This window comes from Oncorhynchus tshawytscha, linkage group LG08, assembly GCF_018296145.1.
Source record: "Oncorhynchus tshawytscha isolate Ot180627B linkage group LG08, Otsh_v2.0, whole genome shotgun sequence".
In the NCBI taxonomy this organism is placed as follows: Eukaryota; Metazoa; Chordata; class Actinopteri; order Salmoniformes; family Salmonidae; genus Oncorhynchus; species Oncorhynchus tshawytscha.
The window spans coordinates 14,241,171-14,312,721 of record NC_056436.1 but is presented as its reverse complement, the minus strand read 5'-3'; the positions used below and the strand labels follow the sequence as shown (position 1 = coordinate 14,312,721).

At 42.8% G+C, this 71,551-nt stretch overlaps 3 protein-coding genes across 3 annotated transcripts in view; 1 reads left to right on the top strand and 2 right to left on the bottom strand.

The window, feature by feature from the left end:
• rin3 (Ras and Rab interactor 3) overlaps positions 1-1,920 on the bottom strand; it is a 27,270-nt gene extending 25,350 nt beyond the window's left edge. The window contains exon 1 of the mRNA XM_042325267.1: positions 1,439-1,920. The gene's annotated coding sequence lies outside the window, so the exon portion shown is untranslated. The remainder of the gene's footprint in view (positions 1-1,438) is intronic.
• An 11,123-nt stretch (positions 1,921-13,043) lies between these two features.
• On the top strand, positions 13,044-32,823 carry LOC112256874 (synaptosomal-associated protein 23). The gene is made up of 8 exons (XM_024430431.2): positions 13,044-13,199; positions 17,861-17,973; positions 22,759-22,800; positions 24,276-24,324; positions 24,501-24,618; positions 29,628-29,795; positions 30,376-30,520; positions 30,874-32,823. The coding sequence occupies exons 2-8, from the start codon at positions 17,917-17,919 to the stop codon at positions 30,934-30,936; spliced, it is 642 nt and encodes a 213-aa protein (XP_024286199.1). The 5' UTR covers positions 13,044-13,199; positions 17,861-17,916; the 3' UTR covers positions 30,937-32,823.
• Positions 32,824-37,145: 4,322 nt separating this feature from the next.
• Positions 37,146-41,960, bottom strand: LOC121846885 (spectrin beta chain, non-erythrocytic 1-like). Its single transcript, XM_042325266.1, has 4 exons — positions 40,930-41,960; positions 40,474-40,647; positions 38,967-39,009; positions 37,146-38,510 (listed from the first exon to the last, which is right to left on the bottom strand). The coding sequence occupies exons 1-4, from the start codon at positions 41,247-41,249 to the stop codon at positions 38,304-38,306; spliced, it is 744 nt and encodes a 247-aa protein (XP_042181200.1). The 5' UTR covers positions 41,250-41,960; the 3' UTR covers positions 37,146-38,303.
• Between the last annotated feature and the right edge of the window lie 29,591 nt (positions 41,961-71,551).

Sequence of the window (71,551 nt, the reverse complement as noted above, 5' to 3'; positions counted from 1 at the left end):
TCTCAATTGTCTCAAGATTTGAAAATCTTTTTCCTGCCTCATCCCCTGCATCTACATTGATTGAAGTGGATTTAACAAGTGACATGAATAAGGGGTCATAGCTTTCACCTGGATTCAACTGGTCAGTCTATGTCATGGAAAAAGCAGCTGTTTTTCATGTTTGTATACTCAGTGTACATCAAGCTGACTCACGTCTCACTACAGAAACAGAAGATTGGCTCTTGTGATCCATTCCGGCTCATACAAACCATGGCTCTTGCAAGATTAATACTGTTTGCTTTGGAACTATCATCTTGCCAAGGGTGAGTTATCTTTGGCATAAGCTTGCAAAAGTTAGGATTGTTAAAAAAAAAAGAAAGAATATAATCAAAAAAGGTTGTTGAAGTAGAAGACCTTATCTTTGGTTTAGAGACCTTGAGCCCAGAGTTACACAGACTAAACTCCTGTCCATTTGTTTGTTTTTACATACCAGACCCAACTGACCTTTTAGTACAGAGTTAGAGCCACAGAACTAATGGACAATTCCATGACAGTGAGAGAAGGAAATCTTTTCGGTATCTCATATTGATCTGGAAATTCTCACATATAAACTTCATTAGGAGGAAGGATGTTGGACATGCTTTTTATATTTGTGTCATAAACCATTTTTGAGAAAAATCATTATGAAAGTGGCCATTTTAGGTCCTTTTTAGACACATGTCTCCTGTAAGATCCTATGATCTGTCAACCGTACATGATACAGACAACATCTTGGAGTCATTATACTGTAAGATCCTATGATCTGTCAACTGTACATGATACAGACAACGTCTTAGAGTCATTATACTGTCAGATCCTATGATCTGTCAACTGTACATGATACAGACAACGTCTTAGAGTCATTATACTGTCAGATCCTATGATCTGTCAACCATACATGATACAGACAACATCTTGGAGTCATTATACTGTCAGATCCTATGATCTGTCAACCATACATGATACAGACAACATCTTGGAGTCATTATACTGTCAGATCCTATGATCTGTCAACCATACATGATACAGACAACATCTTGGAGTCATTATACTGTCAGACCCTATGATCTGTATCATGTACGGTTGACAGATCATAGGATCTGACAGTATAATGGCTCCAAGATGTTGTCTGTATCATGTACGGTTGACAGATCATAGGGTCTTACAGGAGACATGTGTCTAAAAAGGACCTAAAATGGCCACTTTCATAATGATTTTTCTCAAAAATGGTTTGTGATACAAATGTAAAAAAAACATTTAAAACATCCTTCCTCCCAATTAAGTTTCTATGTGAGAATTTTCATAACAATCTGAGATACAAAAATATTTTCTGCTACCGCTGGCGTGGAACAGTTAGAGGCTCTAAGCCCATTCTAGATATTATATTTCTATGGTTGGTACAGAGTTTGTTTCTTCATACCCAGTAGATGCGGTCTCCTGAGAGAGAACAGCTGTTTTCATCATTCTCTCGTTCGTACTCAAACTCTTTCCTAATGTCCGTCTTCAAAGCAACCCCCTCTGTCAGTCACACACAACTCCACTGGAACAATCCATGATGATAGCCTGAGAACTCCTCCATGTCCTTGGATCTGTTCTCAATCTCCCTTTTCTATCTCACACTGTGTTCCTCTCTATCTTTATTTTTCACACTCTAGTCCCGCAGTTTTCAAAAAGTTTGGTGACAGGAAAAGTATTCTCTCTCTCTCTGACTCTTTCTTTCCCCCTCCCCTCTTTCTGTGTCTCTACTTCCTGTCTCTCTGAGCAGAGTAGCTTTCAGGAAGAGGTAGACCAGTGTGGTCAGCCTGCCGCCCTCCTCTCCTCCACTCCTTCCCCCTTCACACAGCTAGCCTTCAGGTCTGCCAAGAAGATCACAGATCTCCTAAAAAAACGGTTCAAACCCTCCCTCTCTTTCTCCTCTTCTTGTCCCACTTCTCTTTCTCACACACACACTTGGTAGTTATTCTCTCTCTCTCTCTCTCTCTAACACACTTGGCAGTTATTCTCTCTCTCTCTCTCTCTCTCTCTCTCTCTCTCTCTCACTCATACACTTGGCAGTTATTCTCTCTCTCTCTCCCTCCTCTCTCTCTCTCTCTCTCTCTCTCTCTCTCTCTCTCTCTCTCTCTCTCTCTCTCTCACTAACACACTTGGCAGTGCTTCTCCCTCTTTCACACACTTGGTAGTTATTCTCTCTCTCGGTCTCTCTGTCTCTCTCTCCCTCCCCCCTCTCAATTCAATTCAATTCAATTCAAGGGGCTTCATTGGCATGGGAAACATATGTTAACATTGCTAAAGCAAGTGAAGTAGATAATATACAAAAGTGAAATAAACAATAAAAATTAACAGTAAACATTACACTCACAGAAGAGTGTAAAGAATAAAGACATTTCAAATGTCATATTATGTATATATACAGTGTTGTAAAGATGTGCAAATGGTTAAAGTACAAAAGGGAAAATAAATAAATATAAATATGGGTTGTATTTACAATGGTGTTTGTTCTTCACTGGTTGCCCTTTTCTTGTGCAACAGGTCACAAATATTGCTGCTGTGGCGGCACTGTGGTATTTCACCCAGTAGATATGGGAGTTGATCAAAATTGGATTTGTTTTTCTAATTCTTTGTGGATCTGTGTAGTCTGAGGGAAATATGTATCTCTAATATGGTCATACATTTGGCAGGAGGTTAGAAAGTGCAGCTCAGTTTCCATCTAATTTTGTGGGCAGTGTGAACATATCTTGTCTTCTCTCCAGGTCTGCCTACTGCAGCCTTTCTCAATAGCAAGGCTATGCTCACTGAGTCTGTACATAGTCAAAGCTTTCCTTAAGTTTGGGTCAGTCACAGTGGTCAGGTATTCTGCCACTGTGTACTCTCTGTTTAGATCCAAATAGGATTCTAGTTTGCTCAGGTTTTTTTGTTAATTCTTTCCAATGTGTCAAGTAATTATATTTTTGTTTTCTCATGATTTGTTTGGGTCTTAATTGTGTTGCTGTCCTGGGCCCTATGTGGGGTCTGTTTGTGAACAGAGCCCCAGGACCAGCTTGCTTAGGGGACTCTTCTCCAGGTTAATCTCTCTGTAGGTGATGGCTTTGTAATGGAAGGTTTTGGAATCGCTTCCTTTTAGGTGGTTGTAGAATTTAACGGCTCTTTTCTGGATGTTGATCATTAGCGGGTACTGGCCTAATTCTGCTCTGCCTGCATTATCTGTTGTTTTATGTTGTACACAGAGGATATTTTTGCAAAATTCTGCATGCAGAGTCTCAATTTGGTGTTTGTCCCATTTTGTGAATAATTGGTTGGGGAGTGGACCCCAGACCTCACAACCATATAGGGCAATGTGTTCTATAACTGATTCAAGTATATTTTGCCAGAATTTTCTGTTCCTTTCGATGTTGTAGAAGGCCCTTGCCTTGTCTCTCAGATCGTTCACAGCTTTGTGGAAGTTACCTCTGGCGCTGATGTTTAGGCCGGGGTATGTATATTTTTTTGCGTGCTCTAGGGCAACTGTGTCTAGATGGAATTTGTATTTGTGGTCCTGGCAACTAGACCTTTTTTGGACCATCATTCATTTTGTCTTACTGGGATTTACTGTCAGGGCCCAGGTCTGACAGAATCTGTGCAGAAGGTCTAGATGCTGCTGTACGCCCTCCTTGGTTGGGGAGAGAAGCACCAGATCAAATCAAATCAAATCCAATTTAATTTGTCACACACATGGTTAGCAGATGTTAATGCGAGTGTAGCGAAATGCTTGTGCTTCTAGTTCTGACAATGCAGTAATAACCAACGAGTAATCTAACCTAACAATTCCACAACTACTACCTTATACACACAAGTGTAAAGGGATAAAGAATATGTACAAAAAGATATATGAATGAGTGATGGTACAGAACGGCATAGGCAAGACGCAGTAGATGGTATCGAGTACAGTATATACATATGAGATGAGTAATGTAGGGTATGTAGACATAAAAGTGGCATAGTTTATAGTGGCTAGTGATACATGTATTACATAAAGATGGCAAGATGCCGTAGATGATATAGAGTACAGTATATATATATATATATATATATATATATATGAGATGACTAATGTAGGGGATGTAAACATTATATTTAGTGGCAAATGTTTAAAGTAGCTAGTGATACTTTTTCTACATCAATTTCCATTATTAAAGTGAGTTGGAGTTGAGTTAGTATGTTGTCAGCAGCTACTCAATGTTGGTGGTGGCTGTTTAACTGTCTGATGGCCTTGAGATAGAAGCAGTTTTTCAGTCTCTCGGTCCCTGCTTTGATGCACCTGTACTGACCTCGCCTTCTAGATGATAACGGGGTGAGCAGGCAGTGGCTCGAATGGTTGTTGTCCTTGATGATCTTTATGGCCTTCCTGTGACATCGGGTGGTGTAGGTGTCCTGGAGGGCAGGTAGTTTGCCCCCGGTGATGCGTTGTGCAGACCTCACTACCCTCTGGAGAGCCTTACTATTGTGGGCGGAGCAGTTGCCATACCATGCGGTGATACAGCCCGACAGGATGCTCTCGATTGTGCATCTGTAGAAGTTTGTGAGTGCTTTTGGTGACAAGCCGAATTTCTTCAGACTCCTGAGGTTGAAGAGGCGCTGCTGCGCCTTCTTCACAACGCTGTCTGTGTGGGTGGTCCAATTCAGTTTGTCCGTGATGTGACTGCCGAGGAACTTAAAACTTACTACCCTCTCCACTACTGTCCCGTCGATGTGGATAGGGGGGTGCTCCCTCTGCTGTTTCCTGAAATCCACGATCATCAGCAAACAGACGTTTGACTTCAGATTCTAGTAGGTTGAAGCCGGGTGCTGCAGACCATTCTAGTACCCTCGCCAATTCATTGATATATATGTTGAAGAGGATGGGGCTTAAGCTAAGTCCCTGTCTCACCCCACAGCCCTGTGGAAAGAAAGGTGGGTGTTTTTTTGCCAATTTTAACCTCACACATGTTGCTTGTGAACATGGATTTTATAATGTTGTATATTTTTCCCCCAACACCACTTTCCATCAATATAGCAGACCCTCATGCCAAATTGTGTCAAACTTTTTGGAAATCAACAAACCATGAAAAGACTTTGCCTTTGTTTTGGCCTGTTTGTTTGCCAATTAGGGTGTGCAACGTCAATAAGTGGTCTGCCGTACGGTCATTTGGTAAAAATCCAATTTGACATTTGCTGAGTGCATTGTTTTCACTGAAGAAATGTATGGGTCTGCTGTTAATGATAACGCAGAGGATTTTCCCAAGGTTGCTGTTGACGCAAATCCCACGGTAGATATTGGGGTTAAATTTGTCTCCACTTTTATGGATTGGGGTGATCAGTCTTTGGTTCAAGTATTGGGAAATATGCTAGAGTTGAGGATGGTGTTAAAGAGTTTAAGTATAGCCAATTGGAATTTGTGGTCTGTATATTTGATTATTTCATTTAGGATGCCATCAACCCCACAGGCCTTTTTGGGTTGGAGGGTTTGTATTTTGTCCTGAAGTTCATTAAATGTAATTGGAGAATCCAGTGGGTCCTGGTGTCTTTAATAGTTGATTCTAAGTTTTGTAATTGATCAGGTATATGTTTTAATAACTTAATAACTCTGTGTTGTTGTTTGTTTAGAGTTAAGGGATTTCCTCCTCTTCCGGAGAGGCGAAAAGGATCAGAGGACCAATATGCGGCGTGGTAAGTGTCCATGGTTCTTTTAATAAGAAATAATACACATGAACAACTGAATACAAAAACAATAAACGAAACCCAAAACAGTACCGTGTGGTGAAAACCACAGACACGGAAGCAAACACCCACAAACAAACAGTGAAACCCAGGCTACCTAAGTATGATTCTCAATCAGAGACAACTAATGACACCTGCCTCTGATTGAGAACCATACTAGGCCGAAACATAGAAATCCCCAAATCATAGAAAAACAAACATAGACTGCCCACCCCAACTCACGCCCTGACCATACTAAATAATGACAAAACAAAGGAAATAAAGGTCAGAACTTGACAAGAGTTTTTCAATTTTCCCAGAAGTGGTTAGAATCTATGGATTCTTCAATTACATTGAGCTGATTTCTGATGTGCTGTTCCTTCTTTTTCCGTAGTGTATTTCTGTATTGTTTTAGTGATTCACCATTGTCAAGGTGTTTGGTTTTCTGGGTCTCTATTTTATTGGTTGGATAGGTTTCTCCATTTCTTTCTTAGGTTTTTGCATTCTTCATCAAACAACTTGTCATTGTTGTTAATCTTTCTTAGATTGTCTACATGAAAAACAAATAGTTTATATACTGTTTAGGTTTTCTACTGCCAAGTTTACATCTTCACTATTACAGTGAAACATTTTGTCCAGGAAATTGTCTAGAAGGGATTAAATTTGTTGTTGCCTAATATATAATTTTGTAGATTTCCACATTACTTTCCTTCCATCTATAGCATTTCTTAATATTATTCAGTTCCTTTGATGGCTCATGATGGCTCATGATTGAGCAAAGCTCTGTTCAAGTAGAATATGATTTTGGTGTGATCTGATAGCAGTCGACTGACTGTGAACGCTCCAAGAGACTCTGGGTTGAGGTCAGTGATAAAGTAGTCTACAGTACTACTGCCAAGAGATGAGCTATAGGTGTACCTACCATAGGAGTCCCCTCGAAGCCTACCATTGACTATGTACATACCTAGCGTCTGACAGAGCTGCAGGAGTTGTGACCTGTTTTTGTTGGTTATGTGGTTGTAGTTTGTCTAGGGGGGATTTGGGGGAGGGAATGTTGTCACCTGCAGGCAGGTGTTTGTCCCTCTGTGTGCTGATGGTGTCAGGTTCTTGTCCAGTTCTGGTATTTAGGTTGCCACAGACTAGTACATGTCCCTGGGCCTGGAGATTGTTGATCTCCCCCTCTAGGATGGAGAAGCTATCATTGTTAAAGTATGGGGATTTTAATGGGGGGATATAGGTACAGTATATGGAGCAACGGCTCTGGAGCAACAAACCGCCCTTGCTGCCTCTGCCTGGCCGGTTCCCCTCTCTCCACTGGGATTCTTTGCCTTTATCCCTATTACAGGGGCTGAGTCACTGGCTTACTGCTGCTCTTCCATGCCATCCCTAAGAGGGGTGCGTCACTTGAGTGGGTTGAGTCACTGACGTGATCTTCCCCCTTGGGTTGTGCCGTGGCGGAGATCTTTGTGGGCTATACTCGGCCTTGTCTCAGGATGGTAAGTTGGTGGTTGAAGATATCCCTCTAGTGGTGTGGGGGCTGTGCTTTGGCAAAGTGGGTGGGGTTATATGCTGCCTGTTTGACCCTGTCCAGGGGTATCATTGGATGGGGCCACAGTGTCTCCTGACCCCTCCTGTCTCAGCCTCCAGTATTTATGCTGCAGTAGTTTATGTGTCGAGGGGCTAGGGCGAGTCTGTTATATCTGGAGTACTTCTCCTGTCTTATCCGGTGTCCTGTGTGAAATTAAGTATGCTCTCTCTAATTATCTCTTTCTTTCTCTCTCTCGGAGGACCTGAGCCCTAGGACCATGCCTCAGGACTACCTGGCATGATGACTCCTTGCTGTCCCCAGTCCACATGGCCGTGCTGCTGCTCCAGTTTCAACTGTTCTGCCTGCGGCTATGGAACCCTGACCTGTTCACCGGACGTGCTACCTGTCCCAGAGCTGCTGTTTTCAACTCTCTAGAGACAGCAGGAGCGGTAGAGATACTCTTAATGACCGGCTATGAAAAGCCAACTGACATTTACTCCTGAGGTGCTGACTTGCTGCACCCTCGACAACTACTGTGATTATTATTATTTGACCATGCTGGTCAATTATGAACATTTGAACATCTTGGCCATGTTCTGTTATAATCTCCACTCCACAGAAGAGGACTGGCTACCCTTCAGAGCCTGGTTCCTCTCAGGTTTCTTCCTAGGTTTTGGCCTTTCTAAGGAGTTTTTCCTAGCCACCGTGCTTCTACACCTGCATTGCATGCTGTTTGGGGATTTAGGCTGGGTTTCTGTACAGCACTTTGAGATATCAGCTGACGTAAGAAAGGCTTTGTAAATAAATATGATTTGATTTAGGTAGCACACATGAAGACATTTTTCTCTGTTGAGATAGTTTCCTTATGCATTTCTAGCCAGATGTAAAATGTTCCTGTTTGGACTAATTTAATAAAGTGGGGTAGCTATATACCTAATTAGCATACCCCCTGAGACGCTTCCCTCTTTCACACCTGGTAGTTTGGTGGATGGAACTACCAGCTCTCTGTAACCTTGAGGGCAACCAGTGGGTCCGTCTCCTTTATACCATGTTTCTTGTATAATGACAATGTCTGTATTTCCAATTACTTTGATGAAGTCTGGGATCCTGCTCTTTAGGCCAATGGCAGATGACCTCCAACCCTGTTGTTATCCAGTATGAGATAGTAAAAGCTTTGTGTTCCATATTGTCTAGTGTTCTTCTCTCTCTCACACACACGCACACACACTTGGTATTGCTCTCACTCTCGCACACTCAGTAGTTCTCTCTGTCTCTCTTTCATGCACACGTAGTTCCGCAACGGTGCCGTCTTCTTTTCTCTGGAAGGAGTCTGGAGACTAAAAATAAATGATGTCTTGATCTGGGTTCATATGAAGAATAATGTGTGTTTTACAGTGTTACATCTTGATCTGGGTTCATATGAAGAATAATGTATGTTTTAGCTGTTAACCTCCTCCCCATATAGTCCCTTTGGTGCTTAAACAGATCCAGAACCAGCTTTACTCTCCCCTCAAACCCAGACCCGGGGAATGTAGGGTACTATAGCATGTGGTCGGTTTCACTTCTGCTAGTGAACACTGCACAATGGCATTCTTACCCCCCTTCAAACTGAATTGTTCCATTTTACTCTATTCGCTCCGTTTCACACCATAGTTAATTTTGGATGCGAGCTACCCAGTCTACACTCCTCATCTCAATCCCTACTTCTCAACAAACCTGCCCATAGAAGTATTGTATTTGAATCTTCATAGAATAATTGTATGGACCTTTTTGGAGTTTCAGCCAGTGCAATTACTTTGGCTGTTTGAGTGAGTAGTCATTGAAAATCTAAACAAAATCTGCACAAATGCTTTTCCTCTCTTTGTTTATCTAAAGCAACCAAGCGTAACAGAGCAGGTGCTTCCTGTTAGTGGAGTGTGTGACCCCTGCTGGGCAGTGGATTTGAGAGAGCGAGAGAGAGAGAGAGAGAGAGAAAGGGGGACCTTGACTTTTGACACTCTTTATTGAGACATCCACACAGAAACAGAGATACAAAGACAGAGAGAAAATGGGAGAAGGAAAGATAGTGTGAAAGATAGGTAAGAGTGTGTGAGACATACTATACTTATTGTGTACACAGCCGCGGGTAGTAGCTACAGCACCCCCTGAATTGAAGAAAGAAAAACATGATTTAAAAAAAACATTGGGGATCACAAAAGTAGTGCACTGGTCCTTTACTAGTAATAGTGGACCTATATAGAAGTCTGTAGTGCAGGCAACAACAACAACAAAATGTACTTGTATAATTAAGAACAATATCTTGCAGGATTTAATTGTTGGAATTGTAAGAGTTTTTGCCCTGTGTCTTTCTTTCCGATTTTCATTCTAATGGAATCCAGAAAGATCCAAATGCTGTACTCAAACATTTACATAAAAAGGTACAAAGTTATGGGCAAAGACTCAAAACATCCACATCAAATGGAATATTTGTCTTAATCAATAACATGGAAAACAAACACTTTTTGTGCAGTATTAATTTACCATCCTTACAAACCACTTAATATAAATGATTGTACATAGGCTTGTCATCTAGGTTTGTACCTGTAGACTTTACAAAACAAGGCACAAAACAGTAATAGAGCACATTGAGACGTCAGGTAGTTTGTGATGATGTGATGTGATGATGTGATAAGATGGGGATGTGGTGATGTGATGATGTGATGATGTGATAAGATGGGGATGTGGTGATGTGATGAAGTGATGTGATGATGTGGTGATGTGATGTGATGATGATGTGGTGATGTGATGATGATGTGATGTGATGTGGTGATGGCTCAGTTGGTAGAGCATAGTGCTTGCAACGCTAGTGTTGTGGGTTTGATTCCCACAGGTGACCAGTACAAAAAAGTATGAATCATTGTGCACTCACTACTGTAAGCTGTTCTGGATAAGAGTGTCTACTAAAAAGTAATGAATATATAATTTCAGTTTTCATATAGAAATAAATTGTATTTGAAAAGTATTTCAAGAAAAACATATATCAAGCAAGTATTTTTATATTCCACAGGTATTATCAGATTAACTGTTTTGTACAGATAATTGTCATACTCAAATTACAAATGCTGGTAAACTCTCAAATACATTCAAATACATTAAATAATGCAGAAAATGCAGAAAAGTGATGCACTGGGCCTTTACTAGTCCTGTATTAGCAGACTGATATAAACTTCTTCAGCGCATCCCCACCCCTTCTGCAAAAAAAATCACAGCACCCCCACCCCCAAACTACTTCCCGCTACTATGATTGTGCAACAACTCTGTAGACAGCAAACACATAGGTGCACTATTTCCCCCGGCCCTAACACTCAAGTTGTACAGAAATAGAGCACCTTACCGTAAATTAAGCCTGAGATATTGTCCTAATCCATGATAGGGGAGTAACAGAGACCCTGCCAGACGATGGAAGCTACTTAGTGTATTAACTCCCATTTTTACAGTGTATGGGGAAGTTATCAAGAACACGCACACCACAGGAGGCTGGTGAGGGGGATGGGGGTCTCATAATAATGTCCGGAACGGAGCAAATGGAAACCATGTGTTTGATGTATTTGTCACCATTCCACCTATTCTGTCATTAGAAAGAGCCCGTTCTCCCCAAAAAAGGTTCCACCAAACTCCTGTGACGCATAGACACACACACCATCAGCTGATCTGGTCACGAAGGCCATGAGAAAAGGAATACAGAACTGTAAAGAGAGAGAGAAAAAAAAATCACATCAACAGCTCACATCCCTCAAACTCTCACAGCCAACTCCCATTCCAAACTATTAGTGTTGAGCTTAAACTTTCCACTCCTGACTGTACTTCTCTTCTGCGTGTTCAGCGGAAAGTCAAGCCTGAAGCCCCACCCAGAGTCACCCTATGGTCAGGATTGTATTCAGTAGTGCATGCACACTGTAAAATAAAATAAAAGTTAAATGTGTGGCAACCAGCTGCAATAGGATTGTGCCTTTGCTCAACAAAAATGTTGTGTAAAAATGTTGACCAAACTCACAATCCTATTGCAGCTGGTAACCTTACAATTGTACAATATATATATATTTTTTACAGTGCAATGGCAAATGTTTTAAAATGTTGTGCAACAGGAAAATGAAAATACACTTTTCTTATTGGACATGTCCAGGTAGTCCCTCACTGTTTAAGTCCCTTTTCTTCCATTTGGTGCCAAATGAATGCACTCAGCAGCAGGACTCAGAACAGGAAGAGAATACTGCTGTCTAAAGGTTTGGTGATTGTAGAATCACGAGTTCTGTGACTGGCTGGCTGGCATTATTAAGCATTACATAAGAGAGTGAATATAATGACTCTGTAATTATCAAGAAGAGAAGTACAAGTAACATATAATCTATAACTACTGCTTTCTATGGAACAGCCAAACCGGGTAGAATGGCTTCTCGAAGTTGAACATGAAAAGTTTTTGTTGTTGTTAGTCATGGAATGCAGTTCAACTGTCATTCCTTTCATGTTTTGATTAAACTTTTCATGAAGACTGAGAGTGGCAAACTTTTGCAATTAATAACATATAGCCTACTCCTGAACTATCAGTTTACTCTACCTAATTCACAACCATGAATGATATTCAGTTTTTCTCCAATACAGGTAATTCCAAATGGAATGTTTAATCAATCCTTTTAAGGGCAACTTAAAGGCATTCCATTTGTTACCCATCACCAAAAAGAGCAATGTGCTTACCAGGTTCGTTATAAGGTCATTTAGCACCCTCTAATGGGCTATGTAGGTAAGTAGCCAACAGTACTTTTGTTTTTATTTAACTAGGCAGCAAGTGAGTTAAGAACAAACTCTTATTTACAATGATGGCCTACCCCGGCCAACACTGGGCCCATTGTGCGCCGCCCTATGGGACTCCCAATCACAACCGAATGTGATGTAGCCTGGATTCAAACCAGGTACTGTGACACCTCTTGCACTGAGATGCAGTGTTTTAGACCACTGCGCCACTACAGTAAATAAAATCAAATGTGCCGGTTTTTAAATAAAGCAAAGGCCAGGGATAGATTTTCCAGAAAGAATTGCAATATGGGAAATATACAGAGAAGAATATTAGAGTAAAAAAGACTATGTGCACTCAAATGGATAAAATCTATAAGGCCATGGGGACTTTTGGTATACGGTGCTCTTTGAATATGGGTAGTGTGTGGGACTGGAAGAAAAACAATGAGGATAACAGCCACCACTTAGAAAAATGAAAAATGTTTTTTTTAAATGTATGGTGGGGTTTCCTTAGATTTCAGACAAACAAAGAGGTGTAATGGGTTCACACAAAAATATGTTGCATAAAGCTTACTTAATTATTACAGATTTTAACCAATCAGGCCCTCGAGGACTGGAGTTGCCCACCCTGCAGGTGTCCACTCACCTAAATTACATCATATTAATTCATGAGATGGCTCACCACTTACTTACTTTTCCCATCAATGCACTCTTGAAGAACAGAGGGAGGAACTTGGTTAAAAATGCATTAATTTCCTTGGCATTCCGAAATATGAATGCCAACGCATTAAGGCTTCGTACATAAGGGCTCAAAAGTATATATATATTTTTGAGAGAAGTGGTAGAAATGAGTTGACTGACTATTTTTTTTGAAAATGGATGTTTCATATTAAGTTCAACTGACAGGAATATAATATTTATTTGGTATATAATCAACTTGTGCTCAAAGGTCAAAACAATAACCACAACTTCTGCCATGTGAAAAGAAGGCTACAGAAACGCTGTTGTTTTAGGTGCGCTCCAACGCATGCGCAAGATCGCTTTTCTCCACTTGTGGAAACAGGATATGCGCTTCGTCGACAACATCTAAAGGAATTTCAGAAATTCCAAATATCACGTACAGATAACCAAAAGGAGTCCAAGGAGGACTTTCTATTTGAGAAGCTTAGCAGTAAGTAGCTGTCATTCAGAAGACAACCGTCTTTGAGTATGTGTTCATCAGTCAAAGTATCATCTGACGGGGAGTTTTATGCGAGTTGTGTTGAAGAGGAACTAGACTGCTAGCTTCCACTGCTCGCATAGTGGCACCTTGAGCTAGCCAACAGTACAAAACAACTTTACAGGAATAACTTTATTTACGTCAGGCGAAATAACTAAGTTAGTCCAGTGCAAGTAAACTTTATTAACAATGTTTTCAAGGTATTGCAACTCCGTTATCTATTACAGGTTACTCTCAAGACAACTTTTTCACCAATTTTAGTTTAACTTCGCCAGCTATCTAGGCTAGCTAACAACTCATTGGTTGGGTGTTGTTAGTCTGTCTGCGATCACCTTGCTCGCTCTTGTTACAAAAAACTAGCTAGCTACTGAACTTGTAAACTTCTTGCCAACTGACGTCCAGCATATCCAGCTAGTTAGCTAACTCATACAATGTCAGCACAGCCACATTAAGGGTTATTTATTTAAGCAGTAAGGCACGAAGGGCTGTGGTATTGAAGTGATAATGCCCTCGAAGCCGGGTTTGTAGGATATTGGCACGGGTGTTAGGCCCGAGACCAAGTCGAGGCCTGGCAAACTTTGCCAACATATCCTCCAAACACCGGCTTCGAGGGCATTATCACGTTTATACAACGGGTTACCAACGTATAAAAAATAATGATTGGCATATTTTCATTAACGTTATTTTGGATGATTTATTCATACTATTTCATCCTACCACAAAATATAGTCCCGACATAAGTATTGGGTTGCTACCCAAGCTGGCTGGTCATTCGTTCTATTGGTTGGGTTGCCAGAGACGCGACCCAGTCGGTGTTTAAGCTGTTTTCTAGTGTAATTTATTTGGATACATCCATGGCATAGAACATGTGCGCTCTCATCAGGACACTGTTAAAGACCTAGCCAACGACACAGCTTTTAAAAAAAATATATATATATATAATGGTATCCAATTGTTAGTAACATCTTGTCTCATCGCTACAACTCCCGTACCGGCTCGGGTAGACGAAGGTCGAAAGCCACGCGTCCTCCGAAACACAACCCAACCAAGCCGCACGGCTTATTTTAACACAGCGCGCATCCAATTTATCTTCAGACATGCTGTATATATATATTTAAAAATAAGTTAATTCTAAAGCTTTGTAGTCCATACCAGTCATCACTGCAACCGAATCAGTGCCCAGGCCGTACAATTTCTCTGTTGGTATCTTTTTGATGTGCAGCATCTCCTTGATGGCGGCAATGACAGTGTCTGCCTTGCCATCAGGGACTGACATCAGGAACTGGTTGTAAAGGTGTTGTCCCTCTTGATCCATGTATCTGGAAAACATACAAAAATCCATACACAATTGTATTTGTCACATGCGACGAATACAACAGATGTAGACCTTACAGTGAAATGCTTACTTACAAGCCCTTAACCAACAATGCAGTTGTAAGAAAAATACACCCCCTCCCCCCACACCAAAAAAGTAACAGAATAATTAAAGAGCAGCAGTAAAATAACAATAGCGAGGCTATATACAGGCTGACATGGTAAAAATCTGTCGTTCTGCCCCTGAGCAAGGCGGTTCCCCGGGCCCTCTCTGATTGAGGGGTTGGGTTAAATGCGGAAGACACATTTCAGTTGAACACATTCAGTTCTGAGGACCCATGCTAAATCTTTTCAGTCTCCTGAGGGTGAATATGTTTTGTGTACCCTCTTCACGACTGTGTTGGTCAGCTGAGCTGTAGTCAATGAACAGCATTCTCACATAGGTGTTCCTATTGTCCAGGTGGGAAAGGGCAGTGTTGAGTGCGATTGAGATGACATTATCAGTGGATCTGTTGGGGCGGTATGCGAATTGGAATGTTTGTGGGATAATAGTGTTGATGTGAGCCATGACCAGCCTTTCAAAGCACTTCATGGTTACTGACATGAGTGCTATAGGGAGGTAGTAATTTAGGCAGGTTACCTTTGCTTTCCTGGGCACAGGGACTATGGTCATCTGCTAAAAACGTCAGAGGAGACACTTGCCTGTTGGTCCGTGCTTCCTCTGAGCACACGTCCTGGAAATCCGTCTAGCCCCGCGGCATTGTTAATGTGGACCTGTTTAAAGGTCTTCCTCACATCAGCTACAGAGAGCGTGATCACACCGTTGACCGGAACAGCTGTGGCTCTCATGCATGCTTCAGTGTTGCTTGCCATGACGCGAGCACAAAAGTCATTAGGCCGCCTGGTAGGCTCACGTCACTGGGTAACTCACGGCTGGGTTTCCCTTTTGTAGTCCAAAATAGCTTGCAAACCCAGCCACATCTGGTGTAGTCTGATTCAATCTTACTCCTATATTGCTGCATTGCCTGTTTTGATGGTTCGTCTGTGGGCATAGCAGGAATTCTTATAAACGTCCAGATTGGTGTCCTGCTCTGTGAAAGCGGCAGCTTTAGCTCGGTGCGGATGTTGCCTGTAATCCATGGCTTCTGGTTGGGACGGTCACTGTGAGGACGACGTTGCCGTCGTATACTCAATGTCATTGGATGAATCCTGGAACATATTCCAGTCTGTGCTAGCAAAACAGTCCTGTAGCGTATCATCTGACCACTTCCGTATTGAGTGAGTCACTGGTACATCCTGCTTTAGTTTTTGCTTGTAAGCTGGAATCGGGAGGATAGAATTATGGTAATTTGCCAAATGGAGGGCGGGGGAGAGCTTTGTGTCTCTGTGTGTGGAGTAAAGTTGGTCTAGAGTTAATTTATTTACCTCCGCCCCCCCACACACACACACAGCTACAGACACACAGCTATCCACTAACGCAATGTGATCATTCTCGCTCATTTTTCAGAATAAAAGCCTGAAACTATGTCTAAAGACTGTTCACACCATGTGGAAGCCATAGGGAAACTCATCTGGTTGATATCCCTTTAAATGGAGGGAAGGCATGCAATGGAACAGAGGTTTCAGAAAAACAGCACTTCCTGGTTGGATTTTCCTCGGGTTTTCGCCTGCAATATCAGTTCTATTATACTCACAGACAATATTTTGACAGTTTTGGAAACTTTAGTGTTTTCTATCCTAATCTGCCAATTGTATGCGTATTCTAGCTTCTGGGCCTGAGAAATAGGCAGTTTCATTTGGGTACGTTTTTCATCCAAACATCAAAATACTTCCCCCTAGTCTCGAGGTTAAACAGCATTCTGTCTGTTTTTAAAGCTCTTTTGTGGGCCTGGCTCCCCAGTGGGTAGGCCTGGCTCCCCAGTGGGGTAGGCCTGGCTCCCCAGTGGGGTAGGCCTGGCTCCCCAGTGGGGTAGGCCTGGCTCCCCAGTGGGGTAGGCCTGGCTCCCCAGTGGGGTAGGCCTGGCTCCCCAGTGGGGTAGGCCTGGCTCCCCAGTGGGGTAGGCCTGGCTCCCCAGTGTGGTAGGCCTGGCTCCCCAGTGTGGTAGGCCTGGCTCCCCAGTGTGGTAGGCCTGGCTCCCCAGTGGCTGGTCCTATATCTTCCCAGGACCACCCATGGCTGCAGTCCTGCCCAGTCATGTGAAATCCATAGATTAGGACCTAATACAGTTATTTCAATTGACTGTACAATTCATATAAGGACATCAATCTTTGAAATTGTTACATTTGATATTTTGTTTAGTATACTTTGAACTACTAAAATAGTGACTTTTGTCAGACCGCATAGGCAGCAGCTCTATAGAGATGATTACTTGAAATAAAATAATTTCATCAAATTAAACAATATACACAACTGAAATATTCAATACTGTGAGTTTATTGCGATATGATGTTTCAAACGTATTGCTCACCATATCTCTACTGCAGAGGGACTAGAGAGAGCCATGAGAAAACAAGTTTTGATCAGTTATGGAAATAAGTGTTGAAAACAAATTGGCTTCTCATTTAAAAAGGAGATGGCGAACAAGCTGTGAAGGAAAAATACTGGAGTTTTGGTGCAGGTACAGCCAACTAGAGAAATATGAATAATATTGGGACTTAGGCTACATTTTTGACGGTATATAGTTGACAAACTATATAATTGTTTGCCCCCATCACTACATTCTAAGCCGTATGCTAGATTAGATATTAGACACACTGAAACGTGTCTAAAACACTCTGTCATGGTGGAGAATCTGGTGCAGCTTGTCCACACCAAGCGTTTCATCATTCAGTGCTGTGTGTTCCTGACTGGCATGTTAATGATGTTTCAAACACATCTTCATTTCTCTATCAGCCTCTCCTTATCACCAGCCTCCTCATTGTAACCGTGCTGTCTGCATAATGACACCAAGCCATAATGGTACTGACAAGGAACTAGCCTACTGCTGTCTGTAGGCACAGAAAAATGCTGCTCATTTGTCTTTCTATCTCAGTCTGTCAACTTTTGTTTCCTTTTCCACACAACATTCAAACCCCATAGACCCCTCTGGGCTGCCAGGAAAGGAATCTCATTTTCCCACTTTGTTGAGACCAAAGTTGAACCATTGTTTTTTTGTAAAGTTAAATAGTATGTTGATTCTGTCCGCAAAGTTCAATGGTACCTTTCAGTCATGTTCAAATGGATATCTGTGTTCTTGAAACATTAACTTATGAACCCTTCTCTCTCGGTCCCTCTATCCGGCCACCCCTCTCTCCCCCAGGCCTCAGTGTAGAGCTTGGTGTGACAGGAGGAGCCTCCAACTTCGACAGCAGTAAAATGGCGGATATGTCAGCGGAAGAGATCACCATGAGGGCCAACCAAGTGACCGATGAGGTACAGCTGCCACCCGTATCCATGGAGACACTATAGGAATGGGGGAAGTGTTATGCGGCAGTAATAGCTTCGCTCCTGTGTCAACTCCTATAGAGAAGCAGTAATACATTGATGAGGGAAAAACTCTTACTCTTTGCTGAGCACAGCTAATAATTTATTCAGATCTAAGTTAGTGTACTGTTCTGTTAATCTCTCTGGGACGCTTGCCAAAAGCCAGGGAAAATGCAGAGCGCCAAATTCCAATAAATTACGATAAAAATCAAACGTTCATTAAATCACACATGCAAGATAGCAAATTAAAGCTACACTCGTTGTAAATCCAGCCAACATGTCAGATTTCAAAAAGGCTTCTCGGCGAAAGCATAAGATGCTATTATATGATAGCACAATAGTAAACAATGAGAGAGTAGCATATTTCAACCCCGCAGGCGTGACACAAAACGCAGAAATAAAATATAAATAAATCATGCCTTACCTTTGACGAGCTTCTTTTGTTGGCACTCCAATATGTCCCATAAACATCACAAATGGTCCTTTTGATCGATTCATTCCATCCATATATATCCAAAATGTCAATTTATTTGGCACGTTCCAACGTCACTACAAAATATCTCAAAAGTTACCTGTAAACTTTGCCAAAACATTTCAAACTACTTTTGTAATCCAACTTTAGTTATTTTTAAACGTAAATAATGGATAAAATTGAAGACGGGATGATCTGTGTTCAATACAAAAAGAAAACAAACTGACACTACTTTTCTAGTCACGCGCCTCTATCTAACAGTACACTTCAAGTGACTCTCATTCAAGATGGCCGTGCTTCTTCATTACACAAAGGAAAAACCTCAACCAATTTCTAAAGACTGGTGGAAGTGGTAGGAACTGCAAGCAAGTCCCTTAGAAATCTGGTTTCCCAATGAAAACAGATTGAAAAGACAGTGACCCCCCACCAAAAAAAATTATTCTGGATGGTTTGTCCTCTGGGTTTTGCCTGCTACATAAAGTTCTGTTATACTCACAGATATGATTCAAACAATTTTAGAAACTTCAGAGTGTTTTCTATCCAAATCTACTAATAATATGCATGTCTTATATTCTGGGGATGAGTAGCAGGCAGTTGAATTTGGGCATGCTATTCATCCAAAAGTGAAAGTGCTGCCCCCTATCCCGAAGAAGTTTTAACTAATAGTGTGGTCCTCTGCCATTTTGATTTATCTGTATCTCTTACCTACCTGTTTGTCTCTCCCTCTCCCCCTCCCCTCCCTCTCTCTCTCTCTGTCTCTCTTTCTCTCTCTCTCTCTCTCTCTCTCTCTCTCTCTCTCTCTCTCTCTCTCTCTCTCCTTGCTGCCTGACTGACCGACTGATACATGGGTTGTACTGGGTTTAGTCCAACATGGCATGGGGTAAACTGTCATAGTAACCTGCTTAATGTACCACACATCAGGGTTCTCCCCAAATAATCAGAGGGGCGCTGTGCCACCTTGTGGCTTGTCGTTCTGTGTGAGAAATATTCCAAACAGACTCAGGGATAGTTGTAGGATGATAGAACCCAAATTCATACAACTGTACATAAAAAAAATGAAGAGAACGTTTAACTTAAAATATTGATAGACTTCCTAGAACTGTTCGCCCGGCCAAACTGAGCAATAGGGGGAGAATGACCTTGGTCAGGAAGGTGACCAAAAACCCAATGGTCACTCTGACAGAGCTCTAGAGTTCCTCTGTAGAGATGGGATAACCTTTTAGGGAGGACAACCATCTCTGCAGCACTTAGCAAATAAGGCCTTTATGGTAGAGTGGCCAGACGGAAGCCACTCTTCAGTAAAAGGCACATGACAGCCTGCTGAAGATTTGCCAAAAGGCACCTAAAGGACTCTCAGACCATGAGAAACAAGATTATCTGGTCTGTTGAAACCAACATTTAACTCTTTGGCCTCAGTCATGGTGTGGGGTGGCATTTCTTTGGGGAGCCGCACAGCCCTCCATCTGCTCGCCAGAGGTAGCCTGACTGCCATTAGGTACTGAGATGAGATCCTCAGACCCCTTGTGAGACCATATGCTGGTGCAGTTGGCCCTGGGTTCCTCCTAATGCAAGACAATGCTAGACCTCATGTGGCTGGAGTGTGTCAGCAGTTCCTGCAAGAGGAAGGCATTGATGCTATGGACTGGCCCGCCCGTTCCCCAGACCTGAATCCATTTGAGCACATCTGGGACATCATGTCTCGCTCCATCCACCAACGCCACGTTGCACCACAGACTTTCCAGGAGTTGGCGGATGCTTTAGTCCAGGTCTGGGAGGAGATCCCTCAGGAGACCATCCGCCACCTCACCAGGAGCATGCCCAGGCGTTGTAGGGAGGTCATACAGGCACGTGGAGGCCACACACACTACTGAGCCTCATTTTGACTTGTTTTAAGGACATTACATCAAAGTTGGATCAGCCTGTAGTGTGGTTATCCACTTTAATTTTGAGTGTGACTCCAAATCCAGACCTCCATGGGTTGATCAATTTGATTTCCATTGATCATTTTTGTGTGATTTTGTTGTCAGCACATTCAACTATGTAAAGAAAGTATTTAATAAGAATATTTCATTCATTCAGATCTGGGATGTGTTATTTTAGTGTTCCCTTTATTTTTTTGAGCAGTGTAGTTTTTTTTTATACTGTTTTTGATTTGTCATTATGGGGTATTGTGTGTAGATTGATGGGGGGGGCAATTGAATCAATTTTAGATTAAGTCTGTAATTTTAACCATGTAGAAAGTCAAGGGGTCAGAATACTTTCTGAATGCACTGTATTATACAATTGAAGTGGGAAGTTTACATACACTTAGGTTGGCGTCATTAAAACTTGTTTTTCAACCACTACACAAATGTCTTGTTAACAAACCGTCTGTACAGCTGTTGTATTTGGCGCATGTGACAAATACAAATCAAGTTGTATCTACTTTTGACTGGTAATGTGTGCATATACACTTTTTTAAATGTATTTTTTCTTCTTAATTTGGCTCTGTACTCCAGCACTTTGAATTTGAAAAGATAAAATGACGCTGCGGTTAGTGCCGCTTTAATTTGAGGGTATGTTCACCCATATCTGGTGAATCGTTTTAGAAATTACAGCACTTTTTTTTACATAGTCCAAATGTGTATTGAAGTAGTAAAAAGTTGAGTATTTGGGACTGTAATAATATGTAGACGATAAATACACAATGCAGGGGACGAGAGGACTAGAATTAACGAACTGAAGAACGACTATTTCCATTGGTCTGTAAAGCTGTCAGTCCTGAATCGTCTGCATGTTGAGTCAGGAGCAGAATACTTATTTGGCCATTGACCCAGTTGTACTGCAAGGACTTCTAATTGGTCAACCACAGGAAAGGGTGGGGGGTTATAAATGACATCCTGTTACTTTGTTCAGAATCACTGAGGACAGGGGAGCATGCAGCTACCATCTACCACCCATCATGATTTGTCCCCCCGATTTGCTTTGGGGTCTGTGTTATTGAAGAGTAACATCAACTGTTAACAGTATCATATTCCTAGCATGTTATGATTCAATTGCTGTTTGTTTTGGTTGTTTGGTTTTCAAATCAACTTCATGGTCTATTTTGGTTAATGGCCTTGGTGCCCTGGTGGATTGGGCATCTCTTGGGGGGGATTCATGAAATTCCAGACCTGGTGACACACACACTGTGAATTACTCTTGCCTGCCTCTCATGGTCCCTGTTCGGTTGACCATTTGAAAAATGGGGATTATCATTTAAGGCTCTAGATTTTAGGAACAGTCAGTTACAGGTGTTCAACCCAAACGGGAGCACAGCCCCCTCTGGGACACCCCCCCAATAATCAGAACCACCTTAAATGATCCTGGGAGGAACCCTACACACACACAGAGAGAGATGGATATGAATGGTTCGGACACAAAGTAGGCTTAGAAATGTGTCCGAGGGGCTTGATCATTTTCAACTCTATGTTGAGGTGATATGGTATAACAGTTCATGCTGATTATGTCGTCATGCCCCGAGTAGTCATTTCCCCCTCTACCTTCTCTGCTGTAGGCTACGCCTTTCAGTCATGTTATTAATAGGGCGTCTCGCCTGCACTGACTGCATTCCATCATAACGTTGTCATGTGACCTGGTGCTGCTGCTCTGTGGGACGGTGCTGCTGCTCTGTGGGACGGTGCTGCTGCTCTGTGGGACGGTGCTGCTGCTCTGTGGTTAATCTACCTGACCAGGCACAGTTCAGCCATATGTCAGCTACTTAAGATCTGAGTCTCTGTGGGTCTGTTAAATAGAGAACCATGTGTCGGGCTCACCTAACAGATTTTAAAATTAGAACAATTCACGATAGGCTTTACGCCTGTCCTGGGAATTGAGTACTACCCATGAAGAATTTCATATTACCTAGGCTCTAGTCTAGAGCATTTTTTCTGTGTATGTCTGTACCCCTGAAAGACTCAATCAAAACAAGGATAAAGGACTCTGTAAGGTGTCTATCATTTGTGTCTGTTCAGCTGTCATGTTCTACAGGCTACAGGTAACTCTATTGCGCTATCAATCAAATGTATTTTATAAAGCCCTTTTTTACATCAACAGTTCTCAATAAGTTTTTAACACAGCCTAAAACTCCCCAAAGAGCAAACAATGCCGATGTAGAAGCACAGTGGCTAGGGAAAAACTAGGAAGAAGCCTAGAGAGGAACCAGGCAGTCCTCTTCTGGCTGAGCCTATTACCTACCGGTACCTTACAATAAGACCTTATTGTGTCTATTTTGTCCTCTACAGTCCTTGGAGTGCACCAGGCGGATGCTACAGATGGCCGAGGAGGTGAGACAAACGTTATTGCTCTAACAGTCTAGCCCAACACAAGCCCTCTGTCATTACATACAGAAAGAAGTGCACTGAACAAAAATATTTTAGCAATTTCAAAGATTTCACGGAGTTAGTTCATGTAAGGAAATCAGTCATTTTAAGTAAATGAATTAAGCCCTAAGCTATGGATTTCACATGACTGGGAATACAAATGCATGAAAGGTAAGGGTTGTGGATCAGAACCAGTCAGTATCTGGTCTGCAGCAGGATCAAGCTGTTGACTGGGGCCTGTGGAATGTTTTCCCACTCTTCAATGGCTGTGCAACGATCCAGCACATCCCAAACATGCTCAATGGGTGACATGTCTGGTGAGTATGTATACCATGGAAGAACTGGGACATTTACAGCTTCCAGGAATTGTGTACAGATCCTTGCTATATGGAGACGTGCATTTTCATTCTGGAACGTGAGGTGATGGTGGCGGAGGAATGGCACAACACTGGGCCTCGTCACGGTATCGCTGTGCATTCAAATTGCTGTCGATAAAATGCAATTGTGTTCATTGTCCGTAGCTAATGCCTGCCCATACATTGCCCCATGGTGGCGGTGGGGTTCTCTGTTCACAACGTTGACATCAGCAAACCATTCGCCCAAACTTCACCATACACGCTGTCTGCTATCTGTCCGGTACAGTTGAAACTGTGATTCATCCATGAAGAGCACACTTCTCCAGCGTGCCAGTGGCCATCGAAGTTGTGTCTTTGTCCCCTGTGAATTTGGTTACGACATCAAACTACAGTCAGGTCAAGACTCTTGAGGACAAAGAGCACTCAGATTAGCTTCTCTGAGATGGTTTCTGACAGTTTGTGCAGAAATTCTTGGGATGTGCAAATCCACAGTTTCATCAGATGTCTGGGTGGCTGGTCTCAGACGATCCCGCAGGTGAAGAAGCCGGATGTGGGGGTCCTGGGCTGGCATGGTTACACGTGGTTGTGAGGCTGGTTGTACGTACAAGCCAAATTCTCTAAAATGAGGGTGGTGGTGGCTTATGGTAGAGAAATTCACTGGCAACAGCTCTGTTGGACATTCCTGCAGTCAGCATGCCACTTGCACACTCCCTCAACTTGAGATTTGTGGCATTGTGGTGGGAGACAACTGCACATTTTAGTGTTCTTTTATTGTCCCCAGCACAAGGTGCACCTGTGTAGTGATCATGCTGTTCAATCAGCTTCTTGATATGCCTGTCAGGTGGATGGATTATCTTGGCAAAGGAGAAATCCACACTAACAGGGATGTAAACAAATTTGTGCACAACATTTGTGAGATTTTTTTTGTGTGTTTGGAAAAGGTCTGGGATGTTTTATTTCAGCTCATGGGACCAACACTTTACATGTTGCATTTTATATTTTACTTCAGCATATTTCTGTGTTGCTGAAGTTAGCTGAACTGTGGTCTTTGAATTCCTAATGTGGTGCTTGTCCTGTGTTCAGACCAGGGAGACTGGTGTCAACACCATCGACATGCTGGACCAACAGGGGGGTGAGTCGGAGTTCACTACAGAGTACCAGCTCTTAAGAATGCCATCTTTTTTTTTACAGAACATCTTATTGTTAAAACCAGTTTTGTAACTTGGGTTAAATAAATCAATTAATATGGTTTTAGTGTTTCATTTCCCTGAGATGGGTCTTTGCTGTTTTGTCCTGGTTGCATGACAGAGCAACTGAGACGTACAGAGGAGGGTATGGACCAGATCAACGAGGACATGAGGAAGGCTGAGAAGAACCTGACTGACCTGTCCAAGTGCTGTGGCCTCTGTGTCTGCCCCTGTGACAGGTACTGGACACCCCTCTTACCACCAAACTATAACACAAGCGTAGCACGTCAGTTTTTTTTCTCTCTCACTTCTGGAAATGAGTCATGTGACTTTCTGTGTTGTACTTTGTTCTTGTAATGTTGATTCTGTTTCTTAGAATGTTTACATTTCTATCTTGTAAAGAACAAGAAGGCCCGCTCTCTGTTTATGCTTCCAATTTACCGCTTTAGTGACATGAGGTCAAAACAACGTGCTCATGGGCCTCCCGGTTGGCGCTGTGGTCTAAGGCACTGCATCGCAGTGCTAGCTGTTCCACCAGACAGGTTCGAGCCCTGTCACAGCCGGTCGGGACCGGGAGGTCCATGGGGCGACGCACAATTAGCCTAGCTTCGTCCGGGTTAGGGAGGGTTTGGCTGCTAGGGATATCCTTCTTATTGCGCACTAGCGACTCCTGTGGCGGCCCGGCGCAGTGCGCGCTAACCTGGTCGCCAGGTGCACGCCAGGTGTTTCCTCCGACACATTGGCTTCCGGGTTGGATACGCGCTGTGTTAAGAAGCAGTGTGGCTTGGTTGGGTTGTGTTTCGGAGGACGCGTGGCTTTCGACCTTTGTCTCTCCCGAGCCCGTATGGGATTTGTAGCGATGAGACAAGATAGTAACTATTGGATACCACGAAAAGGGGGTCAAATGAAATAATAATTTTAAAAAACATTTCACCTCACATGACCATGGTGGGTGTGGAAACAATTCAATTCACTTTGGCGCACAGTCAATCATAATCATAGAAGATTATGTTTGGCGGGTATTCCAACAGTTCCCATGTGACCATTACTCGCGGGTGGCCCTAGAATTATAGTGACCTATCTATTTCAAAAACTTGTGTATCTAATAATTTATCAATGAGATTTAGTAGTACATCCGGACCAGTGAAAATGATGGACACACCTACTCATTCTAGGGTTTACTATCTTCTACATTGTATAATAATAGCAAAGACATCAAAACTATGAAATAACACATGGAACCATGTAGTAACCAAAGAAGTGTTAAGCAAATCAAAATATATTTGAGATTTTTCAAGGTAGCCACCCTTTGCCTTGATGATAGCTTTGCACACTCTTGGTATTCTCTCAACCAGCATCACCTGGAATGCTTTTACAACAGTCTTGAAGGAGTTCCCACATATACTGAGCACTTCTTGGCTGCTGGTCACCATAGTAGCTCCAGCAGGTATATCTCTCTGGTCACCCCCAAAACCAATTCTTCCTTTGGCTGCCTCTCCTTCCAGTTCTCTGCTGGCAATGACTGGAATGAACTACAAAAACACTGGAAAACACTTCTCCCTCACTAGCTTTAAGCACCAGCTGTCAGAGCAGCTCACAGATTACTGCACCTGTACATAGCCTATCTATAATTTAGCCCAAAAAACTACCTCTTCCCCTACTGTATTTATTTATTTTGCTCCTTTGCACCCCATTATTTTTATTTCTACTTTACACATTCTTCCACTGCAAATCTACCATTCCAGTGTTTTACTTGCTAGATTGCTTCGCCACCATGGCCTTTTTTTGCCTTCCTTATCTCACCTCATTTGCTCACATTGTATATAGACTTATTTTTCTACTGTAACATTGACTGTATGTTTGTTTTACTCCATGTGTAACTCTGTATGTGTCAAACTGCTTTGCTTTATCTTGGACAGGTCGCAGTTGTAAATGAGAACTTGTTCTCAACTTGCCTACCTGGTTAAATAAAGGTGAAATAAATAAATAACTCTGCGCTCCAACTCATCCCAAACCTTCTCAATTGGGTTGAGGTCGGGGGATTGTGGAGACAAGGTCATCTGATGCAGCACTCAATCACTCTCCTTCTTGGTCAAATAATCCTTACACAACCTGGAGGTATGTTGGGTCATTGTCCTGTTGAAAAACAAATGATAGTCCCACTAAGCGCAAACCAGATGGAATAGCGTATCGTTGCAGAATGCTGTGGTAGCCGTGCTGGTTAAGTGTGCCTTGAATTCTAAATAAATCACTTAGTGTCACCAGCAAAGCACCATCACACCACCACCTCCATGCTTCACGGTGGGAACCACACATGCAGAGATCATCTGTTCACCTACTGTGAGTCTAACAAAGACATGGCGGCTGAAACCAAAAATCTCAAATTTGGACTCATCACACCAAAGGATAGATTTCCACCGGTCTAGTGTCCATTGCTTGTGTTTCTTGGCCCATGCAAGTCTCTTATTGGTGTCCTTTAGTAGTGTTTTCTTTGCAGTATTTCACAGAACCTGAGTCACACAATCTACTCTGAACAGTTATTGAGATGTGTCTGTTACTTGAACTCTGAAGCATTTATTTGGGCTTCAATTTCTGAGGCTGGAAACTCTAATGAACGTATCTGCAGCAGAGGTAACTCTGGGTCTTCCTTTCCTGTGGCGGTCCTCATGAGACCCAGTTTCATCATAGCGCTTTATGGTTTTTGCAACTGAACTTAAAGAAACTTTCAAAGCTCTTGAAATGTTCCAGATTGACTGACCTTCATGTCTTAAAGTAATGATGGACTGTCTTTCTCTTTGCTTATTTGAGCTATTCTTTCTCTTTGCTTATTTGAGCTGTCATAATATGGACTTGGTCTTTTTATCTTCTGTATACCCACCCTTACCTTGTCACAACACAACTGATTGGCTCAAATGCATTAAAAAAGATGACAAGATGACTGATTGACACCTGTTAACTGAAATGCGTTCCAGGTGACTACCTCATGATGCTGGTTGAGAGAATGCCAAGAGTGTGCAAAGCTGTCATCAAGGCTAAGGGTGGCTAATTTGAAGAATCTCCCATATAAAATATTTATATTTAACACTTTTGGTTACTATATGTTTCCATGTGTGGCAAGTCAAATCAATGTAACTTGTTCATGTAAGAAACTTGGTTCAGACCTTTAAGAGACGTGGTGGATAAACAGTGAAAATACAATTCTCTTCTCCGTAATAGTTTATTAGTCGTACCCCCCGTAGCTACTCGCCCACGCCTCCCCAGCTTCTCCTTTACCCAAATCCAGATAGCAGATGTTCTGAAAGCGCTGCAAAACCTGGACCCATACAAATCAGCTAGGCTTGACAATCTGGACCCTCTATTTCTGAAACTGTCCGCCGCCATTGAATCCCACCGTACCTTCTCCGCTGTGCAATCCGGTTTCTGAGCCGGTCACGGGTGCACCTCAGCCACACTCAAGGTACTAAACGATATCATAACCGCCATCGATAAAAGACAGTACTTTGCAGCCGTCTTCATCGACCTGGCCAAGGCTTTCGACTCTGTCAATCACCATATTCTTATCGGCAGACTCAGTAGCCTCGGTTTTTCTGATGACTGCCTTGCCTGGTTCACCAACTACTTTGCAGACAGAGTTCAGTGTGTCAAATCGGAGGGCATGTTGTCCGGTCCTCTGGCAGTCTCTATGGGGGTACCACAGGGCTCAATTCTTGGGCTGACTCTTTTCTCTGTATATATCAATGATGTTGCTCTTGCTGCGGGCGATTCCCTGATCCACCTCTACGCAGATGACACCATTCTGTATACTTCTGGCCCTTCCTTGGAAACTGTGCTATCTAACCTCCAAACGAGCTTCAACGCCATACAACACTCCTTCCGTGGCCTCCAACTGCTCTTAAACGCTAGTAAAACCAAATACATGCTTTTCAACCGTTCGCTGCCTGCACCCGAACGCCCGACTAGCATCACCACCCTGGATGTTTCTGACCTAGAATATGTGGACATCTGTAAGTACCTAGGTGTCTGGCTAGACTGCAAACTCTCCTTCCAGACTCATATCAAACATTTCCAATCCAAAATCAGATCTAGAGTCGGCTTTCTATTTCGCAACAAAGCCTCCTTCACTCACACCGCAAAACTTACCCTAGTAAAACTGACTATCCTACCGATCCTCGACTTCGGTGATGTCATCTACAAAATAGCTTCCAATACTCTACTCTACTCAGCAAACTGGATGCAGTTTATCACAGTGCCATCCGTTTTGTTACGAAAGCACCTTATACCACCCACCACTGCGACCTGTATGCTCTAGTCGACTGGCCCTCGCTACATGTTCGTCGCCAGACCCACTGGCTCCAGGTCATCTACAAGTCTATGCTAGGTAAAGCTCCGCCTTATCTCAGTTCACTGGTCACGATGGCAACACACACTTGCAGCGCGTGCTACAGGTGGATCTCACTGATCATCCCTAAAGCCAAAAGCTCATTTGGCCGCCTTTCCTTCCAGTTCTCTGCTGCCTGCGACTGGAACGAATTGCAAAAATCTCTGAAGTTGGAGACTTTTATCTCCCTCACCAACTTTAAACATCTGCTATCTGAGCAGCTAACCGATCGCTGCAGCTGTACATAGTCCATCGGTATATAGCCCACCCAATTTACCTACCTCATCCCCATACTGTTTTTATTGTATTTACTTTTCTGCTCTTCTGCACACCAGTATCTCTACCTGCACATGTTCATCTGATCATTTATCACTCCAGTGTTAATCTGCTAAATTGTAATTATTCACTCCTATGGCCTATTTATTGCCTGCCTACCTCATGCATTTTGCACACAATGTATATATATTATTTTTTTCTACTATGTTATTGACTTGTTTATTGTTTACTCCATGTGTAACTCTGTGTTGTTGTCTGTTCACACTGCTATGCTTTATCTTGGCCAGGTCGCAGTTGCAAATGAGAACTTGTTCTCAACTAGCCTACCTGGTTAAATAAAGGTGAAATAAAAAATAAAATACACCCTTTTTTTCAATTTAGAATGATACCCTTAATCTTAATGGCCCGTGATGCCATGATTGTGCATTTGTTTGTAAAGTTACCACCCGTCACCTTGTCTAGGACCGGTGGAAGCTCTCTTTCCCTGATTGACGGACTGAATTGAATGAATTGATTAATGGACTGACATGAATGATGGACTGACTAATGATTTAATGATCCGTTGATTGACGGACCGACTTGATTCTCCCTCAGGGTGACATCCATAGAGCATGACTCTAAGTACAAGCGTACCTGGGGAACAGGTGATGGTACAGGAGAGGGAGGGGATGGCTCGGTGGTGTCCAGGCAACCCTCGGGCATCCATAACGGACAAGCCAACCAGCAGCAGCCCATGGGGGGCTCTGGACCCTACATCAAGAGGTGGGTGAAGCCAGTCAACCGTATAATACACACCTAGTTACAAACGATCAGCTTGATCCAACTTACTTTTGCTCCCTTTGCCCTTTTTTAAAATGTTTGCAGATGTGGAGGGAATGTGGTGGAAACTCCACAACATTGCTTCTACTTACCCAGTCCTTTCAGATCTGTAAGGTGGAGGGAATGTGGTGGAAACTCCACAACATTGCTTCTACTTACCCAGTCCCTTCAGATCTGTAAGGTGGAGGGAATGTGGTGGAAACTCCACAACATTGCTTCTACTTACCCAGTCCTTTCAGATCTGTAAGGTGGTGGAAACTCCACAACATTGCTTCTACTTACCCAGTCCTTTCAGATCTGTAAGGTGGTGGAAACTCCACAACATTGCTTCTACTTACCCAGTCCTTTCAGATCTGTAAGGTGGTGGAAACTCCACAACATTGCTTCTACTTACCCAGTCCTTTCAGATCTGAAAACACCACACGGTTAGGGTTAGCAAGCAAGGGCAAATAGTCTCATGATTTGTGTTTTGACACTGAGAATAGTAGATATGTGCAGTCATGTGGCCCCTTAACTCCCCCAGGATTACCAACGATGCTCGGGAGGATGAGATGGAGGAGAACCTGGATCAGGTGGGCAGCATCATAGGGAACCTGAAGAACATGGCCAGAGACATGGGCTCTGAGCTAGACAAGCAGAACAAACACATCGACTGCATCACAGAAAAGGTGGGTTGTCGTCATGGCTGGGCTTGTGTTCTCCATACACTGCCTCACACTCCTAGGGCTTATGATACCATGTTGTGGGGCTTATACCACCAGTATGCTCTGACGAAGGTCTTTGTGACCAGAAGTTCTGCCTATTAAAGGTGCAGAGATTGTTTTCTACAGTTTAGTTTGTAATCTTCATTACACCTCTGCTAGCTTTTTCTTGGGTGTGGTACAGTATATTTGTCTTGTGTACACGAGGATGCCTAACATAGGGCTCTACTGTCAGACGGCCTTCTGTTTCACTAAGAAAGAGTCATGTTGATATTGAGCCACCACTCACCTGGTGTGTGTGTTGTCTCCCCCCCCCTCAGGCGGACAGAAACAAAGCACGTATCAATGAAGCCAACCAGCGAGCCAACAAGCTCCTCAAGTAGACCTACCTACCTGCTCCCGATTTCAAATCATCCACCTTGAATCTCTGCCTCAGCTTCCATGTACATAAACACATTCTCTCTCTCTCTCCTTGAGAACAAAGTAAATCAACCAGGACAAAACCCATGAACCAACACCTACCACACGTGCCTTTTCTGTAATGTAAATATGCTCACACAACACTCTTCTACCTTTTTTTTATGACTAGTTCAAAGTTCCTTGCCTGGGTCCCATCCCAAATATGTGACACAGTGAATAACTTTTTCAGGTGTTGTGAGATTCAGAAAGCCTCTGAGTAGGAATGCTGATGTAAGATGGTTTATATATATATTCATTCAGGCCCTGATAAGCAGTGGAGGCTGCTGAGAGAGGACGGCTCGTAGTAATGGGATAGTATCAAACACATGGTTTCAATGTGCTTGATGCCATTCCATCCACTCATTCCAGCCATTATTTTTGAGCTGTCCTCCCCTAATATGTGCAGTGTGGCTGCCGAAAATATGACCTGGAACATCAGATTCTCACCGTCTGTTGCCCCCTGGTGGTCATTGGGTGTCATAGCAGCTGTATACACCTCAGGCATATGCAGGGAAGTTGAGACAATAGCTCTTCATATCATGTCATTTGGCTCTTGTAACTACTGTTATTGTTTGAAATGTGCATATTTAATTATTCTTATAAAGTAGAAATGACTTGTGAATAAAGTTAGGACCTATACCCTTTGAATTGAAATAATGTTTGAACGATCTAATATCTGTTTTTCCCCCAGCTATAACACACCGAATGATGAAAACATGTTTTCCTTAGAGTAACAACTGATCATTAACCAAAGATCTTGTCACTGTTAGATTTACCTCTGCTAGCCTGAGTGCCAGTCAGTTTGTGCTATCATGTCAACTCTTTGGCTGGGATTCAATTCGATCATGCTTTGTCAGCCATGCACATTTAAAGGCAATGTTTTCGCGTCGGTTGAATCGAACATTACCTCTTTCTTTTTTTTAATGTCAAGCGCACAATAAGGCTGACCTACCGCGGTTTGGATGGAATCTCTGCTCTTGACCCTCATTGGCTTGACAATGAATGAGCAATGGAGTTGTCAAGAATACAAACCGATCTGGGACCAGGCTACCTCTCTGCCACCAGTGGATCAAATGCTGTACCTCCCCCTCATTGTTATTTCACTCCTTTCTATTTGAACTGCCACGTTTTCACCTAAGACCTTAAGTGCCTTTGTCTTGGAAAGATTCCAGTGGCTGTGTTGTAACAGCCTGGTCCCCAAATCATCTCTTCTGTGTCAGTAATTTAGGCATGGATTCAATCCGTTACGTCGAAGACCTGCGCTTTAGCGTAATTGACATTTTAAAGGCAATTTTTCCTTCTTTTGCCGAGACTGCATTTACGGTAAACACTGCATATGTCGGCTCAATCGGCAATTACTTTTGAATTAGATCTCTATGGTGGATCTTCCACGCTATGATTCAATTGATCCTCTTATTCATCCAGAAATGTCCCATATGTTTCTTCATTAAATATTTGTAAGAAAAAAACTTAAGTAAAAGTGTTTGTTCTTCTGCATTCAGGTATGTTCTGGTTTAGACTGAAATAAACTGATATCTAAGGCTGGACATTAACCAAAGTGACATTTGGACTCATTTAGATTTGTCATAATAATAGTTTATGCTAGCTATGTTATACTTCTGTCTAGAGTCCAGAGTGAAATAACATTTCAGGGTTACCAACTGTAATGTCAATTCAACAACCATCTTTTTCGGTTGAGGAAAACCGTTTGCTCTGTCTGGATGATTGTTTCATAGAAGTGCCTTTTATTTCAATCTTTTCATTTTAAACTTTATATTTGTAAAATTCAATAAACTGTTCAGTAAAACCTTGTTGAGCATTTTAATTAAAGTTGTGCCTTTGAGCAAGGTGGCTGCTGAAAATAATAAACCTATAGTTGAGTTTATTTTCAAGTTCACCTCTTTAATGTATTACATATTTTCTGTGAAATTTGACATAGCTAATAGAGAATAGAAAATGCTAATACCCACTGCACACACAGGACTGGAACGTAAGGACAGTGACAGTGGTAAGGACAGTGGTAAGGACAGTGGTAAGGACAGTGGTAAGGACAGTGGTAAGGACAGTGGTAAGGACAGTGGTAAGGACAGTGGTAAGGACAGTGGTAAGGACAGTGGTAAGGACAGTGGTAAGGACAGTGGTAAGGACAGTGGTAAGGACAGTGGTAAGGACAGTGGTAAGGACAGTGGTAAGGACAGTGGTAAGGACAGTGGTAAGGACAGTGGTAAGGACAGTGGTAAGGACAGTGGTTAGCTGTGTATGTGGCTACATGTGAGAGGGGGAATGTAATGGCTGGAGGTATACAGGGAGGATGTGCAGCAGGTTTTTGGTTCAATTGCATTTCACGAAGAACTGAAAATGTTTTACTGAGTGTTTCACTGCACACAGTGGTTGGGGTTAAGGGGGTATAACTGCCCTAAAGCAAAGGGGAAAACAAACTATGCAGACAGTGGTTGGGGTTAAGGGGGTATACCTGCCCTAAAGCAAAGGGAAAAACAAACTACGCAGACAGTGTTACACTGTCAGTAGTCAAATGTAATATATTTACTAGTATCAATGCAGTTCCATGATATACTGTATATGTATTCTCTGTATACTATATATTATGACTGGTCATTGAGATGAGAAACAAATACTCTGAGGGTCTATTTCAAATGAGATACTTTATGGTTTCATGGCACGTCTCTGCCGGTCTTCAACATTTCTTGTATTTCTTTACCATCATTTTGAAACATTTTTGCATTTTCATACTGTGTGGGTTTTGGAAAAGCAGTCTAGATTTGATTGACCCACAATTATATCCTGGACTTTGACAAAAGTTATTTTTGTCTCATTATCTACCTGTAATTCAAGGTGTTTTGAATGAAACCAAAGTGTGATAGAAGGAATCATATAACTGCAGTCCAAAGTAAAGGCTGAATAGGGTAGGCCAAGTTGGTCTAGGCTGAACTTGTGAGAACATCACTTTAACACCATATTAACCCTTGTGTGTGTGGTCATGTTTTTGTTATTCACCCAATTTCTGTGGGTCTGATGGACCCACAACATTATTGGGTTTTTAAAACAATACAGCCATAACAATTTACGTAAAAATACTTAAGATATGTCAACATCTAAGTATTATGTTGACTTATATCAATTACAATCAATATAGACCATACAAGCAGCATTTGTTTTTTTCAATAAAATGTGATTTTGTAAACAAACATCAATTATAATCAAGACATGGGTGGAATAAATCATTTTTATCTTGAACAAATATAAATGAAACAAGGTTTTCATCTCTATTGATGTTTATTGCTTTGAACTGAACAAATTGGAAGGACAAATTTTACATACAGTATTTTATGGAAATGATAAATGATCCCCATCGAACACAAATTAAGACCGGTCTACACATCAAGAGGGACAGAGTTTTACTGTGTGTGGTGCAAATGTATTTCTTGCACTTTATGTGTTCTGTGTCTTCCTGTCCTTCTTGGGTCCACACACATCGCATCACTTCCTCTTGTTGCTCCCGGCTGCAATCTATAATAATGGAAACATTTAGTTCAGGATTTTTACTAACACCTCACTCACTCACATAGTTACAGCAGACCAAGGTAGGAGAGTCAGACACACATGCAACAAGATCACTCACACTTACTTCTGGTATTGGAGTTGGTGGTTCTGTGGGTCGGGCGGATGGGGCACCAGCATCCTCCTCCTGAATCCTCCTCACGATGGCTGCAGAAGCTGGGGTCCTTGGGATATGTTGACTCCTCTGGATTTGAGGTCTTACCAATGCCTTGCCAAGCTTCCCGCGAAAGAGTCATCTCCTCTGGAGCTTCCCTCTGTTCCAATCTGGGTACAAAGCCATCCAGATGACAAACAAGGTGTATATTGAGATGTCCAATGTGTTGGAAAATATCACAAGTGGCCAGCAGGGTTCTTACTTAGCAACTGTAGCCAGTCACCAGCTTGTCTAAATTGTCCACCCCTCCTTTTGTGGCATTGTAATCCATTATGATTTGTTTTTTGATGTTCTTGGCCACAGATTCTCCCATCCCTATGCAGCGTACTCAAAGTTTTTGCATGTGATGTGGCCACGGAGTCCCTGTGTCATGTCCAGGACATCCCGCATCCCTTGGTTCTTCTCAGGGCTCCTCCATCCCTTGGTTCTTCTCAGGGCTCCTCCTTCCCTTGGTTCTTCTCAGGTCTCCCCTACCCCTTGGTTCTTCTCAGGGCTCCTCCATCCCTTGGTTCTTCTCAGGGCTCCTCCATCCCTTGGTTCTTCTCAGGGCTCCTTCTTCCCTTGGTTCTTCTCAGGGCTCCTCCATCCCATGGTTCTTCTCAGGGCTTCTCCATCCCTTGGTTCTTCTCAGGGCTCCTCCATCCCTTGGTTCTTCTCAGGGCTTCTCCATCCCTTGGTTCTTCTCAGGGCTCCTCCATCTCTTGGTTCTTCTCAGGACTCCTCCATCCCATGGTTCTTCTCAGGGCTTCTCCATCCCTTGGTTCTTCTCAGGGCTCCTCCATCCCATGTTTCTTCTCAGGGCTTCTCCATCCCTTGGTTCTTCTCAGGGCTCCTCCATCTCTTGGTTCTTCTCAGGGCTCCTCCATCCCATGGTTCTTCTCAGGGCTTCTCCATCCCTTGGTTCTTCTCAGGGCTCCTCCATCCCTTGGTTCTTCTCAGGGCTCCTCCATCCCTTGGTTCTTCTCAGGGCTCCTCCATCCCTTGGTTCTTCTCAGGGCTCCTCCATCCCTTGGTTCTTCTCAGGGCTTCTCCATCCCTTGGTTCTTCTCAGGGCTCCTCCATCCCTTGGTTCTTCTCAGGGCTCCTCCATCCCTTGGTTCTTCTCAGGGCTCCTCCATCTGGCTTCTCTGTATACACTTGCAACTTTCACACATATGATGACGCAGCATCACAGCAGCCCAGATCTAGTTTCCATATTTTGCAGGTTTAGACGGTATGTACTGTCTGAATGGGCAGCAGCCCCTAAATGGCATAAGCTGCTCATCAACAGTAACGCTGGGCCTAGGGTTGTGAAACGGGGGAAGGCGGTCCACCCACTTGTCCCACACTGACCTGATTGCAGCTAGCTTGTCTCTCTGCACTGACCTGATTGCAGCTAGCTTGTCTCTCTGCACTGACCTGATTGCAGCTAGCTTGTCTCTCTGCACTGACCTGATTGCAGCTAGCTTGTCTCTCTGCACCGACCTGATTGTAGCTAGCTTGTCTCTGCCGCCGAGCTGGTCTGGTGTCTCGGTTATTGAAGTGGATACTCCTGGAAATAATGTGGACATTTCCCAGAGACATTGTTGCACAGAAAAGTTCTCTGCCAGTTTCTGCATCCCACAGGGATTCTGTGGATTCCCCATTAGATCTGAAAACACCAGCAAGGATAAGAACCCCAAAGTATGCAAGTAAATGAGTTTGGTCCATCTCCTTCCATCTCTCTCCCAAAACATACCTCCCCTCCAAGTTAGTGCAGTCCAGAATGGATGGTGTCTGGGATGAACAGTTCAAAAGAAGACTATGTCCTGCACATGACTAACCACCATCCTTATTACATTGGCAGCCAATGCCGGGGTGGCTCATTCCTTGGGCAAGAAGACCATTCAATTTCACAATGCAGGCTGCTGATTAGCTGGTCCTGGGGCTGGCTGAGGGTCAATCTCAACCTCTTCTTGCAACTCACTGTCAGACTCCAAATTGAACAAGGGCAGTTAACTCACTGTTCCTAGGCAGTCATTGAAAATAAGAATTTGTTCTTAACTGACTTTGGAAAATTCTTCATCTTCCAAGATGGAAGACGGTCCTTCCACACCAGCTTCTCTCTCTTCTTAGGCCCTCAGAGCAGAGAATATTTTTGCCATACTGATTGATTGTGGTAAGGAGCCACACATGCAAAGCTATTTATTTGTTGTGTTCCCCCCCAATTTGCACCTGGCTGGGGTAGTGTCGGAAAATACTGCATTTTTTTCAATATCGAAATAATGTGTTAACATTTTGCAGGTTCCTGTAAGGCATTGTGTAGTTTCACACACTACAAAGGGTAAAGAGTGCGAGAAAAGCAGCAGACAGGCAGGGAGACAGACTATGTTGAAACAGCAGGCCCAGGGAGGATGAAGACTGAGTGAAGGCACACACAAACCTTTTTGTTAAATTTTTACTTCTTTTCACCTACACACACACACACACACACACACACTTTTATTACCTTCGGGTCCTGTGGACCCAAACACCACATATATAATATACATGTGTAGGGGGGTGCACAGTGTGCACTCAATGAAAATGTGTTATTTTATATGTTCTTCACCGAAAATGAGCCAAGGCCAATGAGTCTCAGGTTGTACAAATTATGTCTTTGAGTAAACATTGAAGGGGTCCCACAGACCCGAACACCACACAAAAAATAAACAAAAAACATGATTCATGCATTTTTTTATATACTGTATATGAACAGATATGAAAGTTGAGATTTGATAAACAAGTGTTAGGTATGAGCTATTTCAAGTTCTCAGAGATGGCCATTGTTCTGGTCAAAGTCATGTTTGAAAGTGATTGGGTTATGTTTAAGGTAATAGCAGGTCAATAACAAGATAGCATAATCATCTTTCAATTGTGTTACTTTCATTATCTCAGTTAAAACAGTCTATAACTGCCCATTTCAGCAGCATTATTTTGCCTTCACAGTGCATAGGACAATTAGTTTGCATACTTGCAGTTGTACTTGCTGTGCATGCAGGTACTGTACTGTACAATGTCTCAATCTCTTTCAGGCAACACTAGGCCTATCAATTCATTAGTTAAAACTGAATTTACAAAGCTCTTTTAAAAAGCCTAGCCACCCAATCCTGATGATTCTATGATATAAGAGCACCAAATTCAAACCACAGTATAACAATTCACAACCATTTTCTAGGAATATAAGGCAGATGAATCAACAAAAGTACTCTTATGTGTTTTGTTTTACAAATCATACAAGCATGCTTTTATCTAAAGCAAAGTTGGGAAACAATTGTAAAAGGAAAATAATGAATTTTACAAACATTCTTTGGTTGAGTGTGAAAAGAGGATTCCTGTGCTTTTATTGAGCTATTTGAATTTAGCATATTTTGTCAAAAAGAGAAAGAAAGATGTTGTTACCCTAGCTTTAATACAGGCAGCAGAGGTTTAAATCTAAACTACAATATCTCATCTATTTCAAAGTAAAAAAAGAAAATCTTTATAAGATCAAATTCATTCTGATTGTACAGTAAAACTTCTTCTGCCCCAAGACCTGCAATATAGTCAGTCTGTCCATCCTCACTTTTTATTGGCAAACCGACTGAAGCCCTTCTTCTCCTTGTCTTTCTTGTCTTTCGCTGGCTCTGGTGTGGTGAGGGTGGTAGAAGAGGAAGGAGGGGGCAGGCTGCGGGCCCGGACCCCTGCAGACCCTGAGGGTTCCGCCTCTTCCTGTGCCAGGGGCTTCACTGCTTTCTCTATGGCCTGGGTCCAACGCCCCAGTTCCTCCTGAAATAACCATACATTTACGTTGAATATATTTGCATGAATTTGGGTGTTGGGGTTAAGGTCCCCCCAATATTAACATTCGTAATAAATTTACAGATGTAATGCATTTACACATACTTCCATGATTCAATTGCAGAAAGTGCCGGACGCTTATATTTCAAATGGTCCAACAGCAATGAGATCTGTATTTTGATGACTTATTGATTAACGGATATATTATGGAGAACTGTGTGAAGTCTGATCTTTTGCCACAGTGGTGGCAAAAAAATGCATTACAGTGCTGTACTGTGGTGTGATTGTTGAACGTATGTTTGGATATTTCATGTGTGTTAATGATTATATTCCAAAGTGCATTACTGCTGTTACCCTGTAATAAGAACCCATGACATTCTTGTGTGACAAAACCAGATAAATGAAATACATATCATAAAAAACAGAAGTGCGTGAAGAACCCACCTCATCTTTACACTGGAACAGGTACTCACTACCATCACCCAGCCTGGAAGATAGACAGCAAGAGGGAAAACAATTCAGTTTAAACCAAACGCGTGGTAAGAGAGTGTGAACTAAAATCAGCAAAAAAAAGAAACATCCTCTCACTGTCAACTGCGTTTATTTTCATGTCAAATATTTGTATGAACAAAACAAGATTCAACAACAGAGACAAACTGAACAAGTTCCACAGACATGTGATTAACAGAAATGGAATAATAATAATCAAAAGTATCAGACAGTATCTGGTGTGGCCACCAGCTGCATTAAGTGCTGCAGTGCATCTCCTCCTCATGGACTTCACCAGATTTGCCAGTTCTTGCTGTTAGATGTTACCCCACTCTTCCACCAAGGCACCTGCACATTCCCAGACATTTAGTAGGTCCCAGACTTAGGTCCCAGACGTTCTGAATGGGATTGAGATCCGGGCTCTTCGCTGGCCATGGCAGAACACTGACAGTCCTGTATTGCAGGAAATAACGCACAGAACAAGCAGTATGGCTGGTGGCATTGTCATGCTGGAGGGTCAGGTCAGGATGAGCCTGCAGGAAGGGTACCACATGAGGGAGGAGGATGTCTTCCCTGTAACGCACAGCATTGAAATTGCCTGCAATGACAAGCACAGTCCGATGATGCTGTGACACACCTCCCCAGACCATGACGGACCCTCCACCTCTAAATCCATCCCCGCTCCAGAGTACAGGCCTCGGTGTAACGCTCATTACTTCGACGATAAACGCGAGTCTGACCATATCCCCTGGTGAGACAAAACCGCAACACTTCAGTGAAGAGCACTTTTTGCCAGTCCTGTCTGGTCCAGGGACGGTGGGTTTGTGCCCATAGGCAACATTGTTGCCGGTGATGTCTGGTGAGGACCCGCCTTGCAACAGCCTTACAAGCCCTCAGTCCAGCCTCTCTCAGCCTATTGCGGACAGTCTGAGCACTGATGGAGGGATTGTGCGTTCCTTGTATAACTCGGGCAGTTGTTGTTGCCATCCTGTACCTGTCCCGCAGGTGTGATGTTCGGATACACTGCGAGGACGATCAGCTGTCCGTCATGTCTCCCTGTAGCACTGTCTTAGGCGTCTCACAGTACGGACATTGCAATGTATTGCCCTGGCCACATCTGCAGTCATGCCTCCTTGCAGCATGCCTAAGGCACATTCACGCAGATGAACAGGGACCCTGGGCATCTTTATTTTGGTGTTTTTCAGAGTCAGTAGAAAGGCCTCTTTAGTGTCCTACGTTTTCATAACTGTGACCTTAATTGTCTACCGTCTGTAAGCTGTTAGTGTCTTAACAACCGTTCCACAGGTGCATGTTCATGGGAAACAGTGTTTAAACCCTCTACAGTGAAGATCTGTGAAGTCCTTTGGATTTTTACAAATTATCTTTGAAAGCCAGGGTCCTGAAAAAGGGACATTTCTTTTTTTGCTGAGTTTACGTACACTAAAACACTAACGTTCCTCACCTCAGTATGAATACATGCTTCTTCTTCTTGTAGTTGTTCAGGACTTCCCATTTGGCGTTGCCGAGTGACAGAGGGTCCTCTCCGTGGTAGGTGGAGCCATGGCCGAAGCTCTTGGCGTCCTTATAGACAGACAGCTGACCAGGCTTCAGCACACAGTACAGGTTGTTCCAGGACCTGTGAGAGGACAGGAGCACAGACATATTTTGATGGAAAACACCTTAAGCAGATACATACGCAACCCAAGCTTACCCAAAACTATGTGAATTATTTGGAGGTAGTATCATGAGCTATCCTTTACATCCTACCTACTGTAATTGGAGTGAGTACCTTCTTTCATTACCCCAAACTATACAAAATACCTGGCAAAATGTGCAGCCTTAATTCTACGCAAATCAACCATTTTAAGACAACCATAGCAATAATAACCATGCTCTTTAAGGCTGTGAGTGTCTCTACCTGGTGGAAGCCTTCTTCCCAGCAGCCTCTAGGTCGTGTTTCCGTCCCAGCATGCCCTCCTGCAGCACAGCCTTAGGGCTGAGGGGGTCAGCAGGTAGGGTGGCGGCCCGGGGCTCCCCCTCCCTGAGGGTCTGTCCTGACACAGAGGCATCCAGCAGCTCCAGAGAGCTAGCATCCTGCATCTCAGAGACCATGGGCACCGTAGAGTCACCCGCTGTTCCCTCCAACTGACCCAAACTGGGCTCCACCTCCACTGCTCCAGAGGCAGACTGGGGAAGAGAATTGAGTATGATATATTTACAATCAATTTTAACGTACATATAGGAAAGAGAAATGGGCCTGGATTCAATCAGATTGAGCGGTAATCAGCATTGGCCGACATTCCGCATACCAGATGTTTTGGAGGTGTAACTGCTGTATGAGCTGACCAATCGGTGAGCGGCTGCTCTTGTGTGTCACAAACCACTCCCTTCCTTACTATCCCTACTGCGTTAGAAATTCAGAAATGCCACTAGAAAGTGTTGGCTCTATGTTTGAAATGACACCTTTCCGTAGAACTTTACAATAAAGATTTCTTTGTAAAGGGTTTATAAAGGGTTTGTAATTACATTATTAATGGTCGTTTAATCATTTGTAAATTAATCATAAACCATTAATAAATGGGTTAATACGAATTGGTCAAAATAGTGCAATAGCCAGTCAGTGCTTGCCAAAATAGTGAGCCACTATTTACCTCCAGCTATTAACCCTTTATAAATGCCCTTACAAATGTGTATTATAGTGAACCCTTATTTATCATGATGCAAACTTATTTTAAATGGTTATACAGTTCAAAAAATATATATTTTCTCACTTTTGGGTGTGATGCATTGTTGACCTGACCCAGGAAAAAACATTATTGGTTTTCAGAATAATGGTCAACTCAAATGATGTGTTTTGCTTTGTTTTGTTTTGATGTTGTTTGAAACTAAATATTATTTAATAAGGCAAGTCAGTAAAAAACGAATTCTTAGTTACAATGACGGCCTACCAAAAGGCTGCGATCAAAAATAAAAATATAGGACAAAAACACACATCATGACAAGAGAGACACCACAACACTACAAAAAGAGAGACCGAAGACAAAATCATAGCATGGTAGCAAGACCACATGACAACACAGCATGGTAGCAAGACCACATGACAACACAGCATGGTAGCAAGACCACATGACAACACAGCATGGTAGCAAGACCACATGACAACACAGCATGGTAGCAAGACCACATGACAACACAGCATGGTAGCAAGACCACATGACAACACAGCATGGTAGCAAGACCACATGACAACACAGCATGGTAGCAAGACCACATGACAACACAGCATGGTAGCAAGACCACATGACAACACAGCATGGTAGCAAGACCACATGACAACACAGCATGGTAGCAAGACCACATGACAACAACATGGAAGCAACACAACATGGCAGCAGCACAACATGGTAGCAGCACAAAACATTATTGGGCACAGACAACACAAAAGCAAGAAGTTAGAGACAACATTACATGAGGCGAAGCAGCCACAACTGTCAGTAAGAGTGTCCATGCTGGCTGCAGCGAACTGAAAAGAGGAGCGACCCAGGGATGTGTGTGCTTTGGGGACCTTTAACAGAATGTGACTGGCAGAACGGGTGTACTCCCAAGTACTTCTACGAGGTGACTACCTCAAGCTCCAAACCCTCAGAGGTAGTAATAACACTGGTGGGGAAAGGGGCATTCTTCTTACAAAACCACATGACCTTTGTTTTGGAGGTGTAAAGAACAAGGTTAAGGACAGAGAAAGCTTGTTGGACACTAAGAAAGCTTTGTTGTAGAGTGTTTAACACATAATCCAAGGAGGGGCCAGCTGAGTATAAGACTATATCATCTGCATATATATGGATGAGAGAGCTCCCTACTGCCTGAGCTATGTTGTTGATGTAAATTGAGAAGAGCATGGGGCCTAGGATTGAGCCTTGGGGTACTCCCTTGGTGACAAGCAGTGGCTGAGACAGCAGATGTTCTGACTTTATACACTGCACTCTTTGAGAGAGGTAGTTAGCAAACTAGGCAAAATACCCCTCAGAGACACCAATACCCCTTAGCCAGCCCACAAGAATGGAATGGTCTACTGTATCAAAAGCTTTGGCCAAGTCAACATTGCTTAGAACCAAGGGCAATGGTGAGATCATTTAGGACCTTTACGGTTGCAGTGACACATCCATAACATGAGAAATCCATAGATTAGGTTCTAATGAATTTATTTAAATTGACTGATTCCTTATATGAACTGTAACTCAGTAAAATCTTTGAAAGTGTTGCATGTTGCGTTTATATTTTTGTTCAGTGTAATACAAAATGTAAAACTGAAATGTCTTGAAGTCAATAAGTAAGTTCAAGAGTCAAAATTTGCTTAACAAGTCACATACGTTGCATGGACTCACTCTATGTGCAATAATAGTTTTTAACATGCTTTTTGAATGACTACCTCATATATGTACCCTACACATACAATTATCTGTAAGGTCACTCAGTCGAGCAGTGAATTTCAAACACAGATTCAACCACAAAGACCAAGGAGGTTTTCCAACGCCTTGCAAAGACGGGCACCTATTGGTAGATGGGAGGAAATTTTAAAAAGCAGACATTGAATATCCCTTTGAGCATAGTGAAGTTATTAATTACACTTTGTATTGTGCACCAACACCCAGTCACTACAAAGATACAGACATCCTTCCTAACTCAGTTGCCGGAGAGGAAGGAAACCGCTCAGGGATTTCACCATGAAGCAAATGGTGACTTTAAAACAGTTAGAGTTTAATGGCTGTGATAGGAGAAAACTCAGGATGGATCAACAACATTATAGTTACTCCACAATACTAACCTAAATGACAGAGTGAAAAGAAATACACATATTTGCAATAAGGCACTAATGTGAAACTGCAAAAAATGTGGCAAAGTAATTAACTTTATGTCCTGAATACAACGTGTTATGTTTGGGGCAAATCCAACAAAACACATCACGGTGTACCACGCTTCATATTTTCAAGCATGGTGGTGGCTGCATGATGTTATGGGTATGTTTGTCATAGGACAAAAAGAAAATGAATAGCACTTAGCACAGGAAAAATCAGAGGAAAACTAGTTTGTGTAGCTGTGTAGGGTTAAAAAATAATAATAATTTGCAAATATTGTCAAATCCAGGTGTGAACTTAGACTGTAACACAACAAAATTTGGAATAAGTCAAGGGGTGTGAATACCAAGTCTAACTCATTAATAAATGGTCATTAGGCTTTCACTTTCTTTAAATGTATCTTTTCAGCAGTTAGCAATGTTGGTAACTCATTTGTTAATAGCCAGTGGATTGCCACTTTAAAATAAGGTATTCTTTTAGCAGTTATAAATGTTGATAACTCAGTTATAAATGTTTTGTCTGTCACTACAAAAATATGGTACTTTTAGCAGTTATACATGTGGGTAAATCATTTATAAATGATTTAAGAGTTCAGTCAGAGCTTAGATATACTTATAGGCATTAATGGGTCCTTAACCTCTCTGGGATCGTTCGGGATGCTAGCGTCCCACCTCGCCAACAGCCAGTGAAAGTGCAGGGCTCCAAATTCAAAACAACATAAATCTCATAAATAAAATTCCTCAACCACACAAGTATTTTAAACCATTTTAAAGATACACTTCTCGTTAATCCAACCACAGTGTCCGATTTCAAAAAAGCTTTTCGGCAAGAAGCAGAACATATCATTATTTTAGGTCAGCAACTAGTCACAGAAAGCATTAAGCCATTTTCCAACCAAAGAGAGGTGTCACAAAAAGCAGAAATATAGATAAAATTCATCACTAACCTTTGACGATCTTCATCAGATGACACTCCCAGGACTCAATGTTACACAATACATGTATGTTTTGTTCGATGAAGTTCATATTTATATCCAAAAATCTCAGTTTACATTGGCGCCATATTCAGAAATGCCTCCAAAACATCCGGAGAAATTGCAAAGAGCCACATCAAATAACAGAAATACTTATCATAAACTGATGAAAGATATATGTTTTACATAGAATTAAAGATAAACTAGTTCTTAATGCAACCGCTGTGTCAGATTTCAAAAAAGCTTTTTGGCAAAAGCACAACATTTAATAATCTGAGAACAGTGTTCAGCCACAAAAGCAAGCCATACAGTTACCCGCCAAGTTGTGGAGTCAACAAAAGTCATAAATAGCATTAGAAATCTTCCCTTACCTTTTCTGATCTTCATCGGAATGCACTCCCAGGACTCCTACAAGAAATGTTTGTTTTGTTCGATTACGTCCATATTTATGTCCAAATACCTCCGTTTTGTTTGCGCATTTAGTTCACTATTCCAAAGGCACAATGCGCGAGCACAAAAAAGTCAAAAGAGTTCCATTACAGTTTGTAGAAACATGTCAAACGATGTTTACAATGAACCTTAGGGTCGTTTTATAATACATCTTCAATAATATTCCAACCGGACAAAAGCGTATTCATTACAGAGGAAAAAGAAGGCACGGCGCACCCGCGTGTCCGCACAGTAAACAACTGATTGGCCACAGCCTAGTCCACTTGTTGAAACATCTCTTATTCGACACCCTTCCACAATAAAAGCCTCAAACAACTTTCTAAAGACTGTTGACATCTGCCTTGGGAAGTGCAATCTGGCCCCATAGACACAGCATATTGGATAGGCAATCACTTAAATGAAACTACAAACCTCAGATTTCCCACTTCCTGGTTGGATTTGTCTCAGGTTTTCGCCTGCCATATGAGTTCTGTTATACTCACAGATATCATTCAAACAGTTTTAGAAACTTTGGAGTGTGTTCTATCCAATACTACTAATAATATGCATATATTAGCATCTGGGACAGAGTAGCAGGCAGTTTACTCTGGGCACCTTATTCATCCCAAGCTACTCAATACTGCCCCCCTGTCACCAAGAAGTTAAATCCTCAAAATGTTATACATCTGCACCATTGAGAGCATCCTGACTGGTTGCATAACCACCTGGTATGGCAACTTCAATGTGCTACAGAGGGTAGTGCATTCGGCACAGTACGTCACTGGGGCCAATCTTGCCATCCAGGACCTCTATACCAGGCGGTGTCAGAGGAAGGCCCTAAAAATTGTCAAAGACTCCAGCCACCCAGGGCCTCTCAAGTGGCGCAGTAGTCTAATGCATCGCAGTGCCACTAGAGATTCTGGGTTTGAGTCCAGGCTCTGTCGCAGCCGGCCGCGACCGGGAGACCCATGGTGCGGCGCACAATTTGTCCAGCATTGTCCGGGTAAGGGGAGGGTTTGGCCGGCAGGGATGCCCTTGTCCCATCGCGAACTAGCGACTCCTGTAGTGGGCCAGGAGCTGTGAGCGCTGACACGGTCGCCAGGTGTACAGTGTTTACTCTGAGACATTGGTGTGGCTGGCTTCTGGGTTAAGTGGGCATTATGTCAAGAAGCATTGCGGCTTTGTTTGTGTTGTGTTTTGGAGGACGCATGTCTCTCGACCTTCGCCTCTCCCTCAATCGTACAGGAGTTGCAGCGATGAGACAATACTGTAACCACCAATTGGATACCACGAAATTGGGGAGAAAAAGGGGTAAAAGTTTTTTTTTTTTAATTAAGACTCCAGCCACCCAAGTCATAGACTGTTCTCCCTGCTACCGCACGGCAAGTCTAGGTCTAAAAGGCTCCTTAACAGCTCTACCCCCAAGCCATAATACTGCTGAACAGCTTCTACCCCCAAGCCATAAAACTGCTGAACAGCTACTACCCTCAAGCCATAAGGCTGCTGAACAGCTACTACCCCCAAGCCATAAGACTGCTGAACAGCTTCTAACCCCCAAGCCATACAACTGCTGAACAGCTTCTACCCCCAAGCCATACAACTGCTGAACAGCTACTACCCCCAAGCCATAAGACTGCCGAACAGCTTCTACCCCCAAGCCATAAGACTGCTGAACAGCTTCTACCCCCAAGCCATAAGACTGCTGAACAACTTCTACACCCCAAGCCATAATACTGCTGAACAGCTTCTACCCCCAAGCCATAAGACTGCTGAACAGCTTCTACCCCCAAGCCATAAGACTGCTGAACAACTTCTACACCCCAAGCCATAATACTGCTGAACAGCTTCTACCCCCAAGCCATAATACTGCTGAACAGCTACTACCCCCAAGCCATAAGACTGCTGAACAACTTCTACACCCCAAGCCATAATACTGCTGAACAGCTTCTACCCCCAAGCCATAATACTGCTGAACAGCTTCTACCCCCAAGCCATAATACTGCTGAACAGCTTCTACCCCCAAGCCATAATACTGCTGAACAGCTTCTACCCCCAAGCCATAATACTGCTGAACAGCTACTACCCCAAGCCATAAGACTGCAGAACAGCTACTACCCCCAAGCCATAATACTGCTGAACAGCTACTACCCCCAAGCCATAATACTGCTGAACAGCTACTATCCCCAAGCCATAATCCTGCTGAACAGCTACTACCCCCAAGCCATAAGACTGCAGAACAGCTACTACCCCCAAGCCATAAGACTGCAGAACAGCTACTACCCCCAAGACCATAAGACTGCAGAACAGCTACTACCCCCAAGCCATAAGACTGCTGAACAGCTACTACCCCCAAGCCATAAGACTGCAGAACAGCTACTACCCCCAAGCCATAAGACTGCTGAACAGCTAATCAAATGGCCACCCAGACAATTTACATTAACCCGCTTTTTGTGCTGCTGCTACTCACTGTTAATTATCTATGCACAGTCACTTTACCCCTCCCTACATGTACATATTACCTCACTTACCTCAACTAACCTGTATCCCTGCACATTGACCCTTTCAACCCTGTGTATAGCCTAATTATTGTTATTTTATTGTGTTACTTTCTTTTTAACTTTAGTTTATTTAGCAAATATTTTCTTACTCTGCATTGTTGGTTAGGGGCTTGTAAGTAAGCATTTCACAGTAAGGTGAAATGCATTCAGTGCGTGTGAACAATAAAATGAGATTTGATTTGACTACATACACGAGAGAAGATTCAACACCTTGTTAAACATGTTCAGTCAATGAATGGTGGGCATGAAGACCAAAACATTCAACGTTGTGTGAGAGGATAGCTATCACAATGGTATCACCATTTCACACCAGTGCGTTGATTATACTTGGGCTATCACAATCACAGAGAATGATTGTGTTGATATAATCTGGTAATGGGTAACATGTTAGGAATGCTGATTGAATAATGCCCTGGATGTACAGTACATTTGCCTAGGGCGTCAGGGTTTCATGTTAGGAATGCTGATTGAATAATGCTCTGGATGTACAGTACATTTGCCTATTAGGGTTAGGAATGCTGATTGAATAATGCTCTGGATGTACAGTACATTTGCCTAGGGCGTTAGGGTTTCATGTTAGGAATGCTGATTGAATAATGCTCTGGATGTACAGTACATTTGCCTAGGGCCTAGTTAGGGTTTCATGTTAGGAATGCTGATTGAATAATGCTCTGGATGTACAGTACATTTGCCTAGGGCGTCAGGGTTTCATGTTAGGAATGCTGATTGAATAATGCTCTGGATGTACAGTACATTTGCCTAGGGCGTCAGGGTTTCATGTTAGGAATGCTGATTGAATAATGCCTGGATGTACAGTACATTTGCCTAGGGCGTCAGGGTTTCATGTTAGGAATGCTGATTGAATAATGCCCTGGATGTACAGTACATTTGCCTAGGGCGTCAGGGTTTCATGTTAGGAATGCTGATTGAATAATGCTCTGGATGTACAGTACATTTGCCTAGGGCGTCAGGGTTTCATGTTAGGAATGCTGATTGAATAATGCTCTGGATGTACAGTACATTTGCCTAGGGCGTTAGGGATTCATGTTAGGAATGCTGATTGAATAATGCTCTGGATGTACAGTACATTTGCCTAGGGCGTTAGGGATTCATGTCAGGAATGCTGATTGAATAATGCTCTGGTTGTACAGTACATTTGCCTAGGGCGTTAGGGATTCATGTTAGGAATGCTGATTGAATAATGCTCTGGATGTACAGTACATTTGCCTAGGGCGTCAGGGTTTCATGTTAGGAATGCTGATTGAATAATGCTCTGGATGTACAGTACATTTGCCTAGGGCGTTAGGGTTTCATGTTAGGAATGCTGATTGAATAATGCTCTGGATGTACAGTACATTTGCCTAGGGCGTCAGGGTTTCATGTTAGGAATGCTGAATGAATAATGCTCTGGATGTACAGTACATTTGCCTAGGGCGTCAGGGTTTCATGTTAGGAATGCTGATTGAATAATGCTCTGGATGTACAGTACATTTGCCTAGGGCATCAGGGTTTCATGTTAGGAATGCTGATTGAATAATGCTCTGGATGTACAGTACATTTGCCTAGGGCGTCAGGGTTTCATGTTAGGAATGCTGATTGAATAATGCTCTGGATGTACAGTACATTTGCCTAGGGCGTCAGGGTTTCATGTTAGGAATGCTGATTGAATAATGCCCTGGATGTACAGTACATTTGCCTAGGGCGTCAGGGTTTCATGTTAGGAATGCTGATTGAATAATGCTCTGGATGTACAGTACATTTGCCTAGGGCGTTAGGGTTTCATGTTAGGAATGCTGATTGAATAATGCCCTGGATGTACAGTACATTTGCCTAGGGCGTCAGGGTTTCATGTTAGGAATGCTGATTGAATAATGCCCTGGATGTACAGTACATTTGCCTAGAGCGTCAGGGTTTCATGTTAGGAATGCTGATTGAATAATGCCCTGGATGTACAGTACATTTGCCTAGGGCGTCAGGGTTTCATGTTAGGAATGCTGATTGAATAATGCCTGGATGTACAGTGAATTGAATGCCTGGATGTACAGTACATTTGCCTAGGGCGTCAGGGTTTCATGTTAGGAATGCTGATTGAATAATGCCCTGGATGTACAGTACATTTGCCTAGGGCGTCAGGGTTTCATGTTAGGAATGCTGATTGAATAATGCTCTGGATGTACAGTACATTTGCCTAGGGCGTCAGGGTTTCATGTTAGGAATGCTGATTGAATAATGCTCTGGATGTACAGTACATTTGCCTAGGGCGTTAGGGTTTCATGTTAGGAATGCTGATTGAATAATGCTCTGGATGTACAGTACATTTGCCTAGGGCGTTAGGGTTTCATGTTAGGAATGCTGATTGAATAATGCTCTGGATGTACAGTACATTTGCCTAGGGCGTCAGGGTTTCATGTTAGGAATGCTGATTGAATAATGCTCTGGATGTACAGTACATTTGCCTAGGGCGTCAGGGTTTCATGTTAGGAATGCTGATTGAATAATGCTCTGGATGTACAGTACATTTGCCTAGGGCGTTAGGGTTTCATGTTAGGAATGCTGATTGAATAATGCTCTGGATGTACAGTACATTTGCCTAGGGCGTTAGGGTTTCATGTTAGGAATGCTGATTGAATAATGAATAATTTGCCTAGGGCTGGGTTTCATGTTAGGAATGCTGATTGAATAATGCCTGGATGTACATTTGCCTAGGGCGTTAGGGTTTCATGTTAGGAATGCTGATTGAATAATGCTCTGGATGTACAGTACATTTGCCTAGGGCGTTAGGGTTTCATGTTAGGAATGCTGATTGAATAATGCTCTGGATGTACAGTACATTTGCCTAGGGCGTTAGGGTTTCATGTTAGGAATGCTGATTGAATAATGCTCTGGATGTACAGTACATTTGCCTAGGGCGTTAGGGTTTCATGTTAGGAATGCTGATTGAATAATGCTCTGGATGTACAGTACATTTGCCTAGGGCGTCAGGGTTTCATGTTAGGAATGCTGATTGAATAATGCTCTGGATGTACAGTACATTTGCCTAGGGCGTTGAGGGTTTCATGTTAGGAATGCTGATTGAATAATGCTCTGGATGTACAGTACATTTGCCTAGGGCGTCAGGGTTTCATGTTAGGAATGCTGATTGAATAATGCTCTGGATGTACAGTACATTTGCCTAGGGCGTTAGGGTTTCATGTTAGGAATGCTGATTGAATAATGCTCTGGATGTACAGTACATTTGCCTAGGGCGTCAGGGTTTCATGTTAGGAATGCTGATTGAATAATGCTCTGGATGTACAGTACATTTGCCTAGGGCGTTAGGGTTTCATGTTAGGAATGCTGATTGAATAATGCTCTGGATGTACAGTACATTTGCCTAGGGCGTCAGGGTTTCATGTTAGGAATGCTGATTGAATAATGCTCTGGATGTACAGTACATTTGCCTAGGGCGTCAGGGTTTCATGTTAGGAATGCTGATTGAATAATGCTCTGGATGTACAGTACATTTGCCTAGGGCGTCAGGGTTTCATGTTAGGAATGCTGATTGAATAATGCTCTGGATGTACAGTACATTTGCCTAGGGCGTCAGGGTTTCATGTTAGGAATGCTGATTGAATAATGCCCTGGATGTACAGTACATTTGCCTAGGGCGTCAGGGTTTCATGTTAGGAATGCTGATTGAATAATGCTGGATGTACAGTACATTTGCCTGAAGGAATGCTGATTGAATAATGCTCTGGATGTACAGTACATTTGCCTAGGGCGTTAGGGTTTCATGTTAGGAATGCTGATTGAATAATGCTCTGGATGTACAGTACATTTGCCTAGGGCGTTAGGGTTTCATGTTAGGAATGCTGATTGAATAATGCTCTGGATGTACAGTACATTTGCCTAGGGCGTTAGGGTTTCATGTTAGGAATGCTGATTGAATAATGCTCTGGATGTACAGTACATTTGCCTAGGGCGTTAGGGTTTCATGTTAGGAATGCTGATTGAATAATGCTCTGGATGTACAGTACATTTGCCTAGGGCGTTAGGGTTTCATGTTAGGAATGCTGATTGAATAATGCTCTGGATGTACAGTACATTTGCCTAGGGCGTCAGGGTTTCATGTTAGGAATGCTGATTGAATAATGCTCTGGATGTACAGTACATTTGCCTAGGGCGTTAGGGTTTCATGTTAGGAATGCTGATTGAATAATGCTCTGGATGTACAGTACATTTGCCTAGGGCGTCAGGGTTTCATGTTAGGAATGCTGATTGAATAATGCTCTGGATGTACAGTACATTTGCCTAGGGCGTCAGGGTTTCATGTTAGGAATGCTGATTGAATAATGCCTGGATGTACAGTACATTTGCCTAGGGCGTCAGGGTTTCATGTTAGGAATGCTGATTGAATAATGCTCTGGATGTACAGTACATTTGCCTAGGGCGTTAGGGTTTCATGTTAGGAATGCTGATTGAATAATGCTCTGGATGTACAGTACATTTGCCTAGGGCGTCAGGGTTTCATGTTAGGAATGCTGATTGAATAATGCTCTGGATGTACAGTACATTTGCCTAGGGCGTTAGGGTTTCATGTTAGGAATGCTGATTGAATAATGCTGGATGTACAGATGTACAGTTTCATGTTAGGAATGCATTTGCCTGGATGGGCATTTGCCTAGGGCGTCAGGGTTTCATGTTAGGAATGCTGATTGAATAATGCTCTGGATGTACAGTACATTTGCCTAGGGCGTCAGGGTTTCATGTTAGGAATGCTGATTGAATAATGCTCTGGATGTACAGTACATTTGCCTAGGGCGTCAGGGTTTCATGTTAGGAATGCTGATTGAATAATGCTCTGGATGTACAGTACATTTGCCTAGGGCGTCAGGGTTTCATGTTAGGAATGCTGATTGAATAATGCTCTGGATGTACAGTACATTTGCCTAGGGCGTCAGGGTTTCATGTTAGGAATGCTGATTGAATAATGCTCTGGATGTACAGTACATTTGCCTAGGGCGTCAGGGTTTCATGTTAGGAATGCTGATTGAATAATGCTCTGGATGTACAGTACATTTGCCTAGGGCGTCAGGGTTTCATGTTAGGAATGCTGATTGAATAATGCTCTGGATGTACAGTACATTTGCCTAGGGCGTCAGGGTTTCATGTTAGGAATGCTGATTGAATAATGCTCTGGATGTACAGTACATTTGCCTAGGGCGTCAGGGTTTCATGTTAGGAATGCTGATTGAATAATGCTGATTGAATAATGCTGGATGTACAGTACATTTGCCTAGGGCGTCAGGGTTTCATGTTAGGAATGCTGATTGAATAATGCTCTGGATGTACAGTACATTTGCCTAGGGCGTCAGGGTTTCATGTTAGGAATGCTGATTGAATAATGCTCTGGATGTACAGTACATTTGCCTAGGGCGTCAGGGTTTCATGTTAGGAATGCTGATTGAATAATGCTCTGGATGTACAGTACATTTGCCTAGGGCGTCAGGGTTTCATGTTAGGAATGCTGATTGAATAATGCTCTGGATGTACAGTACATTTGCCTAGGGCGTCAGGGTTTCATGTTAGGAATGCTGATTGAATAATGCTCTGGATGTACAGTACATTTGCCTAGGGCGTCAGGGTTTCATGTTAGGAATGCTGATTGAATAATGCTCTGGATGTACAGTACATTTGCCTAGGGCGTCAGGGTTTCATGTTAGGAATGCTGATTGAATAATGCTCTGGATGTACAGTACATTTGCCTAGGGCGTCAGGGTTTCATGTTAGGAATGCTGATTGAATAATGCTCTGGATGTACAGTACATTTGCCTAGGGCGTCAGGGTTTCATGTTAGGAATGCTGATTGAATAATGCTCTGGATGTACAGTACATTTGCCTAGGGCGTTAGGGTTTCATGTTAGGAATGCTGATTGAATAATGCTCTGGATGTACAGTACATTTGCCTAGGGCGTCAGGGTTTCATGTTAGGAATGCTGATTGAATAATGCTCTGGATGTACAGTACATTTGCCTAGGGCGTTAGGGTTTCATGTTAGGAATGCTGATTGAATAATGCTCTGGATGTACAGTACATTTGCCTAGGGCGTTAGGGTTTCATGTTAGGAATGCTGATTGAATAATGCTCTGGATGTACAGTACATTTGCCTAGGGCGTTAGGGTTTCATGTTAGGAATGCTGATTGAATAATGCTCTGGATGTACAGTACATTTGCCTAGGGCGTTAGGGTTTCATGTTAGGAATGCTGATTGAATAATGCCTGGATGTACAGTACATTTGCCTAGGGCGTCAGGGTTTCATGTTAGGAATGCTGGTTTCATGTTAGGAATGCTGATTGAATAATGCTCTGGATGTACAGTACATTTGCCTAGGGCGTTAGGGTTTCATGTTAGGAATGCTGATTGAATAATGCTCTGGATGTGCAGTACATTTGCCTAAGGCGTCAGGGTTTCATGTTAGGAATGCTGATTGAATAATGCTCTGGATGTACAGTACATTTGCCTAGGGCGTTAGGGATTCATGTTAGGAATGCTGATTGAATAATGCTCTGGATGTACAGTACATTTGCCTAGGGCGTCAGGGTTTCATGTTAGGAATGCTGATTGAATAATGCTCTGGATGTACAGTACATTTGCCTAGGGCGTTAGGGTTTCATGTTAGGAATGCTGATTGAATAATGCCCTGGATGTACAGTACATTTGCCTAGGGCGTCAGGGTTTCATGTTAGGAATGCTGATTGAATAATGCTCTGGATGTACAGTACATTTGCCTAGGGCGTCAGGGTTTCATGTTAGGAATGCTGATTGAATAATGCTCTGGATGTACAGTACATTTGCCTAGGGCGTCAGGGTTTCATGTTAGGAATGCTGATTGAATAATGCTCTGGATGTACAGTACATTTGCCTAGGGCGTCAGGGTTTCATGTTAGGAATGCTGATTGAATAATGCTCTGGATGTACAGTACATTTGCCTAGGGCGTCAGGGTTTCATGTTAGGAATGCTGATTGAATAATGCTCTGGATGTACAGTACATTTGCCTAGGGCGTTAGGGTTTCATGTTAGGAATGCTGATTGAATAATGCTCTGGATGTACAGTACATTTGCCTAGGGCGTTAGGGTTTCATGTTAGGAATGCTGATTGAATAATGCTCTGGATGTACAGTACATTTGCCTCGGGCGTCAGGGTTTCATGTTAGGAATGCTGATTGAATAATGCCCTGGATGTACAGTACATTTGCCTAGGGCGTCAGGGTTTCATGTTAGGAATGCTGATTGAATAATGCTCTGGATGTACAGTACATTTGCCTAGGGCGTCAGGGTTTCATGTTAGGAATGCTGATTGAATAATGCTCTGGATGTACAGTACATTTGCCTAGGGCGTCAGGGTTTCATGTTAGGAATGCTGATTGAATAATGCTCTGGATGTACAGTACATTTGCCTAGGGCGTTAGGGTTTCATGTTAGGAATGCTGATTGAATAATGCTCTGGATGTACAGTACATTTGCCTAGGATGTACAGTACATCAGGGTTTCATGTTAGGAATGCTGATTGAATAATGCTCTGGATGTACAGTACATTTGCCTAGGGCGTCAGGGTTTCATGTTAGGAATGCTGATTGAATAATGCCCTGGATGTACAGTACATTTGCCTAGGGCGTCAGGGTTTCATGTTAGGAATGCTGATTGAATAATGCTCTGGATGTACAGTACATTTGCCTAGGGCGTTAGGGTTTCATGTTAGGAATGCTGATTGAATAATGCTCTGGATGTACAGTACATTTGCCTAGGGCGTCAGGGTTTCATGTTAGGAATGCTGATTGAATAATGCTCTGGATGTACAGTACATTTGCCTAGGGCGTCAGGGTTTCATGTTAGGAATGCTGATTGAATAATGCTCTGGATGTACAGTACATTTGCCTAGGGCGTCAGGGTTTCATGTTAGGAATGCTGATTGAATAATGCCCTGGATGTACAGTACATTTGCCTAGGGTTTCATGTTAGGAATGCTGATTGAATAATGGTTTACATTTGCCTAGGGCGTGTTATGTTAGAATGCTGATTGAATAATGCTCTGGATGTACAGTACATTTGCCTAGGGCGTCAGGGTTTCATGTTAGGAATGCTGATTGAATAATGCTCTGGATGTACAGTACATTTGCCTAGGGCGTTAGGGTTTCATGTTAGGAATGCTGATTGAATAATGCTCTGGATGTACAGTACATTTGCCTAGGGCGTTAGGGTTTCATGTTAGGAATGCTGATTGAATAATGCTCTGGATGTACAGTACATTTGCCTAGGGCGTCAGGGTTTCATGTTAGGAATGCTGATTGAATAATGCTCTGGATGTACAGTACATTTGCCTAGGGCGTCAGGGTTTCATGTTAGGAATGCTGATTGAATAATGCTCTGGATGTACAGTACATTTGCCTAGGGCGTTAGGGTTTCATGTTAGGAATGCTGATTGAATAATGCTCTGGATGTACAGTACATTTGCCTAGGGCGTCAGGGTTTCATGTTAGGAATGCTGATTGAATAATGCTCTGGATGTACAGTACATTTGCCTAGGGCGTCAGGGTTTCATGTTAGGAATGCTGATTGAATAATGCTCTGGATGTACAGTACATTTGCCTAGGGCGTTAGGGTTTCATGTTAGGAATGCTGATTGAATAATGCTCTGGATGTACAGTACATTTGCCTAGGGCGTCAGGGTTTCATGTTAGGAATGCTGATTGAATAATGCTCTGGATGTACAGTACATTTGCCTAGGGCGTCAGGGTTTCATGTTAGGAATGCTGATTGAATAATGCTCTGGATGTACAGTACATTTGCCTAGGGCGTTAGGGTTTCATGTTAGGAATGCTGATTGAATAATGCTCTGGATGTACAGTACATTTGCCTAGGGCGTTAGGGTTTCATGTTAGGAATGCTGATTGAATAATGCTCTGGATGTACAGTACATTTGCCTAGGGCGTTAGGGTTTCATGTTAGGAATGCTGATTGAATAATGCCTGGATGTACAGTACATTTGCCTAGGGCGTCAGGGTTTCATGTTAGGAATGCTGATTGAATAATGCTCTGGATGTACAGTACATTTGCCTAGGGCGTCAGGGTTTCATGTTAGGAATGCTGATTGAATAATGCTCTGGATGTACAGTACATTTGCCTAGGGCGTTAGGGTTTCATGTTAGGAATGCTGATTGAATAATGCTCTGGATGTACAGTACATTTGCCTAGGGCGTCAGGGTTTCATGTTAGGAATGCTGATTGAATAATGCTCTGGATGTACAGTACATTTGCCTAGGGCGTTAGGGTTTCATGTTAGGAATGCTGATTGAATAATGCTCTGGATGTACAGTACATTTGCCTAGGGCGTCAGGGTTTCATGTTAGGAATGCTGATTGAATAATGCCTGGATGTACAGTACATTTGCCTAGGCGTTAGGGTTTCATGTTAGGAATGCTGATTGAATAATGCTCTGGATGTACAGTACATTTGCCTAGGGCGTTAGGGTTTCATGTTAGGAATGCTGATTGAATAATGCTCTGGATGTACAGTACATTTGCCTAGGGCGTTAGGGTTTCATGTTAGGAATGCTGATTGAATAATGCTCTGGATGTACAGTACATTTGCCTAGGGCGTCAGGGTTTCATGTTAGGAATGCTGATTGAATAATGCCCTGGATGTACAGTACATTTGCCTAGGGCGTCAGGGTTTCATGTTAGGAATGCTGATTGAATAATGCTCTGGATGTACAGTACATTTGCCTAGGGCGTTAGGGTTTCATGTTAGGAATGCTGATTGAATAATGCTCTGGATGTACAGTACATTTGCCTAGGGCGTCAGGGTTTCATGTTAGGAATGCTGATTGAATAATGCTCTGGATGTACAGTACATTTGCCTAGGGCGTCAGGGTTTCATGTTAGGAATGCTGATTGAATAATGCTCTGGATGTACAGTACATTTGCCTAGGGCGTCAGGGTTTCATGTTAGGAATGCTGATTGAATAATGCCTGGATGTACAGTACATTTGCCTAGGGCGTCAGGGTTTCATGTTAGGAATGCTGATTGAATAATGCTCTGGATGTACAGTACATTTGCCTAGGGCGTCAGGGTTTCATGTTAGGAATGCTGATTGAATAATGCTCTGGATGTACAGTACATTTGCCTAGGGCGTTAGGGTTTCATGTTAGGAATGCTGATTGAATAATGCTCTGGATGTACAGTACATTTGCCTAGGGCGTCAGGGTTTCATGTTAGGAATGCTGATTGAATAATGCTCTGGATGTACAGTACATTTGCCTAGGGCGTCAGGGTTTCATGTTAGGAATGCTGATTGAATAATGCCCTGGATGTACAGTACATTTGCCTAGGGCGTCAGGGTTTCATGTTAGGAATGCTGATTGAATAATGCTCTGGATGTACAGTACATTTGCCTAGGGCGTTAGGGTTTCATGTTAGGAATGCTGATTGAATAATGCCTGGATGTACAGTACATTTGCCTAGGGCGTCAGGGTTTCATGTTAGGAATGCTGATTGAATAATGCCCTGGATGTACAGTACATTTGCCTAGGGCGTCAGGGTTTCATGTTAGGAATGCTGATTGAATAATGCCCTGGATGTACAGTACATTTGCCTAGGGCGTCTGGAGGGTTTCATGTTAGGAATGCTGATTGAATAATGCTCTGGATGTACAGTACATTTGCCTAGGGCGTCAGGGTTTCATGTTAGGAATGCTGATTGAATAATGCTCTGGATGTACAGTACATTTGCCTAGGGCGTCAGGGTTTCATGTTAGGAATGCTGATTGAATAATGCTCTGGATGTACAGTACATTTGCCTAGGGCGTTAGGGTTTCATGTTAGGAATGCTGATTGAATAATGCTCTGGATGTACAGTACATTTGCCTAGGGCGTCAGGGTTTCATGTTAGGAATGCTGATTGAATAATGCTCTGGATGTACAGTACATTTGCCTAGGGCGTTAGGGTTTCATGTTAGGAATGCTGATTGAATAATGCTCTGGATGTACAGTACATTTGCCTAGGGCGTCAGGGTTTCATGTTAGGAATGCTGATTGAATAATGCTCTGGATGTACAGTACATTTGCCTAGGGCGTTAGGGTTTCATGTTAGGAATGCTGATTGAATAATGCTCTGGATGTACAGTACATTTGCCTAGGGCGTCAGGGTTTCATGTTAGGAATGCTTATTGAATAATGCTCTGGATGTACAGTACATTTGCCTAGGGCGTTAGGGATTCATGTTAGGAATGCTGATTGAATAATGCTCTGGATGTACAGTACATTTGCCTAGGGCGTTAGGGATTCATGTCAGGAATGCTGATTGAATAATGCTCTGGATGTACAGTACATTTGCCTAGGGCGTTAGGGATTCATGTTAGGAATGCTGATTGAATAATGCTCTGGATGTACAGTACATTTGCCTAGGGCGTTAGGGTTTCATGTTAGGAATGCTGATTGAATAATGCTCTGGATGTACAGTACATTTGCCTAGGGCGTTAGGGTTTCATGTTAGGAATGCTGATTGAATAATGCTCTGGATGTACAGTACATTTGCCTAGGGCGTTAGGGTTTCATGTTAGGAATGCTGATTGAATAATGCTCTGGATGTACAGTACATTTGCCTAGGGCGTCAGGGTTTCATGTTAGGAATGCTGATTGAATAATGCCCTGGATGTACAGTACATTTGCCTAGGGCGTCAGGGTTTCATGTTAGGAATGCTGATTGAATAATGCCCTGGATGTACAGTACATTTGCCTAGGGCGTCAGGGTTTCATGTTAGGAATGCTGATTGAATAATGCTCTGGATGTACAGTACATTTGCCTAGGGCGTTAGGGTTTCATGTTAGGAATGCTGATTGAATAATGCTCTGGATGTACAGTACATTTGCCTAGGGCGTCAGGGTTACATGTGAGGAATGCTGATTGAATAATGCTCTGGATGTACAGTACATTTGCCTAGGGCGTTAGGGTTTCATGTTAGGAATGCTGATTGAATAATGCTCTGGATGTACAGTACATTTGCCTAGGGCGTCAGGGTTTCATGTTAGGAATGCTGATTGAATAATGCTCTGGATGTACAGTACATTTGCCTAGGGCGTTAGGGTTTCATGTTAGGAATGCTGATTGAATAATGCTCTGGATGTACAGTACATTTGCCTAGGGCGGGTTTCAGGGTTTCATGTTAGGAATGCTGATTGAATAATGCTCTGGATGTACAGTACATTTGCCTAGGGCGTTAGGGTTTCATGTTAGGAATGCTGATTGAATAATGCTCTGGATGTACAGTACATTTGCCTAGGGCGTCAGGGTTTCATGTTAGGAATGCTGATTGAATAATGCTCTGGATGTACAGTACATTTGCCTAGGGCGTCAGGGTTTCATGTTAGGAATGCTGATTGAATAATGCCCTGGATGTACAGTACATTTGCCTAGGGCGTCAGGGTTTCATGTTAGGAATGCTGATTGAATAATGCTCTGGATGTACAGTACATTTGCCTAGGGCGTTAGGGTTTCATGTTAGGAATGCTGATTGAATAATGCTCTGGATGTACAGTACATTTGCCTAGGGCGTCAGGGTTTCATGTTAGGAATGCTGATTGAATAATGCTCTGGATGTACAGTACATTTGCCTAGGGCGTCAGGGTTTCATGTTAGGAATGCTGATTGAATAATGCTCTGGATGTACAGTACATTTGCCTAGGGCGTTAGGGTTTCATGTTAGGAATGCTGATTGAATAATGCTCTGGATGTACAGTACATTTGCCTAGGGCGTCAGGGTTTCATGTTAGGAATGCTGATTGAATAATGCTCTGGATGTACAGTACATTTGCCTAGGGCGTTAGGGTTTCATGTTAGGAATGCTGATTGAATAATGCTCTGGATGTACAGTACATTTGCCTAGGGCGTCAGGGTTTCATGTTAGGAATGCTGATTGAATAATGCTCTGGATGTACAGTACATTTGCCTAGGGCGTCAGGGTTTCATGTTAGGAATGCTGATTGAATAATGCTCTGGATGTACAGTACATTTGCCTAGGGCGTTAGGGTTTCATGTTAGGAATGCTGATTGAATAATGCTCTGGATGTACAGTACATTTGCCTAGGGCGTTAGGGTTTCATGTTAGGAATGCTGATTGAATAATGCTCTGGATGTACAGTACATTTGCCTAGGGCGTCAGGGTTTCATGTTAGGAATGCTGATTGAATAATGCCTGGATGTACAGTACATTTGCCTAGGGCGTCAGGGTTTCATGTTAGGAATGCTGATTGAATAATGCTCTGGATGTACAGTACATTTGCCTAGGGCGTCAGGGTTTCATGTTAGGAATGCTGATTGAATAATGCTCTGGATGTACAGTACATTTGCCTAGGGCGTCAGGGTTTCATGTTAGGAATGCTGATTGAATAATGCCTGGATGTACAGTACATTTGCCTAGGGCGTCAGGGTTTCATGTTAGGAATGCTGATTGAATAATGCTCTGGATGTACAGTACATTTGCCTAGGGCGTCAGGGTTTCATGTTAGGAATGCTGATTGAATAATGCCCTGGATGTACAGTACATTTGCCTAGGGCGTCAGGGTTTCATGTTAGGAATGCTGATTGAATAATGCTCTGGATGTACAGTACATTTGCCTAGGGCGTCAGGGTTTCATGTTAGGAATGCTGATTGAATAATGCTCTGGATGTACAGTACATTTGCCTAGGGCGTTAGGGTTTCATGTTAGGAATGCTGATTGAATAATGCTCTGGATGTACAGTACATTTGCCTAGGGCGTCAGGGTTTCATGTTAGGAATGCTGATTGAATAATGCTCTGGATGTACAGTACATTTGCCTAGGGCGTCAGGGTTTCATGTTAGGAATGCTGATTGAATAATGCCCTGGATGTACAGTACATTTGCCTAGGGCGTCAGGGTTTCATGTTAGGAATGCTGATTGAATAATGCTCTGGATGTACAGTACATTTGCCTAGGGCGTCAGGGTTTCATGTTAGGAATGCTGATTGAAATAATGCTCTGGATGTACAGTACATTTGCCTAGGGCGTCAGGGTTTCATGTTAGGAATGCTGATTGAATAATGCCCTGGATGTACAGTACATTTGCCTAGGGCGTTAGGGTTTCATGTTAGGAATGCTGATTGAATAATGCCCTGGATGTACAGTACATTTGCCTAGGGCGTCAGGGTTTCATGTTAGGAATGCTGATTGAATAATGCTCTGGATGTACAGTACATTTGCCTAGGGCGTTAGGGTTTCATGTTAGGAATGCTGATTGAATAATGCTCTGGATGTACAGTACATTTGCCTAGGGCGTTAGGGTTTCATGTTAGGAATGCTGATTGAATAATGCTCTGGATGTACAGTACATTTGCCTAGGGCGTTAGGGTTTCATGTTAGGAATGCTGATTGAATAATGCTCTGGATGTACAGTACATTTGCCTAGGGCGTCAGGGTTTCATGTTAGGAATGCTGATTGAATAATGCCCTGGATGTACAGTACATTTGCCTAGGGCGTCAGGGTTTCATGTTAGGAATGCTGATTGAATAATGCTCTGGATGTACAGTACATTTGCCTAGGGCGTTAGGGTTTCATGTTAGGAATGCTGATTGAATAATGCTCTGGATGTACAGTACATTTGCCTAGGGCGTCAGGGTTTCATGTTAGGAATGCTGATTGAATAATGCTCTGGATGTACAGTACATTTGCCTAGGGCGTCAGGGTTTCATGTTAGGAATGCTGATTGAATAATGCTCTGGATGTACAGTACATTTGCCTAGGGCGTCAGGGTTTCATGTTAGGAATGCTGATTGAATAATGCCCTGGATGTACAGTACATTTGCCTAGGGCGTCAGGGTTTCATGTTAGGAATGCTGATTGAATAATGCTCTGGATGTACAGTACATTTGCCTAGGGCGTCAGGGTTTCATGTTAGGAATGCTGATTGAATAATGCTCTGGATGTACAGTACATTTGCCTAGGGCGTTAGGGTTTCATGTTAGGAATGCTGATTGAATAATGCTCTGGATGTACAGTACATTTGCCTAGGGCGTCAGGGTTTCATGTTAGGAATGCTGATTGAATAATGCTCTGGATGTACAGTACATTTGCCTAGGGCGTCAGGGTTTCATGTTAGGAATGCTGATTGAATAATGCCCTGGATGTACAGTACATTTGCCTAGGGCGTCAGGGTTTCATGTTAGGAATGCTGATTGAATAATGCTCTGGATGTACAGTACATTTGCCTAGGGCGTTAGGGTTTCATGTTAGGAATGCTGATTGAATAATGCCCTGGATGTACAGTACATTTGCCTAGGGCGTCAGGGTTTCATGTTAGGAATGCTGATTGAATAATGCCCTGGATGTACAGTACATTTGCCTAGGGCGTCAGGGTTTCATGTTAGGAATGCTGATTGAATAATGCCTGGATGTACAGTACATTTGCCTAGGGCGTCAGGGTTTCATGTTAGGAATGCTGATTGAATAATGCCCTGGATGTACAGAATAATGCTCTGGATGTACATTTGCCCTAGGGCGTTAGGGTTTCATGTTAGGAATGCTGATTGAATAATGCTCTGGATGTACAGTACATTTGCCTAGGGCGTTAGGGATTCATGTTAGGAATGCTGATTGAATAATGCTCTGGATGTACAGTACATTTGCCTAGGGCGTTAGGGTTTCATGTTAGGAATGCTGATTGAATAATGCTCTGGATGTACAGTACATTTGCCTAGGGCGTCAGGGTTTCATGTTAGGAATGCTGATTGAATAATGCTCTGGATGTACAGTACATTTGCCTAGGGCGTTAGGGTTTCATGTTAGGAATGCTGATTGAATAATGCTCTGGATGTACAGTACATTTGCCTAGGGCGTCAGGGTTTCATGTTAGGAATGCTGATTGAATAATGCTCTGGATGTACAGTACATTTGCCTAGGGCGTCAGGGTTTCATGTTAGGAATGCTGATTGAATAATGCTCTGGATGTACAGTACATTTGCCTAGGGCGTCAGGGTTTCATGTTAGGAATGCTGATTGAATAATGCTCTGGATGTACAGTACATTTGCCTAGGGCGTTAGGGTTTCATGTTAGGAATGCTGATTGAATAATGCTCTGGATGTACAGTACATTTGCCTAGGGCGCCTAGGGCGTAGGGTTTCATGTTAGGAATGCTGATTGAATAATGCCCTGGATGTACAGTACATTTGCCTAGGGCGTCAGGGTTTCATGTTAGGAATGCTGATTGAATAATGCTCTGGATGTACAGTACATTTGCCTAGGGCGTTAGGGTTTCATGTTAGGAATGCTGATTGAATAATGCTCTGGATGTACAGTACATTTGCCTAGGGCGTTAGGGTTTCATGTTAGGAATGCTGATTGAATAATGCTCTGGATGTACAGTACATTTGCCTAGGGCGTCAGGGTTTCATGTTAGGAATGCTGATTGAATAATGCTCTGGATGTACAGTACATTTGCCTAGGGCGTTAGGGTTTCATGTTAGGAATGCTGATTGAATAATGCCTGGATGTACAGTACATTTGCCTAGGGCGTCAGGGTTTCATGTTAGGAATGCTGATTGAATAATGCTCTGGATGTACAGTACATTTGCCTAGGGCGTCAGGGTTTCATGTTAGGAATGCTGATTGAATAATGCTCTGGATGTACAGTACATTTGCCTAGGGCGTTAGGGTTTCATGTTAGGAATGCTGATTGAATAATGCTCTGGATGTACAGTACATTTGCCTAGGGCGTCAGGGTTTCATGTTAGGAATGCTGATTGAATAATGCTCTGGATGTACAGTACATTTGCCTAGGGCGTTAGGGTTTCATGTTAGGAATGCTGATTGAATAATGCTGATTGAATAATGCTGGATGTACAGTACATTTGCCTAGGGCGTCAGGGTTTCATGTTAGGAATGCTGATTGAATAATGCTCTGGATGTACAGTACATTTGCCTAGGGCGTCAGGGTTTCATGTTAGGAATGCTGATTGAATAATGCTCTGGATGTACAGTACATTTGCCTAGGGCGTCAGGGTTTCATGTTAGGAATGCTGATTGAATAATGCTCTGGATGTACAGTACATTTGCCTAGGGCGTCAGGGTTTCATGTTAGGAATGCTGATTGAATAATGCTCTGGATGTACAGTACATTTGCCTAGGGCGTCAGGGTTTCATGTTAGGAATGCTGATTGAATAATGCCTGGATGTACAGTACATTTGCCTAGGGCGTCAGGGTTTCATGTTAGGAATGCTGATTGAATAATGCTCTGGATGTACAGTACATTTGCCTAGGGCGTTAGGGTTTCATGTTAGGAATGCTGATTGAATAATGCTCTGGATGTACAGTACATTTGCCTAGGGCGTTAGGGTTTCATGTTAGGAATGCTGATTGAATAATGCTCTGGATGTACAGTACATTTGCCTAGGGCGTCAGGGTTTCATGTTAGGAATGCTGATTGAATAATGCCTGGATGTACAGTACATTTGCCTAGGGCGTCAGGGTTTCATGTTAGGAATGCTGATTGAATAATGCCTGGATGTACAGTACATTTGCCTAGGGCGTCAGGGTTTCATGTTAGGAATGCTGATTGAATAATGCTCTGGATGTACAGTACATTTGCCTAGGGCGTTAGGGTTTCATGTTAGGAATGCTGATTGAATAATGCTCTGGATGTACAGTACATTTGCCTAGGGCGTCAGGGTTTCATGTTAGGAATGCTGATTGAATAATGCTCTGGATGTACAGTACATTTGCCTAGGGCGTCAGGGTTTCATGTTAGGAATGCTGATTGAATAATGCTCTGGATGTACAGTACATTTGCCTAGGGCGTCAGGGTTTCATGTTAGGAATGCTGATTGAATAATGCCCTGGATGTACAGTACATTTGCCTAGGGCGTCAGGGTTTCATGTTAGGAATGCTGATTGAATAATGCTCTGGATGTACAGTACATTTGCCTAGGGCGTCAGGGTTTCATGTTAGGAATGCTGATTGAATAATGCTCTGGATGTACAGTACATTTGCCTAGGGCGTTAGGGTTTCATGTTAGGAATGCTGATTGAATAATGCTCTGGATGTACAGTACATTTGCCTAGGGCGTCAGGGTTTCATGTTAGGAATGCTGATTGAATAATGCCTGGATGTACAGTACATTTGCCTAGGGCGTCAGGGTTTCATGTTAGGAATGCTGATTGAATAATGCTCTGGATGTACAGTACATTTGCCTAGGGCGTCAGGGTTTCATGTTAGGAATGCTGATTGAATAATGCTCTGGATGTACAGTACATTTGCCTAGGGCGTTAGGGTTTCATGTTAGGAATGCTGATTGAATAATGCCCTGGATGTACAGTACATTTGCCTAGGGCGTCAGGGTTTCATGTTAGGAATGCTGATTGAATAATGCCCTGGATGTACAGTACATTTGCCTAGGGCGTCAGGGTTTCATGTTAGGAATGCTGATTGAATAATGCTCTGGATGTACAGTACATTTGCCTAGGGCGTCAGGGTTTCATGTTAGGAATGCTGATTGAATAATGCTCTGGATGTACAGTACATTTGCCTAGGGCGTCAGGGTTTCATGTTAGGAATGCTGATTGAATAATGCTCTGGATGTACAGTACATTTGCCTAGGGCGTCAGGGTTTCATGTTAGGAATGCTGATTGAATAATGCTCTGGATGTACAGTACATTTGCCTAGGGCGTTTCAGGGTTTCATGTTAGGAATGCTGATTGAATAATGCCTGGATGTACAGTACATTTGCCTAGGGCGTCAGGGTTTCATGTTAGGAATGCTGATTGAATAATGCTCTGGATGTACAGTACATTTGCCTAGGGCGTTAGGGTTTCATGTTAGGAATGCTGATTGAATAATGCTCTGGATGTACAGTACATTTGCCTAGGGCGTCAGGGTTTCATGTTAGGAATGCTGATTGAATAATGCCTGGATGTACAGTACATTTGCCTAGGGCGTCAGGGTTTCATGTTAGGAATGCTGATTGAATAATGCTCTGGATGTACAGTACATTTGCCTAGGGCGTCAGGGTTTCATGTTAGGAATGCTGATTGAATAATGCTCTGGATGTACAGTACATTTGCCTAGGGCGTTAGGGTTTCATGTTAGGAATGCTGATTGAATAATGCTCTGGATGTACAGTACATTTGCCTAGGGCGTTAGGGTTTCATGTTAGGAATGCTGATTGAATAATGCTCTGGATGTACAGTACATTTGCCTAGGGCGTTAGGGTTTCATGTTAGGAATGCTGATTGAATAATGCTCTGGATGTACAGTACATTTGCCTAGGGCGTTAGGGTTTCATGTTAGGAATGCTGATTGAATAATGCTCTGGATGTACAGTACATTTGCCTAGGGCGTTAGGGTTTCATGTTAGGAATGCTGATTGAATAATGCTCTGGATGTACAGTACATTTGCCTAGGGCGTTAGGGTTTCATGTTAGGAATGCTGATTGAATAATGCTCTGGATGTACAGTACATTTGCCTAGGGCGTTTTCAGGGTTTCATGTTAGGAATGCTGATTGAATAATGCTCTGGATGTACAGTACATTTGCCTAGGGCGTTAGGGTTTCATGTTAGGAATGCTGATTGAATAATGCCCTGGATGTACAGTACATTTGCCTAGGGCGTCAGGGTTTCATGTTAGGAATGCTGATTGAATAATGCCCTGGATGTACAGTACATTTGCCTAGGGCGTCAGGGTTTCATGTTAGGAATGCTGATTGAATAATGCTCTGGATGTACAGTACATTTGCCTAGGGCGTCAGGGTTTCATGTTAGGAATGCTGATTGAATAATGCTCTGGATGTACAGTACATTTGCCTAGGGCGTCAGGGTTTCATGTTAGGAATGCTGATTGAATAATGCTCTGGATGTACAGTACATTTGCCTAGGGCGTCAGGGTTTCATGTTAGGAATGCTGATTGAATAATGCTCTGGATGTACAGTACATTTGCCTAGGGCGTTAGGGTTTCATGTTAGGAATGCTGATTGAATAATGCTCTGGATGTACAGTACATTTGCCTAGGGCGTCAGGGTTTCATGTTAGGAATGCTGATTGAATAATGCTCTGGATGTACAGTACATTTGCCTAGGGCGTCAGGGTTTCATGTTAGGAATGCTGATTGAATAATGCTCTGGATGTACAGTACATTTGCCTAGGGCGTCAGGGTTTCATGTTAGGAATGCTGATTGAATAATGCCCTGGATGTACAGTACATTTGCCTAGGGCGTCAGGGTTTCATGTTAGGAATGCTGATTGAATAATGCCTGGATGTACAGTACATTTGCCTAGGGCGTCAGGGTTTCATGTTAGGAATGCTGATTGAATAATGCTCTGGATGTACAGTACATTTGCCTAGGGCGTCAGGGTTTCATGTTAGGAATGCTGATTGAATAATGCTCTGGATGTACAGTACATTTGCCTAGGGCGTTAGGGTTTCATGTTAGGAATGCTGATTGAATAATGCTCTGGATGTACAGTACATTTGCCTAGGGCGTCAGGGTTTCATGTTAGGAATGCTGATTGAATAATGCTCTGGATGTACAGTACATTTGCCTAGGGCGTCAGGGTTTCATGTTAGGAATGCTGATTGAATAATGCCCTGGATGTACAGTACATTTGCCTAGGGCGTCAGGGTTTCATGTTAGGAATGCTGATTGAATAATGCTCTGGATGTACAGTACATTTGCCTAGGGCGTCAGGGTTTCATGTTAGGAATGCTGATTGAATAATGCTCTGGATGTACAGTACATTTGCCTAGGGCGTTTCAGGGTTTCATGTTAGGAATGCTGATTGAATAATGCTCTGGATGTACAGTACATTTGCCTAGGGCGTCAGGGTTTCATGTTAGGAATGCTGATTGAATAATGCTCTGGATTTTTTCATGTTAGGAATGCTGATTGAATAATGCTCTGGATGTACAGTACATTTGCCTAGGGCGTCAGGGTTTCATGTTAGGAATGCTGATTGAATAATGCCCTGGATGTACAGTACATTTGCCTAGGGCGTCAGGGTTTCATGTTAGGAATGCTGATTGAATAATGCTCTGGATGTACAGTACATTTGCCTAGGGCGTTAGGGTTTCATGTTAGGAATGCTGATTGAATAATGCCCTGGATGTACAGTACATTTGCCTAGGGCGTCAGGGTTTCATGTTAGGAATGCTGATTGAATAATGCCTGGATGTACAGTACATTTGCCTAGGGCGTCAGGGTTTCATGTTAGGAATGCTGATTGAATAATGCCCTGGATGTACAGTACATTTGCCTAGGGCGTCAGGGTTTCATGTTAGGAATGCTGATTGAATAATGCCCTGGATGTACAGTACATTTGCCTAGGGCGTCAGGGTTTCATGTTAGGAATGCTGATTGAATAATGCTCTGGATGTACAGTACATTTGCCTAGGGCGTCAGGGTTTCATGTTAGGAATGCTGATTGAATAATGCTCTGGATGTACAGTACATTTGCCTAGGGCGTTAGGGTTTCATGTTAGGAATGCTGATTGAATAATGCTCTGGATGTACAGTACATTTGCCTAGGGCGTTAGGGTTTCATGTTAGGAATGCTGATTGAATAATGCTCTGGATGTACAGTACATTTGCCTAGGGCGTTAGGGTTTCATGTTAGGAATGCTGATTGAATAATGCCTCTGGATGTACAGTACATTTGCCTAGGGCGTCAGGGTTTCATGTTAGGAATGCTGATTGAATAATGCTCTGGATGTACAGTACATTTGCCTAGGGCGTCAGGGTTTCATGTTAGGAATGCTGATTGAATAATGCTCTGGATGTACAGTACATTTGCCTAGGGCGTCAGGGTTTCATGTTAGGAATGCTGATTGAATAATGCTCTGGATGTACAGTACATTTGCCTAGGGCGTCAGGGTTTCATGTTAGGAATGCTGATTGAATAATGCTCTGGATGTACAGTACATTTGCCTAGGGCGTCAGGGTTTCATGTTAGGAATGCTGATTGAATAATGCCTGGATGTACAGTACATTTGCCTAGGGCGTCAGGGTTTCATGTTAGGAATGCTGATTGAATAATGCTCTGGATGTACAGTACATTTGCCTAGGGCGTCAGGGTTTCATGTTAGGAATGCTGATTGAATAATGCTCTGGATGTACAGTACATTTGCCTAGGGCATTAGGGTTTCATGTTAGGAATGCTGATTGAATAATGCTCTGGATGTACAGTACATTTGCCTAGGGCGTTAGGGTTTCATGTTAGGAATGCTGATTGAATAATGCTCTGGATGTACAGTACATTTGCCTAGGGCGTCAGGGTTTCATGTTAGGAATGCTGATTGAATAATGCCTGGATGTACAGTACATTTGCCTAGGGTCGGGTTTCAGGGTTTCATGTTAGGAATGCTGATTGAATAATGCTCTGGATGTACAGTACATTTGCCTAGGGCGTCAGGGTTTCATGTTAGGAATGCTGATTGAATAATGCTCTGGATGTACAGTACATTTGCCTAGGGCGTCAGGGTTTCATGTTAGGAATGCTGATTGAATAATGCTCTGGATGTACAGTACATTTGCCTAGGGCGTCAGGGTTTCATGTTAGGAATGCTGATTGAATAATGCTCTGGATGTACAGTACATTTGCCTAGGGCGTCAGGGTTTCATGTTAGGAATGCTGATTGAATAATGCTCTGGATGTACAGTACATTTGCCTAGGGCGTCAGGGTTTCATGTTAGGAATGCTGATTGAATAATGCTCTGGATGTACAGTACATTTGCCTAGGGCGTCAGGGTTTCATGTTAGGAATGCTGATTGAATAATGCTCTGGATGTACAGTACATTTGCCTAGGGCGTCAGGGTTTCATGTTAGGAATGCTGATTGAATAATGCTCTGGATGTACAGTACATTTTGCCTAGGGCGTCAGGGTTTCATGTTAGGAATGCTGATTGAATAATGCTCTGGATGTACAGTACATTTGCCTAGGGCGTCAGGGTTTCATGTTAGGAATGCTGATTGAATAATGCTCTGGATGTACAGTACATTTGCCTAGGGCGTCAGGGTTTCATGTTAGGAATGCTGATTGAATAATGCCCTGGATGTACAGTACATTTGCCTAGGGCGTCAGGGTTTCATGTTAGGAATGCTGATTGAATAATGCTCTGGATGTACAGTACATTTGCCTAGGGCGTTAGGGTTTCATGTTAGGAATGCTGATTGAATAATGCTCTGGATGTACAGTACATTTGCCTAGGGCGTCAGGGTTTCATGTTAGGAATGCTGATTGAATAATGCTCTGGATGTACAGTACATTTGCCTAGGGGTTTCATGTTAGGAATGCGTCATGGGTTTCATGTTAGGAATGCTGATTGAATAATGCTCTGGATGTACAGTACATTTGCCTAGGGCGTTAGGGTTTCATGTTAGGAATGCTGATTGAATAATGCTCTGGATGTACAGTACATTTGCCTAGGGCGTTAGGGTTTCATGTTAGGAATGCTGATTGAATAATGCTCTGGATGTACAGTACATTTGCCTAGGGCGTCAGGGTTTCATGTTAGGAATGCTGATTGAATAATGCTCTGGATGTACAGTACATTTGCCTAGGGCGTCAGGGTTTCATGTTAGGAATGCTGATTGAATAATGCTCTGGATGTACAGTACATTTGCCTAGGGCGTCAGGGTTTCATGTTAGGAATGCTGATTGAATAATGCTCTGGATGTACAG

What these genes read in the sequence shown, in the direction of transcription:
- LOC112256874 (XM_024430431.2), top strand. Translation starts at nt 17,917, where the DNA reads ATGGCGGATATGTCAGCGGAAGAGATCACCATGAGGGCCAACCAAGTG. An exon ending in CCAACCAAGTGACCGATGAG is followed by an intron (nt 17,974 to 22,758) that starts GTACAGCTGCCA and finishes TGTCCTCTACAG; the next exon opens with TCCTTGGAGTGCACCAGGCG. An exon ending in TCTGGACCCTACATCAAGAG is followed by an intron (nt 29,796 to 30,375) that starts GTGGGTGAAGCC and finishes TAACTCCCCCAG; the next exon opens with GATTACCAACGATGCTCGGG.
- LOC121846885 (XM_042325266.1), bottom strand. Translation starts at nt 41,249, where the DNA reads ATGTACGTTAAAATTGATTGTAAATATATCATACTCAATTCTCTTCCC. An exon ending in GGGAAGAAGGCTTCCACCAG is followed by an intron (nt 40,648 to 40,929) that starts GTAGAGACACTC and finishes GTCCTCTCACAG; the next exon opens with GTCCTGGAACAACCTGTACT. An exon ending in AAGCATGTATTCATACTGAG is followed by an intron (nt 39,010 to 40,473) that starts GTGAGGAACGTT and finishes TCTATCTTCCAG; the next exon opens with GCTGGGTGATGGTAGTGAGT.